The sequence below is a fragment of the Biomphalaria glabrata genome, chromosome 3, assembly GCF_947242115.1.
Source record: "Biomphalaria glabrata chromosome 3, xgBioGlab47.1, whole genome shotgun sequence".
Taxonomy (NCBI): domain Eukaryota; kingdom Metazoa; phylum Mollusca; class Gastropoda; family Planorbidae; genus Biomphalaria; species Biomphalaria glabrata.
The window spans coordinates 43,734,868-43,806,625 of record NC_074713.1 but is presented as its reverse complement, the minus strand read 5'-3'; the positions used below and the strand labels follow the sequence as shown (position 1 = coordinate 43,806,625).

General features: G+C 34.7%; 2 protein-coding genes across 3 annotated transcripts; one reads left to right on the top strand and one right to left on the bottom strand.

Annotated features, from left to right (window-relative positions):
- Positions 1–18,009: 18,009 nt before the first annotated feature.
- LOC106063719 (protein FAM177A1-like) lies at positions 18,010–24,919 on the bottom strand. Its single transcript, XM_013222160.2, has 5 exons — positions 24,765–24,919; positions 23,567–23,731; positions 22,732–22,798; positions 22,093–22,190; positions 18,010–21,139 (listed from the first exon to the last, which is right to left on the bottom strand). Exons 1-5 carry the CDS (start codon positions 24,792–24,794, stop codon positions 21,008–21,010), a joined length of 492 nt encoding a protein of 163 aa, XP_013077614.1. The 5' UTR covers positions 24,795–24,919; the 3' UTR covers positions 18,010–21,007.
- A 185-nt stretch (positions 24,920–25,104) lies between these two features.
- LOC106063720 (nephrocystin-1-like) lies at positions 25,105–59,582 on the top strand. Of its 2 annotated transcripts, XM_056022211.1 has the most exons (30): positions 25,105–25,337; positions 27,838–27,938; positions 28,818–28,878; positions 29,755–29,829; positions 32,116–32,177; positions 32,289–32,344; positions 33,610–33,772; positions 34,358–34,471; positions 34,950–35,136; positions 35,301–35,395; positions 36,357–36,429; positions 37,119–37,152; positions 37,432–37,492; positions 38,350–38,392; positions 39,575–39,659; positions 39,763–39,857; positions 40,778–40,853; positions 41,093–41,145; positions 41,268–41,342; positions 42,340–42,412; positions 42,690–42,727; positions 45,529–45,688; positions 48,981–49,080; positions 49,258–49,370; positions 50,882–50,955; positions 51,467–51,511; positions 51,767–51,796; positions 56,320–56,436; positions 57,572–57,730; positions 58,215–59,582. In XM_056022211.1, the coding sequence occupies exons 1-30, from the start codon at positions 25,266–25,268 to the stop codon at positions 58,227–58,229; spliced, it is 2,505 nt and encodes an 834-aa protein (XP_055878186.1). In that variant the 5' UTR covers positions 25,105–25,265; the 3' UTR covers positions 58,230–59,582. The 2 variants fall into 2 exon arrangements, with proteins under 2 accessions (XP_055878186.1, XP_055878188.1); XM_056022213.1 differs by lacking the exon at positions 51,767–51,796 and having other exon boundaries at positions 25,106–25,337.
- The last annotated feature ends 12,176 nt before the right edge of the window (positions 59,583–71,758 follow it).

Below are 71,758 nucleotides of genomic sequence, written 5' to 3'. Positions count from 1 at the left end.
TTAGGAAGTGTTCATATTCACCTTTTAGCTCTGTAACATCAACTTTAGTTGGCAACAGTAATCTTTGCTTACAGCGTTCTTTTTACATTATTCAATTAATTTTTAAATTTTTACAATGTCACCCATCTTCTCCTTTTATTTTCTAACGGTTTTCTGTACTACTCCTTACATCGTTCCACATTTCCCCATATAGCATTCTCTTCTTTTTCTGTCTTCAAGTAGTCCTTTGTTTCATTAAATCAATGAAGTACATTTTCATTAATGTCCGTAAAAAGGAGCTTCCTCACAAAAAGATTATTTTACACGGGGGTTCCACTTTTTAAAAAAAATCCGGCACTGATAAACATTTTTTGATTAGCTTTCTTGAACTAGTTTACTTTTTGTAAATAACATTATTCCAATTTCTATAGTATCCAGGATTCTATGTTGACATGTTTATATCTACACACGCAAATGTTACTTCGCATGTCTTACAAAGCTGAATTATTTTCTGTACTAAATAGCAAAAAAAAAAGGACTTTTCTTTCAGATTTCACAATCATGGTATTCAAGTTTGGATTTCAATTGGTCATCCTGCTTTACCAGTTTGTAAGATATTTTTATTTTTAGAATCTTTTTCTTCTTCGGCTCAGTGAAATCATAATGGGTCTTTTTTTTTTTCCTTTTTATTCACGCCGGTGACAACATAATGACATTTTTAAAAATAAGGGGGAGTAACTAAAACAACACAAATTTATAACAAAGAGGAGTTGTCTATCTTGTGTGATTAACGGTATTAACCAATACTAACGATTTTTTTTTCTGTTTCTTGTGCTTATTCAGACATGCCATATTGACCATTTGCAGGGGAAGTCTACATTGGAAGTCTTCAATACAAATGTAATGATAAATTTGTGCTTCTAAAAGTAACAGCGTTGTATAAATAGAGAGTCAAGTTCATTAGCGCCCCTGTAAGATTTATGTTTTCACAATTGGTACATTTATTAACTCTTATTTTAGTTTGTAGTTTGCACTTTCTATATGGCGTTATACCCCAACCAATACTCATCTGGCACTCTCTCTCTCTTTTTTTTTCTTTTCTTCTCTCTCTTTTCTTTTCTCTCTCTCTTTTCTTCTCTCTATCTCTCGTTTCTTTTCTTTTCTCTCTCTCTCTTTTCTTCGCTCTCTCTCTCTCTTTTCTTCTCTCTCTCTCTTTTCTTCTCTCTCTTTTCTTTTCTTCTCTCTCTTTCTTTCCTTCTCTCTCTCTCTTTTCATTACTTCTCTCTCTCTCTCTTTTCTTTTCTTCGCTTTCTCTTTTCTTCTCTCTCTCTTTTTTTTTCTTCTCTCTCTCTCTCTCTTTTTAAATCGATTCTTTGCGAAACAGCTTAAAGAATGACTACACTTTATTTTGAAATTAGAAACTTTTTGCTGTTTTAAAACTTTTTTTGGGGGGTGGGGGCATCACGAGGAACTACCGCACAGGGCATCAAATACCCTAGGTAAGCCACTGTGTTTACATTTACTCTCGCGATCCTACAATCAGAGTCTAGACCATGGCCATCCTAAGGCATAGGCAAACTAAGCAGCCGTCTAGGGCCTCCAATTGGTGGGGGCCTTGCACAGGACTAAAAAAAGATTTTAGAGAAAAAATTGCAAGGATCAGATCCCAAGCTAAGTAGAGCACTATGGCTGTGTGTTAGCAAGTCTAGCTTGACTACATATGAGTTTCAACTATTTGTTGATTTAGATGGAGACGGGCAGGTTATTAATAAATTGTAACAATTTTATTCTTTCGCTGTTTCTTTTTTTTCTTTTTTCATTTCATTTGGGGGCAACCACATTCACTTCGCCTCCAATTATCCAAGGCCGGCCCTGTCTAGACTCTGTTTTATAGATCTAGCTCAGACAGATACACTAAGGGCAGCTAAGATATTATGTAATTCAAAACGTCATTACATATTTGCCTTATCACAATAACACACACACACACACACACAATAAATTCATAATAAAAACAACACACATTCTAAAATTAGTTGTCCTAATCTTAATGACATTCATTTTGCTGTAGGATTTTTTTCTATTATAGTTTTGGCGTATTTGCATAAATAAAGTTAATCTATATAGGTCAGAGTATTAATGCATTAGGCCTAACGGTTATAAAAAAAATATAAACATTTTTATGAAAAATAATAAGAAAAAAACTGGGGTAAAAGGGAAGGGGGAAGGGAATAACAAACCAGATTTAGATCTATACATAGATCTAAAGTGGAAACGAAACCAAAAAAATATTATTAAAAATAAAAATAGTACAGCCTGTCCTCATTATTACAGTCTGACGGGCATGACTACAGAGAGTGAATGACGTGAGAGCTCTCTAGGAAAAAAGATCCGATCAAAACAAGCTGAGACCGAATGGTGGCTACGTGCTAGACGTCAAGGAGGTTACATTTGTCTACGTCTGCTTCACTTTTCAGAGACACTTATTTCACATTTAAGAATTGGTTTAGTACACAGACCGAAAAAAACAAACATTTAAAGTCAAGGTCAAAAGTGTAGTCATGTTTTTTTTTTGTTGTAAATTTAAAAGTTTATTTAGATTTTAAATGATAGATATGGATGAAATTTGAATTATCTAGTTTTGATTGGGTCTGCAATCTATGCATTATAAATTTTCAAGATTTAAACTAGATTTAGTTCATTGCTAAATCTGGTCAAAATGACGGATGGAAAAAAAAAAAGACATGCCTACAAAAAATCAAGTGTGTTCGGTTTGTATGTAGGTCTATTTAGCCCGCTTGTCTGTAATGAAATGGGTGCTATTTACGTAGATACCCTACAGAACTGCCACCGTGAAAGACAGCGCACTGGAGTAGACCAAATCTTTTTACAAAGCTTATATCAAAATATCAAGTCACTCTGTCTCTCTGTCTGTTTGCACACGTTATTTATCCCATACCAAATCTCGGATCAAGTTGAAATTTCGCACAAGTATTTCTTGTACCTGACAAAACAAGAATACATTAAAAAAGCAAATAGCTTATCAACTGGTCAAGACAAGTGAAAGGGTCATAACGCATTGAGAAAGCTAAATAGCATGAAATTGCGCTAGACAAAAACAATTGGTAAAAATATTTCTAATCGCCCAGATTTATTATTATTAGTGTAGATCTACTACAAATTTAATTACATGACTGATCCAAAGGAATTGATAAATTTAAAATAATATAGCCTAAGCTTTGTTGATTTAAAAAAAAAGTATTTTAAAATATTTTTTTCTTGTTTTCATTTAAAGCACAGGGAAATCTAGAGCTCCGACTTGTCACTGACTCTTAACATAAAAGACGTGATATACACTTTGTATATTGTGGCTCAAAATGTTGTCTCCCTTATTCTTTGTATTGGAGCAGACGAGCCTAAGAAATCATCGTTTTCACTTCCGAGGCTAGTGCAACATCGCTTCTGATAGTAGAATTGGGGTCAGTGGCGTAGCTAGGGTGGGATGAACAGGGCTGGAATTTGAGAATTCCCCCGGCCCGCACTTGAGGGGGGGGGGGGCAAATAGTATTTTTACATTAAATATCAAATATTACGCAAAATGCAGGGGCCCCCAAAGAGGTCAAGCCCCTCCCCGGCCCAAATGATGGCGAATTCCTAGCTACGCCCCTGGTTGTTGTGTGCGCAACGTTCCTACTAATTCTCTAATGAGTGGGTTACTTTCTTAATTATTCACGCTGGTCTATTTGTTTTTCATATCTTATCTTATAAAATAAAGACGTCACTTCAAAAATGAAGAAGATTACGCCCTAGGTCAATCTAGTCATGCAATGTTAATCAATGACTTAAATTTTGTTTCAGCGGCCTACAGACTATTTGACCAAAATTTTGGGATAATTTTGCGAGAAGGTCAGTGATTTTAGGTTGGTTAGAAAGCTCGCTGATAGGATAGGCGTAGCTAGGAATTTTCCATAGTTTGGGGGCCCCGGGGGGGGGCTTGACCTCTTTGAGGGCCCCTGCATTTTGGGTAATATTCAATTTAATTTTTAATGTAAAAAAAACACTCAAGTGGGGGCCCTCCTCTCCCCTCCCCAGCCACTGGTCCAACCACCCATAATGATATATAAAAAATGTAGACAAAGCAATTGTAGCACATTAGTCAGTGCATTAGTCATTAGGGAAATATGCTTATGTTATATCCGCTTGACTTTCTTTTTTTCTTTAAAAACTTTTGCCAAATTGGCATTTTATTTAAACTACCTCCTTGCAGGATGTTGTATTAGATCTGTAGCCATTGGGCTTAATGCAACATTATTATTATCATTTATTATTATTATTATTATTATCATAACAATGAAATTCGGTCTATAAATAGCTTTCAATATAGCGCATATATACACATTCATTTTGTGAGCTACAAAAGTAAAATAAAAATCTCTTTCCCACACACACACTTTTAAATGGACCACATATACATTTGAAAAAGAATCAAACACAACTGTGGCGTTAATTTCATGTTTGATTGAATGCAAAGAACTTCCACAATTGATATGTAGTTCAGTGCAAGCTAGTGAAAGCGGGAAGATCGCGAGCAGATGTCAAGAGTGGAACTAGAAATAAAAAGGAAGTGATCGCAGTCAGCACGTGCGCCTTGACATCTCTGAACACGTTCACGGTCAAGGCAGGGGCGTAGCTTGCCTTTTTTTTTTGAATAGTTGAGCTTTAGCCGCTTTTATTTACAGACACACCATGGTTAGCCGCTTCAATGACCTACAGCCGCCTTTACACTTTCTGTGCCCAATGAATCACAGCATCACAAAGTCTAAGGATACAAGTCTGAGTCACTGGCGGATCCAGGGGGGGGGGGCGGTAGGGGCGATCGCTCCCCCCACTCGGGCGACCCCCCCCCCTGGATCCGCCAGTGACTCAGACTAGTATCCTTAGACGAACTTTAGTATAGGATTCACACAATTTGTACACGAATTTATTACTTATGCTTATGTTAAAAATATATACTAATTATTTATATTTCAACCTATTTTTAGATTATTTCGCCCCCCCCTATAGTATGTTGGCCGATTTGGTGGGGTCGGTAGGGGGCGATGGTATCAATCCCGCCCCCCCCCTTACACTTTCGAGTGGGGGGGGCGGTCCAATTTATTTGTAGAAATCACAGCTTGATAACAAAATCAATTAAATATCTATATCCTTGTAACTTGTTATTGATATTTTAACCGATCTTTATATTATGTCGTTCCCTGTTTGCCGATTGGTGGGGGGGGGGGGGGGACGAACACCTCTTCTGCCCTTCCCACCTAAACCCTTTGAGTGGGGGGGGGGGGGGCGGTCCGTTTTTATGGAGAAATCATAGTTTGTGAACAAAATTAGTTGAATTAATATATAAATTTTATATTATGTCGCTCCCTTTCTGGTATTTTGGCCGATTCGGTGGGGTGAGGGAGGGGGGCGATTGCATGTACTGCCCTCCCCACTCTAGCCCTCTGAGTGCTGGGGGGGGGGCGGTCCTATTTTGTGGAGAATCATAGTTTGTGAATAAAATTAGTTGAATATCTATATAATATAAACTACGTATTGATATGTGACCCATTGTATATTATGTCGTACCACACTCTAATCTCAAATTGTATCATTAGTAAATTTAAATGAAAAAGGGTTGTACCAGGGGGGAGGGGCGATACATGCAATCACATTTCCCCCATCGGACAAATCAATACTTTTTCTTTTTGTATTATAGTTAAGAAATTACAAAATTAAAAAAATCTGTCACTAATATAATTTATATATACTATAAATTAAATTCTTATATCGAGTCGCCCCATACCTATTCTTTAATGCCAAAAGCAATCTTTAGCAGAAATTAGTAAAGGAGCGAGGATTAATCGTTTTCACTCTACCGCCATTCCCATTTCCAGACAGAGTTTTTGTAATTTCACATGAAGTTATCATAAGTATTTTAAGAAAGACTTTGCATTGGAAAAGTTAGAATTCAAACGAAATTTTTCAGTATAAGAGTCATGATTGAGATGAGTTCTAAACTCAAATAACGTTTTCATAGTCGCCTTTTCCCAACCTTTACTCAATCTGATATTTTTCTAGCTAAATAAATTTGGGACTATAACTCACAATTTATACTAGTTTTCTTGAATACTATTTATCGAATAAGTCTTTTTTCGGCGGCGATCCTCAAAGCAAAAATCTAAATACGTGGGGTATCCTAATTTTTCAAGGAACAAATTGGTTTTATTTGCAATGTATTATGGGGGCTATAAATTCAAATTAGAATATTTTTCAAGTACAAAATTATTCAAAAGGTCGTTTTTTAATAGTATGAATAATGAGCTTCAGGTCAGGAGAAAGCGTTTCTGCAGTGAAGAATGCAAGAAAACGCTTTTGGCGTCGGGGCTTCGCCCCGAACTTCATTTATGAGTAATGAGTTGTAGATGTCAGGAGAATGCGTCTCTGCAGAGAAGAATGCAAGAAAACGCTTTTGGCGTCGGGGCTTCGCCCCGAACTTCATTTATGAGTAATGAGTTGTAGATGTCAGGAGAATGCGTTTCTGCAGTGAAGAATGTAAGAAAACGCTTTTGGCGTCGGGGCTTCGCACCGAACTCCATTGATGAATAATGAGCTGTACTTGTCAGGAGAATGCGTTTCTGCAGTGAAAAAAGCAAGAAAATGCTTATGGCGTCGGGGCTTCGCCCCGAACTTCACCAGAAAACCTTATAGCGCTGCCCCAGTTGTTTTGTTTTTCGCCGAAAGTTGAGAAATGCTGCTTTTTTTATTCTCATATATATATATATATATATATATATATATATATATATATATATATATATATATATATATATATATATATATATATATATATATATATATATATATATATATATATATAATATATATATATATTTGTGTGTGTGTGTGTGTGTGTTGTACGCACGTTTATGCGTAGGGTTAGGGTTTACTGGGCGTTAGGGTTAGGGTTTGGAAAAAAATCGCCCCCCCCCCCACTCCAAAGTTCTGGATCCGCTAGTGGTCTGAGTATACGACGTATAGATCCTTCTACCAGTATTTTATAATTATAATTTCGGTTTGGTAATGGCTGTTTTTCTCAATTAATTTGTTTAAAAATAGAAAAAATAAATGTATATAAATATCTGCATTCTGATACATAATTTTACTCAATACCAACATAGCTTTAGGAAATATAGATCATGTGAAACACAACTAATAGGACTAATTGATGATTGTTCAAAAGGTTTAGATAACAGTGAGCAAATAGATGCTATCTTATTAGATTTTTCCAAAGCTTTTGACAAAGTTCACCACCATAGTTTGCTTAAAAAATTCAAAGATTTTGCATTGATGGTCCATTGCATCAGTGGATTAAAGATTTTCTGATAGGGAGAGAACAAACTGTAATAATAAATGGCTCTAAATCAACATCAATAACAGTAAATACAGGCGTACCTTAAGGAACAGTCTTAGGTCCACTACTATTTTTAATTTACATAAACGATTTACCAAATTGCATTAGTTCAGGAACAAAAGTCAGATTATTCGCAGACGATTGCATAATATATAGAACATTAAAACAACACAAGATACAGACATTTTACAAAGAGAATTAGATGAATTACAGAAATGGGAATCACATTGGAGCATGTCTTTCCACCCAGAAAAATGACAAGTATTAAGAGTAACAAAAAAACTAAAACAAATTAATTCCACTTATCTTATTCATGGCAAACCAGTAACACAGACTAAAAACGCAAAATACCTAGGTGTTATAATAAATGAAAAACTGTCATGGAATCCACATGTTGATAAAGTTATTAAAAAATCAAACAAAGCATTAGGGTTTATTAAAAGAAATTTCTATAAATCAAATAAGAACATAAAACTAAAATGTCATTTAACCTTGGTTAGGCCAATAATAGAATATACATCCTCTGTTTGGGACCCCTCAACTCAAGAAAACATTAAGAAACTGGAACAGACACAAAATAGAGCATTGAAATTCATAACAAACGAATATTCACATTTGACTAGAGTAACACCTTTAGTAAAATCACTAAATTTAGAAAACCTTCAGGACAGAAGACTCAAAAGTAAAGTAGCAATTATACACAAAACACTGAACCCTAATCTTCAAATACAAAAACAAAATCTAATAAAATACTCAGAAAGTCACAAAGATAAAGGCACATTCCTCATCCCATATGCTAGGACAAATTTGTACAAATACTCCTTCTTCCCAAGTGCTATTAGAGCATGAAATGGATTGCCTGAGCTAGCCAGGAAAACCAGTGACTTGGCAGAATTTAAGTCATTGGTTAATATGCATGACTGAATGCATGACGCGTAGGACGTAATCATCTTCTTTTTTTGAAGTAACGTCTGTGTTATATAAGATAAGATAATTTTCATAAATTGAAAATGTCTTCTAGCTAAAATAAAAGTAAGAGGGCGGGAGAAAGAAAAGGGGGGGGGGGGTACCTGGGTGACTGTTACAGTGATCGTGATGTATTAAAAAAAAGTTGTTCGTCTTGAATTCCAACTCAAGGGTCAAGCCTCCTTAAGACGATACACTAACCACTGTGCAAGCGTATTGGTTATGAAAATAGAAGGCTTTATAATTGTCTATTGTTAGTTTCAAACTTTAAGCCACGACCTAATTATATACGTGTATAAAGGGAACTAACTCAACTTATACCACACATCTGTAGGGTACTATTTCGTTCCCTTGTTCGATATCAAACAAAATAATTAATTACCAATAGTAAATTAACTAATTGGATTTTTTTTCTTATTGATTCTTGTGTGGTAAGGTAAGAGATAATTGTGCAAAATTTAAAAACTTGATCCAAGATTGGAGGTGGGAGAAATAACGTGTACAAATTTTTCACCAGACAGAGTGAGTTGATAGAGATGTCCTTTTTAGACAAAACCAGACGCATACTTCAAAGCTAATTCTAATTTTGTGATTTTCGTTACGTTTGCAGTCAAGCAAACAATTAACAAACAGTCAAGCAAACAATTAACAGACAGTCAAGCAAACAATTAACAAACAGTCAAGCAAACTATTAACAAACAGTCAAGCAAACAATTAACAGACAGTCAAGAAAACAATTAACAGACAGTCAAGCAAACAATAAACAAACAGTCAAGCAAACAATTAACAAACAGTCAAGCAAACAATTAACAAACAGCCAAGCAAACAATTAACAGACAGTCAAGAAAACAATTAACAGACAGTCAAGCAAACAATAAACAAACAGTCAAGCAAACAATTAACAAACAGTCAAGCAAACAATTAACAAACAGCCAAGCAAACAATTAACAGACAGTCAAGAAAACAATTAAAAGACTATCTCTTTAAAAAAATTAAGAACTTTAAATGTCTTCAGTGTAGAAATTAGATTCTACTTTAGAACATCAACTTCAGTTCAACATTGTTTTCTTTTTTCTTTTTTTACTCAGCTCAATCTGTGTTATCATCTTTCCTTGCAACTTTCCTTGTTACTAAAGAGAACAATTCTTGATACACATTCACGTCAAAGGTTATGCATTGGTATTTGTCAATCACCTGACGCTGTAGCGTTTTCAGCCTTTTCCCTGCTCCCGGTGTGTTCGTCTACGATCTAGGACACTTCCTTTATGCTTGCCCTCCACGTGAACCTTTCCTGTTCTTTTTTCTCTCCACTTTTGGTGTCGATCTTGATGTCTCGTTTCTTAAAAGTAGACGACCTGCCCTCACCCACTCTCTTTTAGATCACAATAAAGTCAATCTTTTGGAAGGTGTGAAACTTGACCATGTGCCACCAAGGGCAAAGGTCTAAACCAGCCAAAGAGCCTACTGCTTACAACAGTGCGGATGTCCTGACATCCTGATATTCGTTGGTGATTTTATCTTCCCGCTTTATTTTCAGAATCGTCTTAATTCAAAGACACATGTCTTGTACTAGAACAACGGTTTCTCATTGAATGCAATATACCGATATCTTCATTTCTATAATATGAAAATTGGGCCCTTGAGGATGACACTTAAAAATGCTTTTTTTTTACAACCATGTCGGTCAACATTTTCCATTAGCCTACCCGATACCCCCCTCTTCCCATATGTCAACAAAAGAGATTGGAGTTGATGACACGGCACTATAGAAGCCCTGGGGGGGGGGGGGGGGTATTTAAAACAAGCAATAACAAGCATGAAAACTTAAAACGTTAAAACACAAACGACACCTGCTAGGGTGCTGTAAATTTATAAAAGAAGATGATAAATCCTGATTCCCCCAGCCCCCCCCCCTCCCTCCTTTAAAAAGAATTCGACCCTCCAATGAGAGTAGGCTTATTGATAAACACACTTTATAATTGCACAAGTTAATACCATTAGGAGATGGGGCAAAGATGGTTAACGTTGATGTTTCCATTGTCCCTCTACTGAATGAATTCCTTTTAATGTCCTGGTATTTTGCATTCAGGTCATGATCATCCTCACAATGACACAGTGAATGTACGCAATCAACGGTTCTCAAATTGATCAATCAGTGCATTTAAAAAAAAACAAACAAACACCAATCTTATGTTCGAGTGGTATGTAAATGTAAGCTTTTTGATGGAACCGAGTTAGAACCCTATCAACGGGCATCCCTCTCCGTCCTGCAGGAGGTTAGGGCTAGGACGTAATAATTGTCCTTTCTGAAGGAACGCCCGAAAAACACACACACACACAAATCAACAGTGTGTTATGGAAGGTGTGTGTGTGTTTCTATGGTGATGATGAGAAGACGTTAGAGATTGGTTGGAGGCTATGCAGTGCGACTGACACAAGATAAGAGGCACTGTCGTACGCTGTCTTGGGTGAACCAGGATGCCAGAGTGCGATGACTTGTTTTTTTGTAGTGAGTTAGATTTTGTTTACAATACCATTTTATATTACTACTTTAGTCTTCTAGATTTATTTAATCTCAAGTGGAATCTCAAAAAAATAATCTATCTATATATATATATTTAAATAATTCTCTTCATGGCTCAACAGTTTGGACACCAAGAAGTAAAGGAAAGATCACTCTTTTATTTCTGCTAGTCGGACTAGAGTTACCCCACGTAACTTTAGGGGCGAAAAAAAAGAGGAAAAGGGGGGGGGGGATAATAAGTAATCTACTCTGTATTCACCCGTCACTAAATAGCAGGGCCGGACTTAACCATTGTAGGGCCCAATGAGAAACGGATTTCGCGGAGCCAAGTTTGGGTAGGGATACGGATAATAAGTCAAAATTAAGAGCTTGTATTAGAAAAAAAAATCGTCTTTGCATTTTATTCATTCTTTACTACGTACAGAATTACTTTACGAGCCTTTCGTTTAGCGAAGTCATACAGTATATCATAAGAATTCTGTTTTCTACATAGATCACGCTCAATAGCAAGAATTACCAAATGTTTCAATCTATCTTTGAGAATTGTTGAACTTAGTTTGAGGCGCGAGAAGCTTCTTTCACCAGATTCCACAATTACGTGTATTGCATAATACCTTTTTTTTTTTTATCGCGCGTAGTATTTGCGTTTTTCATATTGAATAACACCCCAAAATGACAATTTTTTGTCTACATATTTCAGGTGTTTTGTATGAGTTTTCTAAAGATTTTAATAATTTCTAGAGATTTCCAGGACTTTTTCGTATACTTTGCAATTTCAGGAGATTTCCATGAGCTCTAGGTGAATCGACAGGAGGCCGCGGAAAATCTGTTATAAGTTATAAAATTAGAATTAGCGCGGGTCCTATAAAAGTGCGGGGCCCCCATGCGGTCGCATTGGTAGCAGCGGCATAAGGCCAGCCCTGCAAAATAGCGGCGTATGCTATGCCGTGGGTCGACTAGTTTATATTGCTATAAAAAGTTTTATTTAGTTTTGTTCACAAAGAAATTATTCAACTGATTTCAAGTTTATAAATTAAGATATAATACAGCGGTTTCATTGTCTACCAGCAGTTTGATGCTACAAGTCAACGACTGTCCACACTAATTATGAAGCAATCGCCCCCCCCCCCCCCGGCTTTTAAAAAATATTTCTTTTTGATTACGCGGTACGTGCATTGTTGATTGTCTGAATCGTCCTACTTTATAAGGGGGAAGCACATAACCTTTATTTGTTTGTTTGTTTTAAAACGAATGTCCAAAATGAGGGATGTCTTAAGAAAACAATTTGACCTATTTAAATCATATCCTGTTTTTGTCTTTTCTCGAAACAAAAAGGGAAACTAATGAGACAAGCCTATGCCTAGGCAGCCTATCACGAAAGTGCCAACCCGAAGTCAAGCAAGCTATAGGGCTCATAAGGTTGTATTCTCACACTTTGGTGAAATGTTAGGCAATGCAATGGACGGGGATGGTGGAGGCACACTCGCAGAACCGCTGATCTAACAACGTCTCTTATTGAACCGCCCAAGCTACACACGTGCGATGTAAAGCAATTCGGAACTAGGGCATCTAGTTCAATAATGACATTGATAATTAGGTCTATCCACGTGAATCCGTCACGTGACTTCAGCGAATCGTTACAATATAGAAGCATTTTTTTTTAAATCACGTTAACGCCTACATAGGACGCCCCCCCCCCCCCCCCGCTTTCCTAAATTTCCCTAGTGGTGTACGTGATGAAATGAACGAGTCGAGATTGGCGCTGCCAAATTAGGGCTTTAGGGGCTGTACTTCGGTACACCCCACTGGCTCATCAAGTAGGCCTTCGCTGACTGTTGACCCAGACGTAGGCTTAGAATGCAGTTGCTTGAACGGGAGACTGAGATTAATATATTGATTGGTGGATACAAAGAATATAAATGTAATCAGATCCGTCTGGAGTACTCTGCAGTGACATTGTATTATATTGGATTTCAGCTTTGCTAATTTAAAAAAAATCATTAAAGCAATTTCTAAGGGGGACCCCTGGGGGATACGTTTATTATCAATATTTATAATTAAAATACAGTGTATAAATTTTATCTCATTTCATTACATTCATAAAAGAAGATTTGATATTTTTAGTGTCTGCGAGCATGTTCATTTGAAATTTTTTTAAAGCCTATTAAAAAAAAAAAAGAAAAAAAAAAACTACCATAAAGATTCGTCTTAAGATTTGAACATCCAAATCTTCATCTTTGTATATAAGTGTTTTGATGTTAACATCAGACTTTGATAGGCCTTGAGTCAGTGGCGTAGCTACCAATGTGCGGGTGGTGCGGGCCACACGGGGCACCAAGATTCCCCCAGTGTGTATTAATTTCCTATTTCCGTGAGCTTTTCAGTAAAAACGACTAATTGTATGGACACGAACAAACTTAAACTACTGTATTTTAAACATGAACTAACGATTTATAAACTAGTCATGTCGCTATTTTGTTTCATCTCCTTGACTATTTCTTCCATACAATGTAAGCTATAGAACAGTTTGACTCTAATTTACTATATTTATTTCGGACACACGGTACATGTTGTCGCCCCTGTTATAGCGCTCAAAGGCTGTAAGTACCGCCCTCTCCCTCTTTAAATGTAAAGGGGCCTCGTTTGTTAAGATTTCAGCAGCGTTTGTTGGGCCACAAATGAACCTTAGTGCCTGTGATTGTACTCGGTCGAGTGATTCGAGGGCAGTTTTACTAGCATATACTTGAGCTGTACTCAATGTGTGATCTGACTGCCCCTAAGTACAATGTGCGTAGCATGTAAGCTTTGGCACCCCACTTTGTGCTGGCCAGCTTTCTTAGTAACACTAACTTCTCCGAGGCTTTTCTTTCAACTTCCTGGACGTGCTGGAGCATTGACAGCTTTCTATCCAGGGTCACCCCTAGATATTTTGGCGTGTTTTCACGTTGGAGTCGCAGCCCACTAAGTTGAAGCTCGAATGGAGCCTTAAGAATGTCGATCCATAGGCTGAACAGGGACCAGGTCGTTTTGGCAATGTTTATCTGAATCTGTCATTTGTCGCAATACGAGGAGATGGTTTGGAGGTCTGCTTGTAATGCCGCCTGTATTTGGTCGGCTTTCTTGCCGGTTGACCAGAGGACAATGTCATCCGCATAAAGCAGTTTCTTTGACCGCAGTGAGGTGCGTTTCTTAAATTTCTTAAGTCTAAAGAAGCATCGAGACAATTTCAAGTCACATCATTGCCAGAGTCCACCGACTATAGGCGAGCTGTTAATGGGTATGAATTAAATGAACAATTAAAAGCAACAAAGCAAGATGAGACGGTTATCATTGAATTCAGAAAAAAAGGATGAGGCCGACATCGTGAAAAGAAGAAAATACTTCAATACCAGGTTCTAGAGACTAAAGGACAGCACACAAGCATGTCCTCAAAAATTCATACTGAAGAAGCTGAACCATCAGACAGTGTAAACAATACAGAAAGCAGGATAATAAACTCTAGACTGAACGACATTGGAGATTGGCCTGATGTCATCACAGATAATATTCGCATACACCTTTTCACTCAAGGATCTGAAACAGTTCAGCGTATGGACAGTCAATTCAGAGAGGCGTATAGACATCAAGAATCAGCAAAAGGAAAGGCTAGAAAGCTTTCAAAGGCTTGGTTTTTCCGGCAAATGTCAAACGGCGAGAAAGTTCTTAGAAAGTGGATGTGTTTTTCGCCCAAAAAAATAAAAAAATTATTAGTTTGCTTCCCCTGCATGCTCTTCTCAACAAGATCAAGTACCAAATCTTCATTTAAATCCAAAGATGGATTCAATGAGTGGTGGAGGTTATCCCCGAAAATAGAAAAACATGAGACCAGCAGAGCTCACATTCAGTCATCGCTTGCTTGGAGGGAACTTGAAGTTTGCCTGAGAGTAGGGAACAATATTGACAACAAGGCCCAAGATTTGATTATACAAGAGACGAAAACCTGGAGAGTTAGTAAAATTACTATCAAAGTACGATCCACTCTTGAGGGAGCATGTGCTTCGAACTAAGCTTTGTTCCATATCGAATATATACATGTCTCCACAAATACAAAATGAATTTATTACAATATTGGGGGATCACGCTAAAAAACAAATCATACAGCAAGTAAAACAAGCCAAATATTTCTCTATTATTTTTTACAGTACACCTGACATCTCAAAGCTGGATCAAATTTCCCAAATTTTACGGTATGTTGTCATGGAGAATGACAGGGTGCAGGTTCGTGAGTCTTTTGTTGACTTCATCGACACAAAGGCTATGATAATGCTGCGGTCATGAAAGGTCATTAAGGTCATGAAAGAATTAACAATATTTGATTAATGAATAGGCCTACATATTATTTTGAAAAAAAAGTAAGGTTTTGCAATGTTATTAATTAGTTAGTTGTTTTGTGTTGGTTTTTTTTTTGGGGGGGGGGGCATCAAGATGAGGTACCGCACCAGGCATCATATACTCTAGCTACGCCACTGCCTTGAGTTAATGATAAATAACCAACAGGAAAGAGTGTGAATGGTATGCATAAGTAGATCTCTAAAGGATTAGCTTGAAGTCCTCAAGTTAAACTGATCTCAATACAGCTTGAAGTCCTCAAGTGAAACTGATCTCAATACAGCTTGAAGTCCTCAAGTGAAACTGATCTCAATACAGCTTGAAGTCCTCAAGTTAAACTGATCTCAATACAGCTTGAAGTCCTCAAGTGAAACTGATCTCAATACAGCTTGAAGTCCTCAAGTGAAACTGATCTCAATACAGCTTGAAGTCCTCAAGTGAAACTGATCTCAACACAGCTTGAAGTCCTCAAGTGAAATTGATCTCAAAACAGCTTGAAGTCCTCAAGTGAAACTGATCTCAACACAGCTTGAAGTCCTCAAGTTAAACTGATCTCAATACAGCTTAAAGTCCTCAAGTTAAACTGATCTCAATACAGCTTAAAGTCCTCAAGTTAAACTGATCTCAACACAGCTTGAAGTCCTCAAGTTAAACTGATCTCAATACAGCTTGAAGTCCTCAAGTGAAACTGATCTCAACACAGCTTGAAGTCCTCAAGTTAAACTGATCTCAATACAGCTTGAAGTCCTCAAGTTAAACTGATCTCAACACAGCTTGAAGTAAAACGTGCCAACTTAACCGTCGGCCAATTCTAGTTTCTTTTTGAGCCGTCAAAGAAAAATGCAGAGCAAGGTATGCAGATGAATAGAGGGTTACTCATAGACATCAAATATATGTCTACGGGGGTTACTAAACGCCTTTTTAAATTCAGCAGACAATGGCTGTTGTTTATTGTTATGGCTAATTATCCAGCGATCAAATTTATTCCTTCATGTCTACTGGTTTAAATGATCTACTATCATGAATACCCGGTACAGCATGGAGCGTGTGGCCTGAATCAACCAGGAAAACCAATGACCTAGCAGAGTTCAGGCTTATCATGCACGACTTGATTAAGACATGGATACGCGTAGGACGTGATGGTCTTCTCTTTTGAAGGAGCGTCCGTAGTTTATAAGATAAAATACAGTGTTAAAGGAAAGAGGTATTGATGCTAGTGACGTTCAGATGTTTCACCAGTGATGCAACATTTGCTGGACAGGCTATTAATCTAAACGACTTAAAGATAAAGACCAGCTAAGGCGCCAACTTGCCTTAGCTGACATAAAAGACCTGGTTGCATGTGGCTTTAGAAAGAGACAGCTGGACGTCAATCACAAAGGCCTCGGGCTACACATTTGAGACCAAAAGAAAATCCGCTGCCCAGGACAGACGGCAAGAAAATCTAAATCGACCACCTGCGGACAATTGCGGTGCTTGTAACAAATTATGTAGGTCACAACTGGGGCTGCGTAGCCACGGGAAAAACTGCATTCCTCATTAATCTTCGGACTCGAAGACAAGTCTTATTATTATTAATCTAAAACCTATCGGTTCTGGAACTCTTTAAATACGTAAAGTGTTCATTCGAAAAAGCGTTTTCGCTGAGCTACGCACACTCGAGGCACAGTGGACGCAAGAGAAGATGACTTTCCTTTGACTAGTTGAGAGGCTTGTTTTTCACAAGGTGCAAGATGTCGCTTGTTCTGAGACATAGGCCTATATTTAGCATTGAAGCTTTACTGGCAGGTTTTATCAACTAAATAGGCCTACATTGAAAAAAACCCAACTCAACCCAACCCAATTTTATTTTATTTTTGTGTGTCTTTCCTGTATTTTTGATAATCCGGATAAATAGTTCGGTATGAACTTTGACTAGAAGTAGAAGAAACTTTGTAGAAGTGGGTGAAGCTATTGAATTTCAATAGTGATTTTGAGATTTAAATATGAAAGACAAGATTTTAAATGTCTTTCCTCTACAGATTCTTTAACAAGAGAAATACGAAGTTCAAGCTAATTGGATCAGTTCGGATCAGTCATGTAATTAAATTTGTAATAGACCTAGAATAATAACAATAGATATATGTGATTAATACTATTTTTACCTCGTTTTTGATTAGCACTATTTCATGGTTTCAGCTTTTTCAATACACTATGATCCTATCACTTCTCTGGACCATGAGGGTGAGGTTGGCTGGGTGGAAGAAAGAAAGGCATATGTGGGTGAATTTTACCGGAGGCCTAATTGGTTTAAAAAAAAAATGGAGGAACGACCTAAATTTGAACTCGTGGCAATGGCCTTCTTGGGCAGACGTTCAAACCACTTTGCTAGTTAGGCACTTATGACTGGAGAAAATTGTATAGTTATATAAAGTTTCTTTCAATTTAGAACGGTGACCTATAAAGAGGACTAATTCAACTTATACTACTAATTCAGTCAAGTACAATTTCTTTCCCTTATTCGATATACCAAACAAAATAATTAATTACCAATAGTTAATCAACTAATTGGCTAATTTTTAAAATATGATTCTTGTGTTGACTGGCAAAAGAAATAATTGTGAGAAATTTCAGCTTGATCCGTGATTGGTTGTCGGAGAAATGAAGAAATAACAAAAATAACGTCTACAAAATGTTTACCATGCAGAGTGAGTTGATATAAGCTTTGTAAAAACAACAGCGAAAGAACAGTGCCTCCATTTTATTGTTGTATTCAGTTGTTTGGAATGATCCAGCATTGAAAACCACAAAGTGTTAGCTCATTAAAAAAATGTGCAAACATTCAAACAATATTGAGATACAATTTATGTCATAGTGAAAATGAGAAAAAAATTGTACATCACAAAATTTTTTTGACTTTGAGCTCTCAAATTAATCACGAGTAATGTTAGCAAACTCTAATTATACTATAGATGTACATATAGCGTCAAGTCCACAATTTATTTTTCTAAAACAAAGCCCATTGATCTGTTCAGATCTTGCAATAAGCTTTAACACTCAAATCCTGTTAGACACTGTTACATGTTATTAAATTTAATATTATTTATTATTATTATTTATTTTTTTTGTTAGACTTTACACGACTTTTAATGAAAAAAACTGTAAACTAAAAAAAAAAACAATAACAATAAATGCCTGAAATGTTATCCTATTTTACAAATTTTCACTATATTTACTAATTACTATTCTATCATTGCATTTATCACAGATATCATACACATTTAAGAGGCTAAATTCTAGAAACCCTCTAGGCAGAGTGTTACTAATGAACAACCACCTACAAGACTAATCATCCCACCCCCTTTTTTTTTTCAATGACTAGTCTTGTAAATACTATAACACAAAACAAATTGGTTTCAACCTTCTGTTATATACAAATACTCAAGTAGATCTGATCATTATGCAAATACTTTGATCTACAGTGTTTTGGTGGACACTTGGTGCTGGTGTTCAATGTTTGTCCTAGCAAACATCCACTTAAATAAATGTTGAGCTAGGTGAAGATAGGGTCATTTGAAATGTACAAATAAAAGAGGTTGAAAAGTTCTGTTTTAAACCAAACAGACCCAAGAAGTGTTTGTGAAAAGAAAAAGGAACATTTTTACTCTACTAGTTGACTAAAATCAAGTAAGATTTTACATTATTTGAGTCAGAAACATACAAATAAAAATTACATTACTAGCAAAGAAAAAAACAACTTCTGCAAATGTTATGACAGATTAGTACCAGTAAAGCTATATAAATATATAGAAAGTTTAAAACAAATGGCATTAGAACTAGGCCAAAAGAAAGCAATTGCAGAGATGGAAAAAGCTGGCAGAGATGAGATGACATCTGTAAGATAAAAAGTTCCAGGATGTGTAATATTTTCTTCTGTGTTAAATACCCCAATGATCTTACTTTCATTAAAGAACAAAATAAAAGGATTTTGACAGCTAGTTCTAATGTGTTATGTTAGGAAAGTTTTATTAAAAAATTGTAACAAACTCTACACAATGAAAATGTATTACCAAAATCAGCTTAGCATTATCCCAGCAGAGCACATTTTTTCTTTAAAAAAAATATCATAATTTATATCTTTAAATACCAGCTTTGGTGCCAACTTGCCTTCTGAACGAGACAGCTGGAGATTCCTAACAAAGGCCACAGGATATACATTTAAGACCAAATGAAAATCCACTACCGACGACAGAAGCGGCAAAAAGAGAACCTAAATCAACCACCGGTGGACAAAGGTTATGTCTGTGCTGGATGTAGTAAAATATGTAGGTCACAGCTGGGACTGCATAGCCATATGAAATACTGCACTCTTCATTTATCTTCAGAGTCCAATGAATGCTACACTTGTAGAATACAATGTTCACAATGGAGCTGTGCTAAACATCTTTCAGTGTGTGTATGTTTTTTTTAAATTATAAACTGAAAATATGTTCTCAATACATTAGATGCAATGATCACATCATTAAGTATGTTAGTCTACAGATCTTGCTATCATGAACAGGATCAACATTCAGTGTAGGTGGAGTGAGACTAAAATTTATTGTTGATACACACAAGTTGTTTAACTTATGAACACACAGTATTCCAATGACCAATACAAACTAATGAACTATAAGTCAGAAATATCTATGAATTAAAAGCATCTTAAGGTAAGAAAATTGGTAAAACTGTTTCGTAGGTACAAGCAAAATATTTTGAAAAAGAAAGTTTTTGATAGATCATAAATAAGTGACAGATGTTCAATTATTTCCACAACTATGACATCTCCAACATTTTATTTATAAAATATGTTTCTTTGCAAATATCAATAAAACATCATGTGCAAGATAGTATCCCCATCTGATTTTAATATAAAAACATTAATTTTTAAAATAAATTGACCCGCTTCTTCTAGCCAGCTTTTTTTCTAGGCTCTTTTCCAGTTTATCCTGTGGAAAAATAGAGTGCTGTTTTCAGTTACACCACACTGACCTATAGAATTATATATCTAGATTTCAGACTGGTTTGCTCAAAATAAATGGTTATTGAAACATCATTTATTAAGAATTTAAAAATCTTAGCCAGCCAGTTTGCACATGGTTTTAGGCTCATCTTAACATTTCTTCTTGCAGTTTATAAGTAACATTATTGAAGAAAGCCTACTAAAATAGAGCAACAAATCACAAAGCCTCAGAAGCTTTGCTCACTGTCTGAACAACAGTAAAATTATTTCTACTGCAAAATTTAAAATGTAGGCTACCAAGAAATACCTGTATTTTTGGTGTACAGTCAAGGTGGGTAGACTTTTCCTAATGAACTGATACAAAAATTATACTAGCTTAAAGATGGAAAAAAGAAGCCTACAAATATTATCAACTACAAGCTCTTTTTTTCTAAAAAACAAACACAAAATTAATCATAAATGCAAAAGTAAATGAAATAACATATTTATACAATATATTATTAAACCTTCAATATTATAAATCATTAAATTATATTGCACCCACCATTTATATTTTAAGGGCCATAATTCCTTATAAAAGTAACAAAGCCATCCAGCAAAACTCCTTTCAATTACAAAAAAACAATCCACGTCAGTTCTTTAATTAGTCAATACATCAAAGAGAGAAGAAAATTTGGAGTATTAGACAAAGAAATGAAAGATCCGTATACAACATAAGCCTTGTCAGAAAAGCTTTGCCTCATTAAAAATGCTCTCCCTTGTCAGAAGTGTTTTCCTTTGAATACTGCTTGGTACCATGTAGGCTGACATTTACCACAGACAAACCTTGAGATTCTTCATGCAGTTTCTGGTTCCTGATACGTTCTTCCTCTTGCTGGAGAGCAAGAAATAACATCCTTCTTTAATATTTTAATTTAAATCAGCCTTTAACTAAAGTGTGTGTGGCTGTTCATTATCAATGTTCTAAAAATGGACTCCTATCTTGGAGTGTTTAAAAAAGACAAACAAACAACTTAAATAGTATAAATGTTGAATGTATCGCCAAAAACTACAAAATCAGATGACTAGTACTAATAGTCAAAAGTAGTTGGCGGTCATGCTGAAATTCAAAGATTTGAATCTCTGGAGCAATCATGAATTTCATAGAAATAAATAGAAAACATTTATAATCCAAAGAGATTTTTAAAAATTCCATGTACCCAGACAGGAAATCTAAATTTATGAAATGTTATTTTAAGTATTTTTGAACCAAAAGAACAATTTCTTTTGCTCAGTCAAATATTTATAGCAAATTGTTACACTTATAACTTGCCTCTTATGTTTACTTCACTACTCTGGGGGAAGCTACAATATTTAACCAACTAAATGAATTCCTTTGATGGTTAATTACTAATTAAACAGCACAGCTATTCCACAACCGGATAACAGTAAAAAAAAAAAAATCAAAAAAAAAAAAATCTGACATTCATTAGTTAGGATATTTCACTTTAAAACATCTAACAAAAAAATAAGTGAAATCAATTATTTATGTTTATCTAGTTCAAATTAATTCCTATAGTGCAGTTGAAAGTTACCAACAGTTTTTAAATATTGTATATGAAGATCTGTACCTGTCTTATACAGAATGAGAAAATAGACTCAGTTTTAAAATCAATGGGAGTATAAATTTTTTTTTTTTTTACATATCTTCCATAGCTTAGGAGGTAAAGATCAATTTTTTTCAAAACAAGAAAGATAAAATGAGTTAAGTCAAACTAATCTAATTGCTTTTTTAATGTCTGAAATCAAATCAAATTTAATTTTCTGAAGGGTCAAAAATTGTTTAACCTCTTTTTCCATTCGCCTATATTCATCCAGAGCATACTGATATTTGGGAGTTGTGATACCAAACAACCAAGCCAGTTTTTCTCCACAAAAGTCTGCACCTAAATTAAGAAAAAAAAATTAGGCCCACTATGGCTCTTTAAAAATTATTTATTTAAAAAATATCATTTTAATAATTATTAATATATTAATAATTATATTTTAAAACAAAATTAAATGTTGTTTTTTTTTTTTTGCAATGTTCTAATCTAATGTTTTTTTTCAATGTTGTTTTCAACATAGATATTGAAAAATAATGAGGTAGAAGAATAATAGTTGAAGTATAAATTGAGTTGAATGGAACATTTTACTAGTCATTAATTATATGTTTCTTCTTAGTGAATGTACTAAGATGTTACAACTATATATATTTTCATCAATTCTTTAATTCTGGTACAATCTCAACATTGACATTTGAATGACACATGTATAGGACATGATAGCAAATCTTAATAATAATAATAATAAAAAAAAAAAAAGATTCAAACAGAAATTGAAAACTAATTAAAGTTGCTTTTTTTAATTAAAAAAATAATTTTCATAAAAAAAAAATTAATTTGATTCTCATTTCAATTCTTCTTCTTTTTTTTTTACCAATCTCACCTCTTAGAGATTTGTGAAAGGCTGTAGTAAGTTGATGAACAAACCAAGGTGCCCATGCCAACTCTTTCTGAAAAAATCAACATTTATGAAAATTATACACATAATCGCACAATCAAATGACAAACATTTTAAATATTGGAGATAAGTAAAAAAAAAAATATAAATAGAAAAATAGAATTCATAAACTTGAAATTTTCTCACATCCTTCTAAAAAAGTTTTTGTTCAATTTTTAAGTCTCTGTCCTAAATGAACACTCCTGAAAAAAAATGTTGTTTTATTTAAACGTTTAAATAGGAACATATAACTTTTAACTTTTTTTTTTCAAGACACAATAAGTAATGTTTAATTAAAAGCAAGTGGTAGATTATAATAACAATTTATGCTAGTTAAAAACTCAAAAAGATAAAAACGAACAGTCATCACAGTGAATTACACTAAAACAATAGACTAACCTTTGATAGGCCTTTTTGCTTAGATATAATATTTTGTGATTTCCCAGAAATGAAATTATATATTTTTTTTTAAAAGAAACTTTACACAAACTTTCCTCAAAGAAATTATATGAGTGTAGAGCAATAAAAATACTTTACTTCCAAACTGAGGGATCACAACTTCAGCTCCCAGGGAAGATTGAGATTTCAAGCTACCTGATCTTTAAGGTTTACTGAGCGCCTAAAGGCTGCACGGAAAACCAACTCCTAGATACCCCCCCCCCCCCCGTCCACAAATGAGATTGGACCAAAGCGCTCTGTATATAAAAGCTATATTATAAGTATAAATATATATATATTAATTAATTATCTCCTTTCCTTATTCTTGAAATAATACACTTACAGGGTTTATACTTGTGCTAGCTGGAGCTGGTGCTGAGTCTTCTTCATCTGAAGAATATTCTTCTAGAATGCCATCGCTAAAATGAAGAACTCTTTTTGGTGCTTTGAACTTCTTGTGTGTTGGAACTACATCCAGGGCAGTGTATTGGTTATTGATTTCTGTGCACTTTTGAATCAAATAAATACAATAGTACTTGAATAAATGAAAAGTACATCTATATTATTTCTATAGACTCTTAATGACTAAAGTCAATGCATACACAAGCGTTGAAAACAAAAAGTGTAAAATAGCTCTCTAGATCTTCAGCTTTTTAAATCAATTTTCATTACTTCAAAAGTGAAGATATTTACATCATACACATATATCCATATATATGTTAATCTAGTTGTGTATGTTAATTACAGAATTATACTCTGCTAAGTCATTGCTTTCATGGGATTATTCAGTACTGTTCTATCATATATTCTATGCTCTATAACTCTAATGGCACTATCGAAGAGTTAGCACTTACAGCCCTAGCATAAGGAATAAGAAATTTGTTAGTATAAAGTGTATATTATAAGGGTGTGCTTTGTATATTCTTAATATTGTTATTTATGTTTTAGTGTTTTATGTAGTATAGTTACTTCACATTTTAGTCTAAAGTCTTCTCTAATACTAATCTAAAACTCTAAGTCTAGTCCTAGACTCTGGATCTAGAAAATCTAGATCTAGTAAAAAAGTTTAGAAGAAGATCTAGATTATAATAGTATTTATAGTATTAACTTCCGACTTCACTAATAAGTCTTACTGAAACTGAAGTCTAACTCTAAGTAGTATGAAACGTAACTTATTAGTAATAGTAATAGACAGTCAAGTAATACACTACTAGATCTAACTAATAATAATACTTTTAACTTAAGACTTAACTTAGATTTCAATTTGAATTTTAAGTTAAGATTACGTGGTAAGTATTACTAAGTTAATAAAATTAACTTAATTAAGAATATAATTTAAATTTTATAAGACTTTTAATAAAAAAATAAAAGTTTTATTATGTAATTATGTTTTAAGATCATGATTTAGATATTATATTCTTGATTATCTAATCTAGCTAGATCTATAATACTCAGCATAATATATCTAGAAATCTAAATTTATAAATCTAGTCAACTAGGGTTGTAATAGATCTAATTCTACATAAGAGTTGATAACTAACAATAGTATTTGCTGGGTAAACGTCAGCCATGTTTCTAAAGACGCAAATTTGCCAGATTATTGTAAAGACAGAAGTCTTCTAACTAAAGTTTAAAAAAAAATACATGAAAAATGAAGATCTAGAATCTAGATCTATATACATATATAGAATTAAGTTTCCAATGTAGACCCACAACTTTAAGATATTTAGACTGCACACCAAATAGATAAATCTATAGTCTATCTAATAATTTTTTAATCTTTCTATATCTAAATTAGTGATTTTTACATAAAAGCAAAATAATAATATAGACAACAAGGCAAAAGTAGATCTATCACTTCATGTCCAATTTTTTAGAATGATCCATGTCACTAACCCTTAGATACCTCATATTTCATTATTGATTGTGAAAGTAGATCTAGAATAAACAACTCTAGCGAAGTCTTGATCTAGACACAGGAGGTCTAGACTTTTCTTACTCTTAGTAAAAAAACCTGCGCATCATTCATTTCAAGTGTAATTATGGCTCCTTGGAATAAAGAAGTTGGTCCTTTGAGCAAGGCTCAAAAAGAAGGAGATGTTTTGAAGAAAAAGGTTTGTTTAAATAATAAAAAGAAAGTTACAAAAAAAAAATAATTTTAATCATTAAAAGTATTAAAACTATAAACCTGTTAAAACTTGCACTTGTAACTTTTTCATTTTTTTTTTTTTTTGCAATGATTCTTAAACTAGAATTTAATCGAGAATACTTAAACAATGTCTAACATATCTAAGTCTAAGGATAACAACAAAAACCTATGGTTATACATTAAGAAAAAATGGAAACAACAGAAGTAACAGTAACACTGGTCATTAAAATGAGAAAACTTAACACATAATGATAATGAAACTAAGGCTAACATCCTAAATAAATACTTTGCATTAATTAACATTCTCATCCCAAGGAGACAAAGACATATTACTTAATTTGAACCAAGTAGACAACATAGGAGATATAGAAGTATAAGAAAAGGTGATCCAAAAACTATCCTATTAGATGGCATCCTTCAGTCGTAAAGCGACTATGGATCATCTCTGCTTTCATCCATTACCACTTCCGGCAATGACAACATTGCGGAACTATTAGCGAACATTAAAGCGAATAAAGCATCTGGACCTGATGGTATTCCAGCTAGATTACTGAAAGAACTAAGCAATGAGCTAGCACCAGTGTTCAAAATACTTTTTCAGGCATCTCTTAACCAGGGCAGAGTACCAATGAACTGGAAAGAAGCTAACATCACCCCCCCACACACACACACACACTATTTACAAAAGGAGAAAAATCTGACCTGGGAAACTACAAACCAGTGTCACTAACCAGCATCTCATGTAAAATCCTAGAATTTATAATGTATAGCAACATCATATAAACCACTTAGACAAACATAATGTCCTTACTCCATACCAACATGGCTTTAGGAAATAATAGGACTAATTGATGACTTTTCAAAAGGTTTAGATAATAGTGAGCAAATAGATGCTATCTTATTAGATTTTCCCAAGGCTTTTTACAAAGTTCAACACCATAGTTTGCTGAAAAATTACAATATTTTATCATTGCATCAGTGGATTAAAAAAGGATTTTCTGATAGGGAGAGAACAAACTGTAATAATAAATGGCTCTAAATCAACACCAATAACAGTAAACTCAGGCGTACCTCATGTCAACTACTATTTTTAATTTACATAAATAATTTGACTAAATTGCTTTAGTTTAGGAACAAAAGTCAGATTATTTGCAGACGATTGCATTATAAAATATATCTATAGAACAATAAAAACAACACAGGATATAGAAATTAGATAAAAAGAATTAGATGAATTACAGAAATGGGAATCAAATTGGAGCATATCTTTCCACCCAGAAAAATTTGAGTTATTTAGAGTACAAAAAAAACCTAAAACAAATAAATTTCACTTATCTTATTCATGGTAAACCAGTAACACAGAGTAAAAACACAAAATACCTAGGTGTTATAATAAATGAAAAGATGTCATGAAAATGTCATGAAATCCCCACATTGATTAAACTATTAAAAAATCAAACAAAGCTTATTAAGTTTATTAAAAGAAATTTCTATAAGACACAAAATAGAGCAGTGAGATTCATAACAAACGAATATTCACATTTGACCAGAGTAACACCTTTAGTAAATCACTAAATTTAGAAAGCCTTCAGGATAGAAGACTCTAAAGTAAAGTAGCAACTATACATAAAACACTGAACCGTAATCTTCAAATACAAAAACCATATCTAATAATAATACTCAGAAAGACACAAAGTTAAAGGGACATTCCTCGTTCCATATGCTAGGACAAATTTGTACAAAAGCTCCTTCTTCCCAAGTGCTATGAGAGCATGGAATGGGTTGCCTGAGCCAGCCAGGAAAACCAATGACTTGGTCATTGGTTAACATGCATGACTAGATCAGATGCATGACATGTAGGAAGTAATCATCTTCTTTTTTGAAGTAGCGTCTGTATTATGTAAGATAAGAATGTAGTTCTAGTCTAGATTTATTAGAGCTAGCTCTAGTAGATCATGGCTAATGTTACATAAATGCATAGTAGACTTGAACTCTTAGAAATTAAGTTGACTTAGAATTAACTTAAAACTTACTTAAGACAAGGGTGAAGCGTTACATCCAAGGTGGTTGTCTATGTGCATGTATGCTGACGTACTGTTAAAATTTTGACCTAACCTGTTCTCTTCTAGATCACTATTTTTCTCTCCTTTTTGGTAACCTTATAAAGACTTACGTACATTTAATAAAATAGATCTACATTCAATCAAATTATTATAATTAAGAACTTTCATATATTCTTCGGAACCTTCGGTGTAAAGTTTTATTGCCTAAGCTAGAAAATAGTTGTAGGTCTCTCTCTCTCTCTGTATATATATATATATATATATTTATTTATATATATATAAATTAAAATTACTTTTCTAGATTTTTGCAATCATTACACAGAATCTGGTCAATAAGCCTTCATAAACTTTAATAATTATTTTCCAGTTACAAATGAATATCTATAAATTACTTGTCTTTAGGTTGACCAAGTTGTAAAAGAATCAAATAAGATTGTTTCACAAAAAGTCAAAGGTGATCAAGTTACAGAAAAACAGAAGAAGTTGGAACAGATGTTTCAAAAGTAAGAGCTTCACAGTCTGAGTTGAACTCTATGTAAAAATAAAAAGTAGATACCTGAAATTCTATAATAATGCAGTTGAAGTTGATTTCACCCACTCACTAACCATTAATTTATCTGTGTGTGTGTGGGTTATGTGGTAGCAACAGATACTATTTTTATTCTCTCCAAAAGATTTCAGGTAGCTAAATGGCAAATTTCTTATGCCATAAAAAAAGTAAAGTTCCGCTTTCAAACCTTGCGATCTATAAATGATGTAAAGGTAATCTGTTTCTGTGACCCACGGTTAACAAGGGTGTCATTTGGCCAGCACAATGATCAACCGCCTTTCCCTTTCCCTGGACTAATGTTAGGTAGCCATTATAGCTAGGTGGACTCAAAGGCGCCCAAAGATCCAGAAATTAAAAATCCCAGTCTTCACCAGGAATCGAACCCCTAATCCTCGTTTCAGAAGCCAAGTGCTTTACCACTCAACCACCTTCTCTTATTCCATATGCTAGGACAAATTCTTACAACTTCTCTTTCTTTCCAAGTGCCTGAATCAACTAGGACAAGCATTGACGTAGCAGAATTAAAGTCTCCAGTTAACATGCAGGACTAGATTAACATATGGATAAGTGTAGGGTGTAATTATCTTCTCTTTTGAAGTAATGTTTTTAGTTTATAAGATAAGCTATAGATTTGGGCAGATTCCAAAGGTTCTTACAAAATACAGATCTTCACAAAATTCATAGGCAGAATATTTGGCACATCAGTGAAGAACTTACACAATCAGTCAAAATGTCCCATAAACTTATTCAAACATTTTTAAGTTGATTTTTTATTTTTGAAGTTTATAAAATGTATCCATAAAAATGTGTTAAATTTTTTTTTGTTTTACAGTTGCATTGACACCAAAACTCAGGTTACACAACATCTTGTTGAGGTTGAAAAGTTGGAAGAGGTATAAATTTGAAATAGAAAACTCACAAAATTGTGCTCTTTTATTTAGTAGATGAAGGGAGATAACTTGTTGATTTGTGTGGTCAATGTCAAGGACTTTCCTTTGAGAAAATGAGCCCTCTGGTACTACATTTTCGAAAATAATTTGATATTTTACATATTCCAAGCTTATGTCACTTGCTGGGTTTGAAAAAAAGTTTGACAATATTTAGATCTTTCATTATTGCATTATCATTTCAATTTTAATGACAGAAACTCCCCAACAGGTTTGTTGACATCTATTTATATTTCAGAATTATCTTTATCATGCCAGAATAGCAATTTGGGTTTTATTATTCATGCTGAAAACCTTTTGTTAAAACAAAAAAAAAAAGTCATGGTACACTTTTTGTAAGCCATATGACAAGAATTAGATCAATGTTTCTCAAACTTTTACTGTTGGCGCCCCCTGAATGAAAAGAAGTTGGGGACCTGGAGGAGTGCTGTAGACTCGGGGGGGGGGGGGAAGGTTTTAAGAATGTAGTGAAAAAGAAAAGAAGCTAAAATTCAGAAAACTATTACACAAAATTCAGATGCTATTTTTAATTTATATTTACACTATGTTTAAAAATATAGATAATGAAATTTTTGTAAAGGTAGTCCAGTAATAGTGCTTCGTACATATGTTTTAAGTATTTTGTATACTAAGTAAATTTATTCCTGAAAGCTGAATTGGAGATGCACCTGGTTTTCGCACATCCAACAAGGGGGTGTGGAGGAGCGCTGTTAGGGTCTGGGGCATTTAAACTGTATATATTAAAAATACCTTGCATTTGTAATTGTATTTTGATTTTTTTCAATAACAAAAGTCTAATTTTTAAATATTTTTTTAAATAAGAAAAATGAGCCTACAAAAATGAAAGATTTTGACAAGAAGATAACAGCAGAGTTAAATCGAGTCTCTGTGATGAAGGTAAGGAAATATATATGTATATATTTTATTATAGAACTAGTAGACATGCGGCGTAGCATACGCCTCTATTTTGCAGGGCCGGCCTTAGGCCACTGCAACCTATGTGACCACAGTGGGACCCGCACTTTTATAGAATCGCGCTAATTCTAGGTGTAAATTATTAAATTAAACCATTTTATAACTTATAACAGATTTCCCGCGGCCTCCTGATTTACCAGGAGCTCCTGGAAATCTCCTGAAATTGCAAAATATACGAAAAAGTCCTGGAAATCTCTGGAAATTATTAAAATCTTTAGAAAACTCATACAAATCTCCGGAAATATATACACAAAAATTGTCATTTTGGGGTGTTATTCAATATGGAAAACGCCAATTCTAAGCGCGATAAAAAAAAAGGGCATTATGCAACACCTGTATTTGTGGAATCTGGTGAAAGAAGCTTCTCGCGCCTCTTAGTAATGAAGATTTACTTGAGGTCAACAATTCTCGTAGATAGATTGAAACATTTGGTAATTCTTTCTATTGAGTGTGATCTAGGTAGGAAATAGAAATTTTATGATACAGTGTATGACTTCTCTACACGCAAGGCCTGTAAAGTAGTTCTGTACGTAGTAAAGAATGAATAAAACGCAAAGACTAATTTATTTTCTAATACAAACTCTTAATTTTCACGTATTATCCATATCACTATCCAAATTTGGCCCCGCCTAATCCGTTTCGCATAGGTTAAGTCCGGCCCTGCTATTTAGTGATGGGTGAATGCTACTTATCCCACTTCTCTTTTTTTCGCTGCTATAGTTATGTGGGGTAACTCTAGTCCGACTATTAGAAATAAAAGAGTGATCTTTCCTTTACGTCTTGGTCTCCAAACTGTTGAGCCATGAAGAGAATTATATATATATAGATTAGTATTTTCTCATTATGTAGTTGGTCATGTTTACCCAGTATCACATGGGTGTCTAGAAAAATTATACTTACTTTTTGCTGCCCACTAGATGTCTGGTTGAAAGGATTTTTCAGACCATAAAACCCTGGTATAAAAACTAAACTTTAGTGTTTAATGTCTCATAGCTTCTGTTTACTGTAAGACCTGTCCCTATGACATAGCTGACTCGGGACAATATGACACACCATTCCTTTAATTACCCTAGACTTGAAGAAAAGAAGATTATTGTTTGGTCTAAACCAGGGAAGTGTTCCATGATACGCCATCATATTACAGACTGCTAAGACGATCTTCAATATGGATTACATCATTTTGCTTGACTCTTGTTGATAGCTCCCCCCTCCCCCCAATGCATGGTATCTCCTCCATGTAGCCCTTTATTGTCATTAGCCATGCTAGTATCTCCCTTAATAAATAGTTGCAGGCATCCATGGGTTGGGAAATATACAAGGCACCAGAAATGATCAAAAGTAATTATTTCACTATTAATCTTGCCTCATCTTTTTGTTTTCTATATTAATATTTTAAGTGTGTTTGCATGTTTATGATGTAACTATGACAAAGGGGAGTGGATGGTTTTGGTTGTGTAGGATGAAGAGATTCTGATGAAACCATAACGGGATCTGGTGTAATTCAAGTCAATAATAAGACTGGTGTGAAAGTTAAAGAGGAAACTAACTAGAAACACGAGAAGTGTATTTGAGTTAGGACAGCGTTCACAAGATGGACAAAGAAAATGCTTCAGGGACATCCTCAAAGCTTCTCTGAAAGCCTTCAAAATTGACCCAGTCACCTGGGAGACAGAAGCACATGATAGAACAATATGGCATTGCACTTTGAAAACTGGCACACAAATTGCACAGGATAAAGGGAACAGCGCTGGCAGTGTGTAGCCCATAACCGAGATGCCTTGAGGAAGCTGTTTGGCGGCCTATGCTCCAGAAGGGACCATAGGCAGATATGAGATGAGTGTGCAGCCGAAGATTATGGGCATACATAGGTCTCACCAGTCACATGTGGAGGCACAAAACCCCAGTGTAAAGCTGTCAGCCCCCTGGATGACATGGATGACCATATATAGATTTAGAGCTGTTTAGAGCTACAAACCAACTTCTAAGCAACAACTTTTGAGTTTGTATGCTGTATATTAGATTAATATAAATCATGTTATTCCACATTAAAAGTCAATAAAATATAATCCTAAAAAAATTGTTGTTCACATTATTTAGTATTTTGCATAGAAATGAGCATCACCCACTTTCATACTGTACAATGATCATCATTCGAGATTGACTAATATATCTAGTGCTATTGTTGTGTTATGGCTTTATTCTTTGTAGACTTTACTTGAGGAAACAATGAAAAAGTTGCTGCCTAATACACAGGAAGAAGACTTTATCAAGTAAGCATTTTATTTTAAAAAAATATTTTTTTTATAGTTTTATTTCAATTTTTTAGTTGTTTTATTTCCTTTTTTAAAAGTGGGTTATTGTTTTGTATTGGTTTATTTTAGAAGTCATCAGCAGGCAGAAGAGAAAGGAAAGGTGGAGAAGAAAGAGGCAGATAAAAGTAAGTAGCATTCAATTTTTGGACTGTTTATTAGTATCAAAACTTATATTAACAGCCAAATGTTTACCTGTTGACATAGAAAATATACATACATTACTTGCAACTGCACGTTTTTTATTTAGTGATTTTAACTAGACTAACAATAATAATAAAATATTAAATCTGCGATTAGAAATATTTTTACCAGTTGTTTTTGTTACATGCTATAGCTTTCTCAGTGGGCTATGATCCTATCACTTGTCTTATCACAGTTAGGAAAGGAAGGGTGGAGGGGTATCTGGGTGAATGTTACAATGATCACTTTTTAAATACATTTAAAAAAACACTCAAGGCTCAAGCAACCTCAAGGGGAATAACTCAACTCATACCACCAAACTGACAAGTACTATTTTTTCCCTTGTTCTATACCAAACAAAATAATTAATTGCCAAAACTTAATTAAGTAATTGGTTAATTTTGTACAATTATTTTTTGTTTTGTTAGGTACAGAAATAATTGTCCAAAATTTCAACTTGATTCGAAAATGGGTGTGGGACAGATAATGTGTACAAACTTTTTAACAAAGTAATTTGATATAAGCCTTATAAAAAAAAAGGCTCTGATTTACTTGCATTTTCGTCCTCATATGATAGTATTCATATAGTATTCATATGATGTATACTCCATGTACACTCCATGTCCATGACTTTTTGTAAATCCTGTAGAGCTCACTATCTTTTCCAGTTTCTGTTTCCTAGCTCAGAACTTAGGTCATTTAAAATTTGTAATTCATTTAGATGCTCATCAATTTTTAGTTTTCACTTTTCAATATTGTTTCCATCTAGAGACAATTTGATATCTCTTTGCTTATGGTATACCCAGTGCTTTTTTTTGTGAAGGTACAGACTGGTATGGCGTACCCGCACCTTTTTCAATGTGGGGTTAAAAGTATTACTTTTCTTGTATTTTAACGTTTATTATTAATTTATTAGTAGTTTAAAAGTTAGGCAATCGATCACTGAGTACCAGCATCTATTTTTTTTTCACAAAAAAGCACTGGATATACCTATTACAAAAAAAAAAAATCTTGATGTTTAATTAACATTCCAGCTTTGTCAAACACATTTTTGCTTATTCAAGATGAAGAAAGAAAAGGAAGTTAATCAAGACTCTCACTTTTATTGCAATGTTTAAGAATACCTGAGAGTCTGCTTTTCAAAATGTAGTATAAGTTTTATTTTATTTAGGTCTACATATTTCTTTTAAGACTTTTCTTTTTTAAATAGCTCAAAATGAAGCAGAGGATGATGATGAGGAGGAGGAGGAGGATGACGAAGAGGAGGAAGAAGATGAGGAAGAAGATGATGAAGAGGAAGATGATGATGATGAAGAGGAAGAAGAAGATGATGATGATGACATTGAAACTGATGAAGTTAAAGCAAAAAAAATGTAAATATGTCAAATTTTGGAACTTTCCTATTTCTCACTGGTTAATGTGAAGGAAAAGAAATATATTACTGAAAGGCTAAAAAAATTCTTATCCTCTTATCTTACGAATATAAATGACAGACTTCCTTCAAAAGAGAGTAACGTCCCAATTCCTTTTCAAAAGCTCATTATATAAAGCAATCTCCATTAACTTCCAATTTTTAATATTGACATAATGTACTGGGTCAGTTTGATGTAAAAATAAATTTGTGAACATTGTTCATGTAGGAAAATGAACAAAACAATTTTATTCTCTCCTTTTTTTTTAAAGCTGTAGAAATGTATTTTGTTATAGAGACTAAAGGGTAAAAATGTTTGACTGTTGAGTTGAGGCTCTGAAATTTCAATCTAGCTGATGTCTGGAGTTTTAAGAGGATTTCCCATTTCTATCAAGTACTTGACATTAGTTGGGAAGAGTTAAGTTAATTGTTGTGCTGGCCTTATGGGCCTTTGTCAACTTTGGGCGATAGTAGAGAGATTATTTACTTCAGTAGCCTTATCAATGATACAGCCTCAAAACTCAATTAAATTATTAATCCAATGCAGACCTAAACAAGCTGCAGTAAGTACAGTTCAAAAAGAAGAGAGCGAAGAAGAGGAAGATGAAGATGAATCAGAAGAGGAAGAAGAAGAAGAAAAACCAAAACCTGTCCCAAGAAGGTAATCTTATAACAGTGTCTTTCTGTACCATTCTGTTCAAGAAAATATTTAGTACATTAGGAAAAGTTACCACCACTCTTTATTATTCTCTACAGTCTGGAATTAATATAAAAAAAAATCATTCAGTATTAATATATTTTTAGTTAAATATGTTTTGGTCTGAACAGGTTATCAAAAAAACAAAGTTTTAATGTCAAAAAAAATTCCCTTTTTCATTAATAATCATTTTTGAGACAGGTTACAATACTGGTTCTCAAACTTCTTAAACTCACAGTCTCCTGCTGATTTAAGGTTTTGAAGTTAGCTTAATGTTAGTTTCAAACTGGTTTATGGTTTTAAATATCAATAGAATGCAGATATGTGGAAAAAAAAGAAATACCTTTTGTTTTCTAACAATTATAGGCGTCAAAAATTCTTGTTTAACTGTAGCACAATTTGAAGCAGGTGGAAACAGCTCACATTATATTTCTGCTTGTAGTGCTGTCCCAAAACTTAAAGTTGAAGAGAAAAAAGATGATGAGGATGACAAAGATGATGATGATGAAGATGATGATGATGATGAGGAAGAGGAAGATGATGACAACAGTGATAATGATGATATTGAAGTGCCTAAGGAGAAATCTGAGAAAGCAGAAACAGTAAAAAAAGAAACCAAATCACAAAAGGTAAAAATAAAACAATATGATATAATGATAGGATTTTATTTTATACCTAAAGCCTTTCCTTTAAAGGAAAAAAAATGTATATGTATTCTTTTCTATTTAATCTGAAGTTGTTATTTTTACATCATGGTTCTTAAGTAGTTTGTCACTGCTTGTTGTTTCTTCAGTTGCACAAGTTTGAGACCATGGACGACTATGAAGGAGAGGAAGACGGAGATCTGAGTTTTAAGGAGGGCGAAGTTCTAGTTATTCTGGACACGAGGTGAGATCTTCCCTTACATTCTCTTTGTTTCTTCTAATTGTTTCTTATTCAAATACAAGTTTGACATTTGAGTTATACAGAAGTCAAAACATAAATACAAATAAGCTGAGACAGTGAAGTTACATATTATTACAAATGGACATGAGAGTTAACATAATTAAGGAAGATTTAGTAGAAGGCATTTTGTTTCCAAGTCAAACTGTTAGCAAGGATTTTGTGTCTCCAGAATAATGAGCACAACATGAATGACACTTACTCATTTAACTATAGGGAAAAGTTTTTTCCTATGAGAGATTGGTCCTTTACAAATCAATCAAATCAACTAGATAATCTTTCAATAACATCAGTTAGGCCAGGTTCACTCTGAACCATATCTTCATAACTATCAGTTCATTGAAACTTATGAATATTAACTGTCTAAAATTATTAACATTAATAAATCTCTGTATCCTGTGGTCTGATGTCATCAGTTCAGTGGTATCAGCAGCACTTTAGAAATGTACAAGTCTCTTCTTTTTGTATTGACAAAGAGATAAGGTTCTGGTTTTTGAAAGTTTGTAGTTTCTGATAGCCATGTATGCACTATATAAAACTGCAGGGTTTCTGTCCATGGCTTCTGCAAGAGAGGATTTGGGCCTCTCAAATGAAGTTTGATGGTGATGATGATGATATTCATGCTGAAAATATTGAAATCAGACTTTTTACCTCCATGAGTGGACAACTTTGGGGGCCCATTTTGAGTTTGTGTTTCCACACAAACTGTTTTTGTAATCTTGTTTTTTTTTCTACAGAAATTTAATTGACAAGTGCCTTCTAAGCTTTGCTTTTTTTTTTATAGTGAAGTTTTTTTTGTTTTAATTTTCAAGTGTCTTGGTTCACATGAATATTTTTGTTATTGTCAATGATGTTATACATCTTGTTATACATCTTGTTATACTACTAGTTATTTATCTTTTTGTAGTCGAGAAGATGGCTGGTGGAAAGCCCGAAATGAAAAAGGGGACATTGGAATGGTTCCATCAACATATTTAAAGGTTAGCTCTTAGGACTTTTGGCTTGTCTCAATTCATTTGTTGTTGTTGTTGTTGATACAAGTTACATCACTTAAACATTATTCATTATGTTTTCCTTTAGCCCAGGGCTGGACTTAGGCCACTGCAACCTATGCGGTCGCAGTTGGCCCCACACTTTCATAAGCCCCATGCTAATTCTAGGTGTAACTTATCAAATTAAAAATACTATAACTTATGTTATAATAGCAGGTTTTCCGCGGCTTTCTGATTTTCCAGGCGCTCCTGGAAATCTCCTTTAATTTCAAAATATACCAAAAAGTCCTGGAAATATCCTGAAATTAAATATCTCCTGAAATCTCATAAAAATCTCTTGAAAAATAGACAAAAGTGTCATTTTGGGGTGCCAGTTTTATGCACACTAACAAAAATGGCATTGTCAGCTTTCACTTAATAAAATTTATTGTAAAGACGAATGTATTTTTTAATACAAAATCTTAATTTTGACATTATGCTTATCCCTACCCAGACTAGGCCTCGTGCAATCTGTTACGCATAAGGCTCCGCAATTGTTAGGATCAGCCCTGCTTTAGTCTATTTTTGTTTTAGAGTGCCCTTGTAAAATTAAAGTATTCATTAAAAAAAGCAGACACAAAATCTAAACATGCATGTTTTGCTAACAAGTAACTTGAAAATGTTTGTATTCAACTCAGAAACTTCCAGAGGAACCAGAGCAAGCCTCAGAAGGTAATTGACATACAACTCACATATATATATATATATTACATTTTTTAATATTCACATTCAAACCATAAGCATTTTTTTTAGTCAGTTCTGAATAAATAAAATAAATAAGAATTTAATTAGTACCTCTGTTCAGTATAAAAGAAAAACTGCAACACCCATAGCAATTCTTAAATGCATGAGATGTTAGTTTGATTTAATTTAGTTTTTTTTTTATGAAACTAACATTAATGCAAGTTGTGTTTAATTTTTTTTCTCCCTAAAATTCTTGATATGGAATAGGAGAGGAAGAAATGTCTGGAGAAGATGAAGTGGATCATAGTACAGCCCCTAGAACTAAAAGGTCAGGAGACTATCATTGGAGCCTTATTGTTTTGTTACCTTCTGATTACAGCTAATAGTACATTTCATATCAATATTTGATTTAAAAAACAAAATGATTATTTTAGTGTTAAAAATTGATCTCATTAAATCCATTTACATCTTTTTCTTATTCTTTCAATTCACTGAAAACACAACTTGTAACCACCATTCAAGCAACTAGTAGCGGCCTTATTGGGTGGTAAGTGAGGCAACCGTTCAGGCTTCTTGCCCAAGTGGGGCCCCGCGATAGGAGATTCCCTTGTCACTGTCAGTTTTGAAAACCAGACCAGTTCTCATAAACTAGGACTTGTTGCTTAATATTGCTTGGCATCTATATGATACCAATTACCATGTTATCTCTTAAAATGACATTTTTGGTTTCAAAATACAGGTTAGGTTTTGGTAAAGACAGCATCTTATGAACTGTACATTCTAAACCACTATTTATGCAACATGTAACCAAAATTCATGCAACATGCAACCACCATTCATGCAACATGCAACCACCATTCATGCAACATGTAACCACCATTCAAGCAACATGTAACCACCATTCAAGCAACATGTAACCACCATTCAAGCAACATGCAACCACCATTCATTCAACATGTAACCACCATTCATGCAACATGTAACCACCATTCAAGCAACATGTAACCACCATTCATGCAACATGCAACCACCATTCATGCAACATGTAACCACCACTTATGCATTCCTTTGTGAGTTCATCTCAATCTTGTCTCAAATTGTATTTTCTACTGATAATTATTTCTTTTAATTTCACTGTTTTGTCTCTTTAAAATATGAAGTTCTCTTTTTTTTTTGTTTTTTCAGAGGTAGAAAGTTGTGGAGAGGCTTAAAGCAAGCTTTGAATGAAGTGAGTCTATCAGTTGATCTATGCTGTAGAGTAGAAACTTTTATTTTGAAACAACCATTCCCCATTCCCAAATGTCATACTTCTGTTCTTGCTTTTACAAACCCATTCTGAGTTTACATATCCCACAGTAAACAAATATTTCCCATACATGCAGCAATATGTTGTTATGGACGATTAGGAATTAATTATTTGTTTCGGAAATAGGAGAATTTTTGACTTAGTGACAATGATGTGACTAGTAAAAACAAGGATAGGTTTTAGAGATAGAATGAAATATTAGCCGATGTAAACAGACTACTTCTAGTACAACGTAGAGATAGGTGGCATTTTATGAACGTATAGAGTTAGCTGATATTCTATGGTTCCCTTCATTGCTATTAAACTTGTTTGACATTCAGTATCAACGTCGACCAACTTCTATTGATTGTTCTGCCTTTTGCCGGTATTTTGGATAATGTATTACATAGAGTGTTACCTCCATTTTGGTTTATTTGATTAAACACAGCGGAAACGTCTAACAATGTACATACATCACTGGGTTGAGCAAAGATTCTCCCACATCATAAAAGTTAATGAGTAAAAGCCTAAAAGAAGTAATGACATTATTAGTTTACATTTAGAGGTAATATTAAAATGTTTAGAAAACTGCAGTATTTGAATATTCTTTGATAGAACAACTAATGAACTTTGAAGATAAAGTTCAAGCTAGTTGTTTATGTGGTTAAACCTGTATGTAGTGTATATTACACTATCTGGTTTGTCCCTAACTGAACAGTGTACACAAATTAGGAAATGTATTATTTTAGTTGCAAAAGAATAAGGAAATTCCTATTTGATTGCATTAAGTTAAATATAAAGAATAAAAATGAATCTATTTACCAAGAACAAAAAATTAGAGAAAAAATAGTTAAGTTCTCCTTTCAGACCTTGTTGTCTATTGGGCAGATGATGTTAAGGTCATCTGTTTCTGTGGGCCTACAGTTAACAAGGGTGTCATCTGACCAATCGCCTTTACTTTTCCCTAGCTAATGTCAGGTACCATTAGAGCTGGGTGGACTCAGAGGTGCCCAAAGATCCCAAAATTAAAAATCCCAGTCTTCACCAGGATTCGAGAAAAATTTGTTTTTGTAATTGTGAAACAGTTTGGGTGCAATAAGACTTTTAATTCTTTCCATTTCACAGACAACTGTGTCAGATGTCCTCCATGCTTTGGGAGCTGTACCATCAGGCTTTAGACTCTCAACACTTTGTCGCAAGTTTAATGAAGGTAATAGGAGCAACCATTCATCTCGTTATACAAATCGTTATTTATATTGAATTGTTCTCATCGGTCAGTTTACACTTTTGTAATAAATACTTGACTTGTACAGGATACATGTTCCGGCTAATCAACTTCCTGTTTCCTAAGTTGAGTCACTCCAACCTGACTTATAAAGATCTTCTCTTTGACCCAGCATTAAATAAGGTAACTAAAGCTAGTTACTAGCCCTTAGTTAGTGGTGATATTGTTAATTATGTTAAACTCATCCAGCCAGGGCTATTTAAGATGAACTACAAAATTAGATTTAAAAGCAAAGGGACAGAAATGATTTTTTAATGTACATCTCAAAGGACACCAACAACAAATTATTTGGAAAAATTATGACAAACTAATGCTCCCTTTCTTCATCGTTACCATGGAAACACCCAAACATTCATTAGGTGATAAGTTTATAATCAGCTTTTGAAGCCCTTGGGATTTTTTACAAAGCTTATATCAACTCACTCTGTCTAGTAAAAAGTTTGTACATGTTATTTTTCCCACACCCAATTTCAGATCAAACTGAAATTTTGCACAATTATTTCTTTTACCTAACAATACAAGAGTCAATAAAAAAAAGTAACCAATTGATTAATTAACTATTGGTAATTAATTATGTTTTTGGTATCTCAAACAAGGGAAAGAAATTGTACTTCACTGATGTGGTTGATATAAGTTGAATTAGCCCTCTTTATATGTCGCGGCTTTAAAGTTTGAAGCAAACAATAGATAACTAGCGTGGTATAGTTAATGAAAAGCGGTGGGAGGTCCCTGATGTACCTGGCCTTTTGCCTCGTTGCTAAATGGAGCATTCTGAGTTCCAAGTCACTGGAAGTGGCTTTAATAGAGATGTGCTTGGACCTCTCCCAAATAGAAACATTTTTCAGTCAGGCCTGTAAAGGGAGCTTTTGCTGGCCTTGAGTTTCTAGAGTCTTGGCATATCTCTTTTTACAATTACAAATCTGTTTTTTCTGTTATGTAACATCAAGCTGTCTTGTTTAGCTCACTAAGTTATGATGACTTAATAAAACATTGTTTTATATATTGTTTAAATTTCCTAAAACATTTTTGGCATCATAAAACAGATTTGCTTACGCCAAACAAAAATTGATAGAGTTGTCACCATCGTCTCTTGTCAACAAATTCCTCCCCCCAGTGCTGGTTAGTAGACACTTACATTTGTTAAAATGTGTATGTTTGATAAGTTCTGATAGAATTACATTTTTGATGGCTAATCTTAAATCTGTAGTACATTATGAACAATATTTTTACTGAATTATTATTTAGTTTTCAATAATTTTTTTGTTGCAGAGTATTTCTAACAAAAATATAATATAAAATGTTTGTTTTATAAAGTGAACATTAAATAAAAATGGATGTTTACTTTTTGTTTTGTTTAGGAATTGATGTCCTGGATCGCCATGTCAGAGTGTGTTTATTTGATGGAATACATGTAGGTCTTAGTGTTTTATCTTATCTTTTGTTAAGTAGATCACTGATATTTTGTTAAAATTCTTACTCTTTATGTTCGATTCCAATGAAATAGTAGTGTATAACTTATTTAATGTTTGTCAGATATTGAGTAACATTCACTCTGTGGCTGTGGCTAGTGTGGACAAGACTCAGAGAGCTTGGACTTTCACAACAAAAGTAAGTCAAACATTAGTCTTTCTGGAACATGAGTATTTTGCTTCATCTGCCCTTAAAGTCTTTGGGCATTGAAAAGATTTTAGTCCATAGTTTTTGTTTGTTCTATCAGCGCCTGGTCAATATTTTCTTTTCCAACAGGATTTATTTTATTGGTATTCAGTTAATTAACTTCTAGCTGTAGCATCACTTCTTTGTTTTTACTGTCGTATGGGAAGAAATTAAAAAGTAATCTAAGAATATAATTTTGCACTACAGACTAAAAATGCAAAATACCTAGGTATTATAATAAATGAAAAGCTGTCATGGAATCCCCATATTGATGAAACTATCAAAAAAATAAAACAAAGCATTAGGGTTTAATAAAAGAAATTTCTATAAATCAAATAAGAACATAAAATTAAAATGTTACTTAACCTTAGTTAGGCCAATAATAGAATATGCATCCTCTGTTTGGGACCCCTCAGCTCAATAAAACATTAAGAAACTGGAACAGACACAAAATAGAACAGTGAGATTCATAACAACATTTGACTAGAGTAACACCTTTAGTAAAATCACTAAATTTAGAAAGCCTTTAGAATAGAAGAGTCAAAATTAAAGTAGCAATTATACATAAAACACTGAACCATAATCTTCAAATACAAAAACAAAATTTAAATACTCTGAAAGACACAAAGATAAAGGCACATTCCTCGTTCCTTATGCTAGGACAAATTTGTACAAATGCTCTTTCTTCCCTAGTGCTATTAGAGCATGGAATGGGTTGCCTGAGCTAGCCAGGAAAACCAGTGACTTAGCAGAATTTAGGTCATTGGTTAATATGCATGACTCAATGCTTGAAGCGTAGATGTAATCATAGTAGATGTAATCATCTTCTTTTTTGAAATAACGTCTGTATTATATAAGAAGAAGATAAGATAAGATAATTAAATATTGAGAATTATACTGAATCACTCGATTCATTTTTAAAGATGTCTCTTTCTTTTTTTGTTTGTAGTTAGGAGACTTAATGGACCCAGGTAGCCATGCAGAATTCTTTGTGCGGAGCAATGCTAATGTAGATAACATCGGTAAGTTTTGAATTAAAATATAGTTTGGTAACTGCTGACATTGATTGTAGGTAATTTGTTAAATTTAAGTTCTACTTTCTGACATTTGAACATAACCTGGTTCTTAAATTATTATTTTTTTATCAGACTTTATGAAAAACAAAACAACTTAGAGATTCCATGACTTGAATGTAATACTTGGACATCTCTATATTGTAATGTTAAACAGTTGTTTTTTTTTTTTATGGAAAGTTGATTACATTTGTATACAATCTTTTGTTATGTTATTTACTTACAGGTATTTTATTTGAACTTGGAATTTCTTATTTGAGATCAGTAAGTTTTTTGTTTGAATTTTTTGAAAATTTTGTTTGAAAACTCTTTTGATAAATACCAAATAACAATTTGAACTGAGTTTCAACAGTTTGGACTTAGATTTATATGTCACCTTGAGATTAGAATGTTTAAATAAAGTAAAACCCCATTGAATGTGATTATAATGTATAAATAATTTGTCCTTGAAATTTTATCCTTCATAAGTGGTGTGTGAACTGCCAGAACATGGCCTATCAATGATTTGAGAAGAAAGAATTACTTAGGAATAAAACATATGCATTCAACAAGACAAAAAAAATACAATTTATCTATCGCTGGAAAAAAAAAACACACTAGACTTAGAACTGCAATCTAAAAGAATTGCCATTCTCCATAGGTCTATAAATGCAGGCTTCTAAGCGCAATAACTCTGGCCCAAGAGCCATTACACCACTCTAACAAAAAAAAAACACTCTCAGATCTAGTCATAACCAAAAAACATGAACTCATATTATATTGTTGTAACTCTAGGTTAGGCACTCAACGAATAGGCATGCAACTCAACACAGTGTAACAGGAAATAAATACAGGTGTTTATTCACTAGGACAAACACATAGCATCCTTCAGCTTCCTCAGAGTCTTTCTACTAATTTACCAGTCCTTTAGACAGCAACCCGAATGTGGACCAACGACAGCCTTCCCCGCTTCGCTCCAGGTCCCTTCTACAACCTTCAGGCAGCACCAAAAGCTGGCTTCTTAGTTTCCAAACATTCAGACTCTTCACAATCCCTGATGCAATGTTATTATCTCTCTCCTAGTGTCTTTCTGTTTACGTTCACTAGTGCGCTAGTGCGCACCTCAAGCACTGGTGCAAGGCAGGGTTACAACACTACCCCCACCTTAGTCTTTTCGTCCCGAAAAGAAACATGTTCACGGTTGGCCAGTGCAGGTGGAGGTCGGTCAGTGGGAGTCACAGATTGCATTGATCGTGCTCCCCACAAAGCAATCCACACTGCTCTCTGCAGGTGCCGCTTTCTCCTTCTGCTCCAATTGACCTGCCTTTGGTTAAGGGGAAGTCGTTTTCGTTGTCTGGCCTTTCTCTTAGTTACCACCGACGGCAGACTCATGGCGAGAAGCGATGCAGTGGATGTCATAGCGTAGGTCATCAAGACCATTTGTCTTACACGTTGCTCCAGCAGGCTTTCTCGATGTGCCGTGGGCCCCCAGGAGGCCAAGTTGTCAAACACGGTATAATCTTTAAGCTTGTCTGAAAGACATATCTGTGGGGCACGTTTACAACGTCCTATGTGTCCATCTGCTGTACCACCATCAGCGCTTCTCTTGCTGATACTGGTATCAGGACAAATACTTAGTTGGCAGGTCTTCCGGTGCTCGAATTCTCCCTTTGAGGAGGTCCCGTCATCACAGTTATTTTTCAACGTCTGAGTGTAGGCAGGAATCACGATAGCATGATCAGATCTGTGCTCAGTACTTTCACAACAAATGTTAGGATTCTTGTCGTAGGAGCCAAGCTTGCACGGCTCACTATTACAGTCATAAACAGCGCCACCATCAACGGCGTCTCCGTTGAGTAACGGATTGTTTATACCTGTCGACATGGTAGCCATCTGATCGTCGGTCTTGCTCATCACGGTATCAAACGTATCATCAGTCTTGTTCAGCGAGGTACTGATACCTATCTGTTTAATCATGGTACAGATCTGCTCGTTGACCTCTTTTAGCTGTACCTGGAACGAGTTCATCTGATCTGTCACGGTATTCATGAGCTCTCTGATATCTGGTTGTACTTCGAACAGATACGAGTCCGGATCTTCATCTTCGTCCAGCAAGGCTTGTCGAAGGCGTTCTCTCATTTTTTCTTTGGCACAGAAGATCCTCAGCTCCCTGGCTCGGAGCTCCTCTTTTAACTGTTTACAGCTTAGTTCATCTAGCTTCCTCAGCGTTGTCATTGTTTCCTTTCGTTGAGCTGCCTAAATCCCACTTCTGACACCAATTGTTGTAACTCTAGGTTAGGCACTCAACGAATAGGCATGCAACTCAACACAGTGTAACAGGAAATAAATACAGGTGTTTATTCACTAGGACAAACACATAGCATCCTTCAGCTTCCTCAGAGTCTTTCTACTAATTTACCAGTCCTTTAGACAGCAACCCGAATGTGGACCAACGACAGCCTTCCCCGCTTCGCTCCAGGTCCCTTCTACAACCTTCAGGCAGCACCAAAAGCTGGCTTCTTAGTTTCCAAACATTCAGACTCTTCACAATCCCTGATGCAATGTTATTATCTCTCTCCTAGTGTCTTTCTGTTTACGTTCACTAGTGCGCTAGTGCGCACCTCAAGCACTGGTGCAAGGCAGGGTTACAACAATATTAAAAACTTTTTTTTTTATCATCCCGCTATATAGATCTAATAACTCATCACAATTAGAAAATGCTGTTATTTCAAATTGTAAGTTATATTGAACTATTTAAGTTATCCCATAAAGGTTTTACAATAATCTGTTTGACAGTGTATCTTTATGTGTATAAATAATAGAAGAATAGATACTGTCATTTAGAAATCTTGGGCTTCATTTTAGATTATGAAAGTTTTAGAATGCTTTTTCAGAAATGAAAATTATTGCATTTTAGCCCAAACCTCCTGTAGAGTTGTAGGTGATGGCAGGGGGCTGGGTTTGAACCTGTGATTATTGTGAGAGCATTCCAGTATACATACATCAGAACCAGGCAGCCTTATATTACAAGCTTATCCACAATACCTTGGTTTATTTTTTGATGTCTTGTTTGTTGACTTTGTCAGAGTACCCAGGAGAAAGGAGAATTCAGTTGTGGCTGGGTCCACTTGCCTCTTCTGGATGAAACAGGCAATGTGGTGACCAACAGATCATTCGACCTCCAGCTTCATGGAGGCACACCCTACGAGAAAGATGTTGAAGTTGACCCAAGCATCAGCAGACGTGGTATGTTAAATATAAGTTCTAAATGTTATATAAATATTAGTTGCACAGAGTTAAATTTTTTAATGTGTTTTTAATAATCTTCAAATTAATAGTAATGGTAATGAATATGAATTAAATAAAAACAATTTGCATTTTCAGTCTGTTGTAGAATGGATAAGAAATCAGTTTGGTTTATGATTTCAAAATGTTTTTTTTTTCTTGGTGCCCTTCTGTCTTCAAATGACTATGACTCCTCTCAGAGTATTTCTTCTAGTGACTATGGAAACCTATTTTGGAGAAGCTTTCTCACCCGTAAACAACATAGATAAAACTAGCCCCTGCTCAAATGCTAGAGGAGCCAGTCTCTTTGCTTTTTGGCTCTTTTATTTTCTTTGTTGGCTAAGATCATTGATCTCTCTCACTCTGTCCACTTCTCTTGGGCTAGGACTTCATAAGATTTAATATCTTTGTCTACTGCTTTTAAATTCTGTTTTGGTTAAAGCCTGATCATTTTGATGATGTGCTCCATAGACAATGACTTTTAAGGAATTATTTCTCCTCCATACTCCACTAACAGCTACATCACAAGGTGTTCAGAGACAATAGCCACTTTACTTGTTTCTAATTTGCTAGGACATATATATATATATATATATATATCTCCTCATTTGTGGTTGAAGATGAGCACATTTCTCATTTCCTATAGACTCAAAGATGGCTGTAAAGTCCAATCCTCGATTTAAAAAGCCGGCCGCATATGTGGTTATGTCAGTTGCAGATAGGCCTGCTTCTTCTCTCAGCTTTTTGTTGATCCAGCGCTTTTTCGCCCTGGCCGCTCTTCTTGCTTCAAATCCTGAGACTCACAGCTTCTCGCCATGAGGAGCGATCAAGAGCTAGTGCTTTCCTAACCGTGGATGTCGATATCGCATTCCTTGAAGAAGCTCTTGAGAGTGTCTTTGTAGCGCTTGTACTGGCCTCCTTGGGAGCGCTTTCCTGCACACAACTCTCCGTACAGAAGTTGCTTGGGAAGGCGATTGTCCCACCCATCAAAGTTGCGAGGACATACAGCCTGTATGGCTGCCTGGTTATGTTGTATGTGCTCAGGACTGGCATCTCTATGGTTCTAGTTTCAAACCCTGCCCTCAGCCGTCTTCCCGGTGGAGGGTTGGGTGAGAGGGTTTATTCTTCAATTCTGAAGGAACATCTGAAAGCATAAAACATTTATTTAATCCTGGTCTTTTGTTTTTCCCTTCACTGAAATAGACGGTCTAATTAACTTTTTGCTATCCCTTGATTGTTGCAATGCTTGGGAATATATTGTAATAACTTAAATGAGGCAACTCAACGAGGCACATCAATATTTATTGACAAGACATCACAGGTACACAAACAACATCTATCTTAGGCACAATCTCTCCATATTGGCTCTCTACTTGGGCGGAAATCGTTTGTCTCCTAATGTCAACATCCTGTTCTAGTCTGGAAGTGTTCTAGTCCTTCCTGCTCTGATTTTTCAATAGGAGTTCATCTCAGGTTACTAGAAGTGCGCACCTCTGCACTAGCCTGGATGGCGGTGCGCATGGCGGAGTCATAACATTGCCCCCGTCTTAGCACTTTTCGTCCCGAAAAGAAACACTGCAGCCGAGGTTTGACAGTTTAGGTAGAGGTCGATCAGTGGGAGCCACAGGCGGCAAGGAGCGTGTTCCCCACGAAGCCATCCGCAATGTTTTCCTCCAATGCCGCTTTCTCTTTCTCAAGTTGACCAGGCTGTTGTTGCGACGATGACTTGGCCGTTTGACACACAAAGAGATAGTGTTGAGCATTGTTTTCTTCAGAACAGCCGTTGATCGGACACGCTGTCTCAGCAGACCTTCCCGACAGACGCCTCTCAAGGGAGCTGCAGGTTCACATTCACATGTCTTGACAGCTCAGATTTAGAGTGGTTTGATTGACATTCATCTATGCCAATGTCGATGATGATGGTAGAAGTACATATGCCCTGTTGGTGGTTTTCTTGGCATCTAAATTCTATGTGTGATGCGCCGCACGTACAGTTCATGGTAAACTTCTGGATGCAGTTGTCAAGCTTCAAATTTCCCTCGTGAGCACCGGCAGATAGGCAGAGGTCTTTAAAGTCCATAGCAATAGGCTTAAATGCAGACCCAACGTTGTCTTGATCTGTCCAGCTCATTGAGGTACTGGTAACAGGTACAACAGGAACGAACGCTTCAGGCACGTAACAGACTTTAGTCTCTTCATTTGTCTCTTTCCCTTCAATTTGGTACATTCCGTTGAGATCATCGCAGCAATCGTTGTCACTTTTCTCGTTTTGAAAGTCACAACCACAAGACTTGCCCACAACACAGACACAGATGGCGCTGCAATCCCCAGCGTCTCCGTCACCACTGTTTGTGCAGCCACAGTCCTGACCATGCAACTTCTTTACCAACGAGTCTACAGGCAACTACTCCTTCACTAACGAGTCTATTCCTCCTTTCGCTTGAGACACCATTTTATCAAATTGATCTGTTTGTCCTTTCACTTGCAATACACTTTCATATACCTTACTCCCCATCCTGTTAATTTCTTCACGCATTGCATCAATTTCTTCCTGTATTTTGCCAATGAGCTCATGAATCTCCGGTTTAATTTCAAATAAGTAGGTATCTGGATCTTCGTCTTCATCTATCAAGGCTTGCCGGAGACGAGCTGTAAGCACCTCCTTGGTACCACCAGTTATATCGGTAACGAAGTTCCTTCCTAAGCTCTTTAACTGAGAGTTGGTCTAATTGTTTCAAAGCTGCCATTGTAAATCCTACCTCCTCTCGTTGAGTTGCCTATAATCCCACTTCTGACACCAATTGTAATAACTTAAGTGAGGCAACTCAATGAGGCACATCGATCTTAGGCACAATCTCTCCATATTGGCTCTCTACTTGGGCAGAAATCGTTTGTCTCCTAATGTCAACATCCTGTTCTAGTCTAGTTACTAGAAGTTACTAGAAGTGCGCACTTCTTCACTAGCCTGGATGGCGGTGCGCATGGCGGAGTCATAACAATATACTAAACTTTAAAAAGCTGCTTTCACTATGATACATACACTTTGTAGTACTGAAAACTATAATGCCAAGTTTGTTATTGAAAACTAAAAGTAGGATTAACATTAAAAATTAAAATAATTGTGTTTCTTCCAAAATACATTGTAGATTTAGCACTAGGTTTTGTTGTAACTTCTACAAGCTCACCATTAAATTATACTAGTAAGACTGAGTCAAGCTCACTTTGTCTGATCTAAAGTTTATTGATGTTGCAGCAACCAGCAACTCACTAGTGGCCTTGATCTCTGGAAATAAACAACCGAGATTAGCGGTGAAAATCAGTGAACCCAAAAAACTTCAAAAAGATTTGATGGAGTAAGTAAAACTTTTTGTTTTTAATTTTAAATTGGTTTGTAAGATTTGGCTTGTAAAAATGTTTTGTTTTTTTATTAGCGAAAAATTTAAAACTTTGTAAAAAACATTGGCTTTGTAACTACATTTTAAACTAGTTTGAAATTACCCTTTCTACAGCAATTCTGAATTTTTCCACAGCACCCTTCCAGATACCTTAGTTGGCAACACCTGCCTACTACAACTCTATGCATACTACCGTCAATGTCTTGCTGATGTTTTACTGAGAGACAAGTTAGATCTCAACTCAACAGGTACAGAAAAAAAAAAAATCAGACACAAAAAACCCCAGCACCAATAGTGGTTGCAAAGTTCTCTGGTTGATTGGAGACGAACTCCAGATTGGAACCCATGTCCCCGATCTTTCTTGTACATTTCCAAAGAAAAATATTTGAAACTTTTTGGCAGGGGAAATGTCGTGGAAAACATATCTTGGTTCCCTTCAGTTGTTCATTCGCAAATTGTATTATTGAAATAAAAAAGTCTGGTTGTGTCAATGACAAAGTGTCACCTGGTCTATTGAAAGAATACAAAACTGGAATTCCCCAATGCTAAAATTGTTTTGTATTTATGTTCTTGTTGTGTGTTGTGAACTGATCTGTTCTTATGTGTCAAAATGTCATGGTGTCCAGGTCAGCTTGTGTGCGTGTGTGTATGTGTGTACTGTGTTATCGTGAACTGTTTTGTCATTCTTGTTCAATAAAGCCTAGGATCAAGACATGTCTTCTTGTAGTGTCTCATTAGGTTACTACAAAAATATAACTGTCTAGAATATAAGCCATTTTTTTGGGGGGGTCTGCTTATGAGCAAATTAATATAATTAGGTCGTTGAAAAAAAAGGGTTTCTTAGTTTTAATTGTGAATCATTCAGCATTTAGGTCTTTCACATATACACTTGTATTATTTGAAAGCATTATACTTGAAGAAACTGTTGGGCTTATTTCTATCATACATTGTGTTTAATTTCACTTCAAATGATCATTTCTCAGCTTCTTTTTCAGTGTTTTTGTTCCTTCACGTGTAATAGCATATAAGAACAAAAAAATAAATTGTTAACTTTATACACAAAAAATTCTACCTTTTTTTCAAGGAAAAAAAAATGATTGAAATGCAGAATTGAAATTCATTTAAAAAAATAGATATTACCACAAGACAAACATCTAATCATCAGACACCAAAACTATTTAACAAGCCAACTTGATTGGCCGTATGATATTTGAGTCTTTTCATCTTTGTCTTTCTGTCTGTCTATCTGTCTGGCAAAAGTGTGAATATGTTATTTCTCTATTTCCCATTCTCGGATCAAGTTCAAGCTTTGCACAATTATTCATTGAACCTGGCAAGACATGAATCAATACAAAAAATTAACCAATTAGTTAATTATTTTTTGGGGATTAATCATTTTGTTTTATTTCAAAATAAGGGTTAATAAATATTACTTAATGAGAGATGTGGATGTATTTGTGCATTCAAACCTCATTATGTTTTGGCACGTTTTTTCTGCTGTTTCCCATTCTCTGATGAAGTTGAAATTTCTGCATAATTATTCATAGTCAATGACAATACACAAATCAATCCAAAAATTAATCAATTAGTTAATCATTTAGTATTAATTAATTCATTTTGTTTTATATAGCTGTAAGGGAGCTAAACTCTAAAATTTTCAGTAAATGGCAGTAATTATCAGTTCTTTTCCAGTTAGATAAGTTTTGTTTTTTTTAAAGTATTCTTTTTTCTATTGATTATTTTTAATTTATCTTATTAGAACTTATTCACAGTCCTTTTCTAAAGACATTCCCTGCAGTAGCTGACTGCCCAGATTTGATGAAAATCCTTAGAGTAAGTAGGATTGTTTAAACTATTATTTGCTATTGTTGTAGGTCATATAAAGACATTTTTTACAGTTCATAAAAAAAAATTCAAAAACATCAAATTGGAATCTTTACAAACTTAGAAATGTTTCACATATTTCATCATAGATTAGATTTTTTTTAGATTTAGTAATAGGTACTTAATGTTTCATGGTGACCAAGTTTTAAAAACAATCTCACTGGAGGTAATAATTTTTTAAAAATTTGGGATTAAATGACATTATGAGCCTGCCTGCCCTAATGGGGGATTGTTATTGTTTTGAAAAGTTGGTTGGTCATTTGCTAGCTACTAGACATACTCATAGACATTTGGCCAAAGAAACAGGTGAGGATTACTTCATCTGCTTATGGATTGATAGTTCTTTAAAAGAATCTTTTCAAAACAGCTAATACGATGGACTTTTAATTCTGATAAACTTGAAATATCATATTATTTAATGTTTTTTTTAACCTGTTGAATTGATTGTTTGTTTGTCTAGACGGCTTGGCTTGAAAAGCTTCAAGAAGTGAAAAGAGCAGATAAGGTAAAATTTTAGCACATTTTTTTTTACTGAAAAGTAGCGGATTTGTTTTTCACCATGAGTTTGTATTTCTAGATTTTTGTTTCATTATCACCTTTAATGGATCACCAGGTATTTAATTCTTCATATTTAAAAAATTAGCTGATTTTTTGTTTAGTTTATTTCTTGTTTGATTCTTGTATCCATTCATTATTGATGCCTCATTCACTGTGTGTTTCTAGTTTGTTACCAATCCAATAACTTGATCTTTTATTGCAGCCACTATTTTCCATTGGAAGTAATCCATTGGTAAACTCCATATTTTTTTAACATGTATTTAGTAAACTATTTTAATTGCATGTCCTGAAACAGTCTGGTTAATATATGCATATAGTCAACACAATAAGTATATGTAGTTGTAGATGTATATATATATTTTTTTTTTTATTATTTTAAATCTTAGAAATGCTTTGCACTCAATATAATATTAATTTAAAAAAAAGGTTTATTTACTTCACTAATTTCTTTCTTTTTTAATTTTTTTTTTAATTATGTATTCAAAAACAATTTTTTAGAGTAGATTTAGTTGTTTTTAAACAGTCCAACCTGGTTTAATTAGGCTTGTCGGAATTCATTCAATAATTAAAATATAATGTAACTCTTCGTCAACCAACTTGATGGCAAGAAATAAAGGGGAGTTTCAGAGAGTCTGGGTGACCAGGTTTGGCTGTAAGTCATCACTTCTGTACTTTTGCATTCAATATGTTTATATATAAATAAATATATATGTTTACATTGGCTTGGCAAGGAGCTAGTGTTAACCCAGGCTTTTTTTACTTTGATTATGGTACTGGTAGTTTAGCTGTATAGTTGTGGATCTGTGGGAGTTAAATTAAGCTGTATATTTGTGGATCTGTAGGAGTTAAATAAAGCTGTATATTTGTGGATCTGTAGGAGTTAAATTGAGCTGTATATTTGTGGATCTGTAGGAGTTAAATTGAGCTGTATATTTGTGGATCTGTAGGAGTTAAATTAAGCTGTATATTTGTGGATCTGTAGGAGTTAAATTGAGCTGTATATTTGTGGATCTGTAGGAGTTAAATTAAGCTGTATATTTGTGGATCTGTGGGAGAGACATTACCAAATTGAGCTGCATATTTGTGGATCTGTAGGAGAGACATTACCAAATTCAGCTGTATATTTTTGGATCTGTTGGAGTTAAATTGAACTGTATAATTTTGGATCTGTAGGAGTTAAATTGAGCTGTATATTTTTTTGATCTGTAGGAGTTAAATTGAGCTGTATATTTTTTGGATCTGTAGGAGTTAAATTGAGCTGTATATTTGTGGATCTGTTGGAGTTAAATTGAGCTGTATATTTGTGGATCTGGTCAACAACTTCTCACTTGTATTTATCTTTTTTCATCTCACCCATCTGAGCAACTGTCATTTTTGGTATTTAGTATTAGTTTCCCATAACTTTCATGTCCTCTTCTTCTGATTCACACACTGTCATCTCATTATAACACCAGTGAAAACAAAAAGTTGAACTATTCTTCTTACTATTATTACTAATATATTTTTATGTGACTTTTTCGGTATTTAGTGTGACTCAACTCTTTGCTTATGACATAAAATGCCTTTTTATGAATGCCTGTCTTTTGACTTCCTGTGCCTGGTAGAATTGTTTTTAAAAGGCATTGTTAGAGGTTTGTTTTACAATGGTTTGGTTTTACAGGGTGTTGTAAACTTTCTATACATGTTTGCTCTAGATTTTTAAAATGATATATTTAGGCTTCACTTGTTTTTGGCTGTCATCAACTATAAGAACTATATGTCTTGTTCCCTCAACATGTCTTGTTCCCTCAACATGTCTTGTTACTTAAACACTTCAACATTTCCTGTTACTTCAAAATGTCCTGTTACTTTAATGTTCCTTGTTTTTAATCATTGTCTTTGATAGAGCTCAAATGTTTCTTGTTTCTGTTTTCTTAATGTCAGTATCATTTCTTAAAAAATGTAAAATGTATTAATATATTATTTCTTTCTAAAGTGTATAAACCTACAGATTGATTGATATTGACAGACTATTATTAATCATAAAAATTAAATAGAAAGTCAATGGTTAAAATTATCAACCTTCTATTATTTTTAATGGAACAAAATTAAATTGTTTTAACATTGTCAAAATGTAAACCATTGGACTGACTTTGTTGCAAGCAATGTTTCTGTTAGTAAATGAAAAGTCAATACACCAGTGGGAATATTAGCTCTCTGACATTTGCAAGACCTGGAAATTGTACTTGGCTTAATAAACAATTGACTTTGTTAGTACTTCCTGGACATTCAAACAACAATGGTTCTCAAAATCTTTTTTATTCCTATTCGTTGTAAAAAAAAATAATGATGATGTAAATGGTGCCTCACATAGTGTTAATATCATCTGCACATTAACGATTCCTGTAGAATAAAACCATTCCTCAATTGAGCCATAATGTTTGGATTAGGGATCTTTACCAACTGAGACTGGCATTAGGATAACTGCAGTGGCGTAGCTAGGGTGGTGGGCGGAGGGGGAAGAATTTGAAATTCCCCCTTCAAATGAGTGTTTTTTACATTAAAATTAAATATTATGCAAAATGCGGGGCCCCCCAAAGAGGTCAAGCCCCCCGGGTCATCAAACGCTGGAAAATTCCTAGCTACGTCCCTGTATCACTGAGAGCCTATTGTGAGACTTTTTGTTTTGTTTTTAGAGATTTGTGTGAAATTAATTTGTTTTTATCCTGACATTGCTTTGTCTTTATCCTGAAATTGATTTTTCTCTCCCCTGAAATTGATTAGCATTGCTCCTGCCCCTCATTCTTTTTTTTTCCCCCTCTTCACTATTCACACAGTTGGCATGGAGAGTCCATTAGTGATAAGAGTTGCTGCCCTTGATTCCTCATTACCTCTTACCATCTCCCCCTAGTAATAAGCCAGTCATCAGAACCACTGGTTCAGAGTCTACAGTAAGCCTAATCAATACAACGTCTAAAAATAGACTGAAACATCAGAAACATATAATTTACTTTTTTTAAATATATATTTATATGTGTGAGAGTGTGTCTGTGTGTATGTAGGTGCGTGTATATTTAAAACCCTTTTTTTTCCCCTACTTCAATAACATTTCCCAGATTAAAATAACTAGGCTTAGAATGTTAATGAACATTGGATCTGTACTATCAGTTTACTATGATAAAGAGAAATGAAGATGAAATGTTGTAGCTTAAAGAAAATTCTAACAAAGCATCTGCTATTGATTAGAGAATAAATTTGAAATAGTTGTCTGAAAAGAAATTGCTTTTGTTGATTTCTAGCATCATGTCTCAAGCCAGGGGTTGGTGCACTCAGCAGACAATACACTTATTTTAAGAAACATTGGCAGACAGCACTGCTTACTGCTTCTTAGCTTTATGTAAGTGTAAGATTGAAAGTGACCAAGAGCATTGGGAATTCTGAAGTCTATTGAAAGAGTATTTGGAAGATAAATAGGTGGAGAACTGATACTTTATATGAAAAGATGATTTATGTTTTGAACTGTGGGTCCCATCATGTCAAGCTATTTGTTTAGGCTTGCCTAGTTCATGGACAGCTCTAGTGCTTTATGGCAGTTGTTTAATGAAAGATAATCTGAGGCAGTTTCATTGCCTCCTGTCATGTGGTCATGTTAATCTGTTGTTGCCTTGTGTCATGTGGTCATGTCAATCTGTTGTTGCATTGTGTCAGAAGTGAATAAACAGATGTACAAGATTTAAAGAACTGTGCATGCATCATTGATAATACATACATCATTCACAACACTTACATCATATAATTAATACATCATTGACAATTGATACATCATTGATACTACTTACATCATTGACAATAGATACATCGTTGGATACTGCATACATCATTAACAATAGATACATTGTTGATACTACATATATCATTGACAACACATACATCATTGATACTACATACATCAATCACATGCAAAACATACATAATTGACAATAGATACATCATTGATACTACTTACATCATTGACAATAGATACATAGTTGATACTACATATATCATTGACAACACATACATCATTGATACTACATACATCAATCACATGCAAAACAAACATAATTGACAATAGATACATCATTGATACTACTTACATCATTGACAATAGATACATCATTGGATACTGCATACATCATTAACAATAGATACATTGTTGATACTACATATATTATTGACAACACATACATCATTGATACTACATACATCAATCACATGCAAAACATACATAATTGGCAATAGATACATCATTGATTCTACATAAATCATTGACAATAGATACATCATTGATACTAAATACATCATTGACAACACATACATCATTGATACTACATACATCAATCACATGCAAAACATACATAATTGACAATAGATACATCATTGATACTACATAAATCATTGACAATAGATACATCTTTGATAATACATACATCATTGACAAAAGATACATCATTAATACTACATACATCATTAACAATTGATACATCATTGATACTACTTACATCATTGACAATAGATACATCATTGGATACTGCATACATCATTGACAATAGATACACCGTTGATGCTAAATATATCATTGACAACACATACATCATTGATACTACATACATCAATCACATTCAAAACATACATCATTGACAATAGATACATCATTGATACTACAAACATCATTGATACTACATACATCATTGGCCCTACATCAGTTTTTGACCCAACATTTCCATTCATCAACAGAGAGATGAAGAATACATGAAAAAGCTTTTCAAAGATGTCTTCATGGAAACTGTGTATTCTATTAGCTCCCTTGCCACATTGCCAGACTACACCATGGGGGATGTTGACATTCTAAAAGTAAGTTCATTTGAACTCATTTTATTCATTGACAGCTACTGCCAACACTGCAGTTAACTTAAAATTCGTACAATGATGTCTCTCAGCCTAAAAGCTCCTGCTTAATAATAAATGATTGGCGTTGAATTTTCTTTTTGGCTGGAATTAAAGTCGCTTTATCTCATCGTCACGTAACATTCGGCAGTTGCATTGAGTTTATTTTTAGATTGTATTTTGCAGCGTAATGTCATGGTTATATTGACGAGTAATGACAAGTTTATTTAAAACGATTATATTTTTTCCATAAGCTCTAAAATAATTTGGACGTTTCTATAAATGGGGGAAGGTAAAATTTAAAGGACAGATATATTCAGTTTAAAGAGAGCGACGACCAGAGTAAAACATTTTTAGTTGAATTGTATTGAACCTTTATGTAGTGGGTATATTCTTAAAGTGATTCCTAGTTCCAGAATGAAAGCTTTGTATATATTTCAAAGATGATTTCAGTTTGAGTTTACTCTCTCTAGCATCATGATATTGTTTTAAGAATTTAGAAATTGTCTAAAGGAGAGAGCTAAAAATATTATAAAATCAGAAACGTATTGTCTGATCAACACAATCTCATCGTAACATCAAGACATCATCTGGCACTCAAACATATATCATCACATACAGCCTCAAACATATCATGTCATTCATTAAGTCTAAATTAGAATATAACATTATTTTGAGAAAGTGATGGTACTGTGACATGGTGTTGTCTACCACATACATTACAATGAAGCTTGTTAGCAACATCATAGCTTTACCCATTTGTATTTAATGTTTTATTTATGGGCTTTATCATTCTACATATATATATATATATCACTCTAAATATTGCATGCTAACTCTTATTAAATCAACTAGTTGAAGTCTCACTAAATGGAGTTTCTATTTGGGGTGTGTGGTTCATTTGAATACCAAGTGATATTTACTTCACTTGTCTTACTGTCTCTTATACTGATAGTTAAATGGTTCGCTTCCATTTATTTTTAATGGATAGATACATTGTGATATGGTAGAACAATGCTATGAGTATGGACTGACAATGTTGATGTAGGATAGGCTGCTGTACCATCTCTATTTCATATTACACCATGTTGATTCTACACAGCTGCGTCAGGAACAGATCAACAGATTTATGGAAAAGAAGCGAGCCACTCGAACAACACTGGCTGCCCTTCTGTCTGAAGACTTTGTGTATGAGCCATTTAACATGGAAGAAGTTGCTTTCACTGTGATAGGTCCTTATTGCCTAATGAAACAACAAGTGGTGAGTTGATAAAATATTTGATGGGTGGTGAGTTTGAAATATTGAATTGAATATTTCAATAGCATTCCATCCTTTTCATCACAAAATGGAAATTATATCTACACATTCTGATTACACAGTTACCCTTTTGCCCCTAAACTTTAAACCAGGGTGTGGGTGTCATGTATACATCAAAATATTGACAAAAGGTTGATTCAATGGATTTCAAACTTTTTTTTGTTGTTTTAAATCAGGACTCTATCAATAAAATAAAAGCTGCCTGCAAAACAAAACGTTTGAAAAAAAATAGTATTTTTTTTAGGGTCAAAGTGGAAGATGACTCTGTATAAGGACTGAACTTTTTTATTCTTATACTCTGTTCTATTACCAGCATTTTGTCCCTCAGAGGACAATTATTGAAAGATGTTTTTCTTTTTTTTTTCTTTGCTATTTTTTTAATACTAATATTTAGAAAAGTTTTCAATATAATATTTGTACTTCTCAGGCCACAGAAAACTGAAGAGAGTAGAATGAATGCATCCAACATCTACAGGGGAGGTCACTTTGTGAAACTTATTATGCTAGATGTAAAGAATACAAATATTCGTAACACATTATTAGCTTAGGAAGTTCCAGGATACAAAATATTTCTGGAGGCTTTAGTTGAAACAATGTGGAGCTTGGACTAGTGGAAACTAATATTCAAACTCATGTAGGAACTAGTTTGAATTTGAAGGAATTTCTTTTACTGACACCAATGAGATTTTTTTTTGTGAAGTTTTTATCTTGTGATCTAGACAGGAACTTGTATTTTGGTTCAAGTCTTATTTTGTTTTCTGGTTTGTTTGTTATTGAATAAACATAGAGGTTAAAATTACAGTTAAAAAATTCTAGGTTTGAACTCATTGGTCTATAGCTAATGGTTGAAAGTGACATAGACTTGACTGGTAATGTAAAATGATTTTGTCCAGCAAGCCATTAAGTTTTTCATGGAGAGAGAAATATGTCTGTCTTAAAATTAAGATTCTCACACTTAAAAAGTTTGTTATCTCTCTTGTTTGTTAGAGGACGCAACTGGAAGAATGACTAAAAACCCTTTAGATCACATGGCCTGAAAGGTTAAAGGTCAACTTACTAACAGAAAAACATGTAAGACTTTGCTGGTCAAGATTTAGAATGTCTCAGGCTTGACTCCTGATGAGAATATCAAATTATCTAATGGTTTACTTATTTATAGTAACAAATTTTCTTTTTACTAAGTAGCTTCCATAGGCTCCAAAAATCCATAGCGTGTCACAGCAAATGAACATGCCTCTTCTAGATTATATTGTAACCAAGTTCAGTAGAAAACGTTTTGATTGTGTCGACTGGTGTCAATATCTCTGCATGAATTTTGGAAACACTTAGGGAAAACAATAGCCGTTTGTCTTTGTGATGGACAAAAACACAACTCTGTTACCAGTGCTCTGCTAGATTTGCCCTTTAGATCACATAGCTCGAAAGGTTAAAGGTCAACTTTCTAACACAAAGACATGATAAAGTCTCAGTTTCACTGATTGATTTTGAGTTTTTTATTTTCGGCACATTTCGTTCATTTTCACGGATGATTCTTTATTAAACTTTTGTACTATCATGATTTTTTTTTTTTGTGATATTGTGTAAACTCCGTCCAATGTTTAACCAATATTGACTGTTGTCCATTCCTCTAAATAATAGATATTTATATCATTTATTATTATTTACATATGTTAGATTTTGTAAAAATATTGTTTAAAAAAAATATATATGATAAATGTTTATAATATCTATTTCTTAGAGATCTAAATATGTTTATCAATGTTTTCATTGAATGCAAATAAATATGAGGATTTCAGTTTCAGTGTGTTGTTAAGTTCAAGATTTCCGTTTGTTTGTTTTATGTGAGGTGTTGGCCAGGTTGTTTAAGCATTGTATGCTAAATCCTGAGCTCTCTTAAACAGTGCAATGGTACAGGCAGTTTGTGGACCAACTCTTGCCACTTATTAATTGGGTTGTTCAGACCACACATGAAAGAAACAATCTAATACACTAGAGGATGTCATTACCATGATCACGTCTACTGTATAAATTTATGAAATATTAAATCTATGTCTTCTGGTGCCCAAAACCTCTTTAGAGACGAGCTCCAGAATCTCATTTTCAGGAGCTCGTACCTTATTTGGTCAGACTTTTATCAACGCCACACTTTGATCAGGAAACATGAAACAAGATGCCTGTGTTTAGTCGCTGAATGAACTCTTTTATGTTGTGTCTGTTCTATTTATATGCATGTTTCTGTTGTGTTGTCTGTACATGAGAAAAGAGTCCTTGTAATCTCAACAAATTTCCATAAGGATCAATAAAGCAGTCTTAGTCCTAGTCTTAAATTATTGAAGTAAAAAAGGTTGGCCTACCAGGCATAACGTTACTAACACTTGACCTCATCTCTCAACGTGCACGACAAAATGCACACAGCGAACAGAAAGCAACTTTGAAATAGCAATTCTTTCCTATTCTGCGCACCAGATACACCAAAAATCTTGCTATTTTTAGTTTGCCTCCATGTTTAAATAAATCTCCAACCCATATTGCTTGAGCACGGGTATAAAACACTTTTTCAAGAAAGAAGAAAATGGCAGTCTGTTTTCTTCCACAGTTTTTTTTCCTTTCCAATCAATGATCCCACAGTTGACCCGCCGTTATCTGCCCATGTGGAGTGTCACCAGAGAATGCTGACAATGTCCTTCAAAACTTTTGGTATACCAAGAGTCCCGAACAAGACACTGGCCCCAAAACACCCCAATAGAAAGAAAACTATAAGGAGAAGTTGCCTGATTTGGAAACCACCGCGCAATTCATTTCATATATTGGTCCATTTATCTGAACGCTCCACCATAATACCGGTGATGAGAACGAGGAAGAAGAAGACGACCCTTTTGACATGAGACGTCAGCAACTCCTGCCTCCTGGTTTCTTCCTTGATCCCTTCTGGAACTTCCTCTTCTCTATTCCCTTTCTTTTTACAAACACATGAAACAAAACTCTTCAAATGGTGAAGGCTTATTTAAAAAAAAAATCTTAAGCATTATTTCTTCTCGAGATCGCGGCCGAATGGCGAACACCGCACGGGATGTGCATAATCTGTACCACCAACTATTGTAAGGAGGCTACAGTCGAACAAACCCCACCCCGGCACGTCTTTTCCAAATCATTTGTTATTTCTGCGAGGAACGGCGGATTAGACTAGATCTATATCTAGTCGGCCTACTCGAGAGCAAGCTTCAACGTCAGTCGGCGTGACCAAGCGTGACCTCCGTGTCGAAGGTGCCGGACCAAGGTCTTCCAAAAATTCTGGCAACATGCTGTGTGTTTCTCCGGTTCAGTGAGTCATGTCTGGCCCGTAACGCAGTCCTTTTCCATCACTCGAAACTTCTGGCCATTGTGAATGAGATCGCATAGGCTGGTTCTAACTTCTAAAGCTTGGTTCTGCGGCCCAGGATACGCGTTCATGTGACCTTCAGATCAAAAAGGTTTGGGTACCAGTTCATTTAAGTTTTATGGTGATCGACACTTAGGTCTACATACGTCATCCTTGTCTGTCCCTTGACTTATTTCTTAGTTGTGCTGTGACAGTTCGCGTAACCAAATCCCTCCACTTTTCCCGGTTAGCAGCTGTTCAAGAGAGAGTCAGCTTTTCTTTGGATGACGCTTGAAGGATGACTTCTGAAAGTAAGTCAGGTCTTACAATATGATCGAATCAGCTCAGCTTTCGTCTCTTCACAGTATTGAGATTTTTCCCCATCATGAGTGTCGACTTGAAAATGTTCATATTAGCGCTACCGAAAGGTAAATATCGATAATTAAGTTTGAGTGACTGAGAAAAATCTTATTTTGTAAATTACAGATGTTTACTTTTAAAAAAATAGTTAGCTGCTATGCATTTCATAAAAGTAAGTAAAGTTTCCCTTTTCAGACTCTGCGACCTATAGGGCAGATGATGTTAATGTCATCTGTTTCGTTGGTCAACGGTTAACAAGCAGAATGTCATGTGGCCAGCACAACAACCAACCGCCTTTACTTTCTCCATCTAAAGTCAGGTACCCATTAGAGTTGGGTGGAATCGGGTGCGCCTTAAAAATCCCGAAATTTAATATCCTAGTCTTTTCGCCAAAATTCGAACCCATGACCACAGGTTCAGAAGCCAAGCGCTTAACCACTCAGCCACAGCGCCCCCTATGTCAATCTAGTTAAGTCGTTGGTTATCCTGGTTGATTAAGGCAACCCATTCCATTTTCTAATGGCACTAGGGATGAAGGAACACTTCGAATTAGTCCTTGCATATGGAATAAGAAATGTGCCTCTATCTTTTGTGTATTCTAGGTATTTTATTAGGATTTGTTTTTGTGTTTTATTCTTCCATTCAAGATTCTTGACTGCGCCTAATAGAATTGAAAATCATTGCTACTCCCCAGCTGTAAACTTTAAACTTTCAAACCCAAGTTACCCAACCTTGGTTGTTGGTTTTTTCATTGACTAATTTAACAATGATCTCTAACAATCTCAGTACCTGACGTGAAGACCTGCATATCAAATATAACTAGGACATGACAGACCACAATCTCTTATGACAAATAAAATGTCATGAAATGTCATTCTATTCTCTAACATTTGGCCATGAAGAACAGAATAAAAGACGCCTACGAGGGTATTGTATACCAAGTATAAAATACTGTTGTTGTTTTTTTACTAAGGTTTAATAAAAAAAATATTTTTTGTCTAGGTAACTAAGTATAGTTATATTTTTTTTTATAAAGCTTATATCAACTGACTCTGTCAGTCTGTCTGTCTGTCACAAATTTTATACTCGTTACATCTCCCACTTCCCATTCTTGGATCAAGTTGAAACTTTGCACAAATATTTATTGTCAAAGACAATACATAAATCAATAATAAAAATAAAAACCCAACAAATTTTGTTTTATTTAGAAAAAGATATTTCTTGCAGTAAGCTTTGTTTAAAAAATAGTTTCGTATTTTACTTATTTAATGTATATGTTCTGTGTGTGTGTGTGTGTGTGTGTGTGTGTGTGAATATAGATTTAATTAACTTAAGTAGGTGTTTCTATGACGTCATCAAAAGATGATGTTTCTTGATGTATGCGAAAAAAAAAATAATTGCCAGGTTTTGTCTTACATTTAGCAGCAAGCATCTGGTCCTGTTTTTAATCTTTAAGTTTTTTCCTCCAGCTTGGATGGTTGATATTTAGCACAATGTCATGGTTAGAGTCCTCGTTCTATAGGTTTGGGCCTTGACTCTTCCAAGTTTTGTTTTCTCACTATATTCAAAGACTTTGACTCTTTAATGGTTATTGCTCACTTCATACGAGGGCATTTATTTTTCTTCTGAGCTGTTCACTATATACCAGGGCGTTGACTTGTTCATGTTAGTCAACACTGAAGAAAAATCTCTGAGCTACTGCCCAGCCTTTCATCCTATCACTAGAGTTGTTCCATCAGTGAAGGTGTCCAAGATCTGTCCATCATATACAAGGACACTGACCCTTTCATATTTACTGTTCACTATATACAAGGACATTGACCCTTTCATATTTACTGTTTACTATATACAAGGACATTGACCCTTTCATATTTACTGTTCACTATATACAAGGACATTGACCCTTTCATATTTACTGTTCACTATATACAAGGACATTGACCCTTTCATATTTACTGTTCACTATATACAAGGACATTGACCCTTTCATATTTACTGTTCACTGTATACGAGGGCATTGACACTTCTGTCTTCTGTATGTAGGCTGTTCCTATGACAAGCACTGACAGTAACGACAGGAAGTATTTATTCTCAACACCGCACGTTCGTGGTCGCCCCTTTCACCCCCTTCCCCTTCGAAATATGAGAACAATCACAACAATGATTAGTTCCTACGATGAATAACAATGACAGGTCCTCGAACTCTCTTCTTTGTGGAGGTAGGATGATCATCGCCTATCTTAGGACAGCAACAAGACCATGATTGATTAACAGCCATTGCAATGAAATTACTGGATTCATGTTCAGAGCAGGGGTTTGAATTTTTACAAAATACATGGGTGGTCTGTAGAGTTTCTAAACTTATAATGAAAGGTGCATTTTTTTTTCTTTACATTAATTCAAAATTCTCTACATAATATTCTTTTAGCTTTAGGAAGGCTCTGGGTATCACACACAAAGACCGAATAACAAACGAAGAGATTAAAGAAGGGAGTAGTTCAGCGATCAGACCTCACGATGGTCTGCTAACTACAGTCAAAAAACGCAAACTAAAACCCAATTGCCGTAACACTAGGTCTTCAGGGCTTGCAAAAAACCTTCTTTTGGGGAACAGTACCAGGAAAAGAAGAGGAGGCAGACATAGAAAGCGATGGGAAGACAACTTAAAAGAATAAACGGGCCTGCTATTGAAAGCAATTCCATCAAAAGTCAGAGAACTAGGTCAACAGATCTAGTGTTGCGCTTCAATGGTCCAACTGGCTAAGGGATAGATGAAGGTGAAGTCCTGGATCTACCAGCAATGCCCCAACCGATCCATAACATTAGGCAGTGGCGTAGCATCCATGGCGCGAAGGGGTTCAATGAACCCGGGCGGCCCACGGGTATCTTGCTACGCCACTGACATTAGGCCTATTTAGAATGTATATCTAGTGTCTTTCCTAAACCAGAATCTAAATGTTGCCTTAGAGTGATTTTCATCTAATGATGATACCGTCTCCTTTGTAAACAATTAATGTATATGTAAATTTTAAGATGGATTGAGAGATAGGTCAGTGACATCATACGCCTGAATAGAACTTTCTTCTGGAAACATTCATCGAACTCTGGATCTTCTTCTATTTTAACCATGCCCTCTTACCATATCAAATTACAATCAGGGACTCCAGTTATCTGCAGAAAAAATAGAAGACAGAGAGCGCTTTGACCAAAGATAGTTTGATCAGTTAAACCTTAGTAGCTACAGAAAACCCTACAGATAATTATCTGTAATTACACAATGTTGTGGCTTCAGATAACTCTTCCACTTTTGTATGAATACATGCTTAGAAATGCGGGTCTTATGTGGCAATTATTCCCCTTGTTCTCGTGATTGAACACAAAGTACAAGGCAGGTTACAATAACTGGGTGCATCGAATGTTGTTTTTATCATCTGTCTTTCTTTTTACGCCATACATAGTTCTTCTTACATATATACTAGTTCTTTTTACACTTATACGTTTTTTTTTACTCTTGTAATAATTCTTCTTACATTTGTTAGAATTCTTCTTATAGTTATAACTTATAGTTGTAATAGTTTTTATTACATTTTTTTTCAGAGTTCATCTTACACTTTAGATTAGTGATGCCCAACATATGGCCCGCGGGCCAAACTCTAGTTTGACCGTTATATTTTTTTAAAGTATAAAAAGACATACATTTAAATTTGGCTAGAGAATTTGAAAATATTTATCTTGGACGGACTATAAGTCTTCGGGAATTTCCATGTTCATTCAAGAGTTGAATCATGGTGGAATAAATGAATGTTCTTGAACTTTTTGCGCACCGTCTTCAAGGTGTAGATCTAAAAGACTATCAGTAGAATATTATAAAGTCTAGTAGATTTAGACATTCGCTTTGCAAGAATTTTCTAAAAGACTATCAGTAGAATATTATAAAGTCTAGTAGATTTAGACATTCGCTTTGCAAGAATTTTCTAAAAGACTATCAGTAGAATATTATAAAGTCTAGTAGATTTAGACATTCGCTTTGCAAGAATTTTCTAAAAGACTATCAGTAGAATATTATAAAGTCTAGTAGATTTAGACATTCGCTTTGCAAGAATTTTCTAAAAGACTATCAGTAGAATATTATAAAGTCTAGTAGATTTAGACATTCGCTTTGCAAGAATTTTCTAAAAGACTATCAGTAGAATATTATAAAGTCTAGTAGATTTAGACATTCGCTTTGCAAGAATTTTCTAAAAGACTATCAGTAGAATATTATAAAGTCTAGTAGATTTAGACATTCGCTTTGCAAGAATTTTCTAAAAGACTATCAGTAGAATATTATAAAGTCTAGTAGATTTAGACATTCGCTTTGCAAGAATTTTCTAAAAGACTATCAGTAGAATATTATAAAGTCTAGTAGATTTAGACATTCGCTTTGCAAGAATTTTCTAAAAGACTATCAGTAGAATATTATAAAGTCTAGTAGATTTAGACATTCGCTTTGTAAGAATGTTTTCTCGGTATGGGGGAAATAGGGCGCCAGAGGCAGGGTAAAAATGCTCCACTTTTTAAGAAAATCTAACATTTATTAGTTCTGAAAAGAAAAGTAATTGCTCTATAAGTTGTATAAAGGAGGTATTGTTTTTTTTTTATTATTTTTTAAAATTTGTATTATGTATTAAACATCTTAAGTATTAAAATCTTTTGATTTGATGCCATGTTGTATTTGACTCAAGTTCCTATCCCTGGGTAAGCTGGATTTTTTTTGGGGTCTATTTTCAATTATTAAACGTCTATAAATCCACTAAGCCAGGGGTGGGCAACCTTTTTGGATCGAGGGCCGCATTTCTTTAAATTTGGGAATGGCGGGCCGCATATGTATATACAACTTAGAAAGATACTCTAGCTAACTTTTAATTCATAGTTACAATGTACTATATTCACGTTTCTTTTTTTCTACACTCCACGTTAAGGAATTAGAAGAAGAGGTAGCAATTTCTGAAATCAATTATTTTTTTTTTTAAATTGCTGTTGTCTTTTTATATTACAATAACCCCACTAATATACAGGTGTACTTAATGTGCAGTATTTTACTTTTGCACTCGTGCATAATGTTTCGGAACTGTGGAACTAGCTTACTAGTTGTTACCTTTGTGACTGCTGTCAAATTACAGTCAGTCAAAATCGACCAGTAATTATACTTGTTTAGTTCCCCCCCCCCCAACCCACCCACCCAAAATATATTGCTTGTTCACTGGATGAGACAATATATGTTTCGGAAGTTAAATGTCGGGACGAGCAAAACTTGCCCTTTTGGAGCATCACCAGAGAATGTTGACCATGTCTTTCAATGGTGCATACTAAATCAGAGACCCGAACAGGACTCTGGCTCCAAAGCCCTCCTATAGAACCAAGGCTATTCGGAGAACTACCTGATCTGGAAACCATTGCGCGGTTCATCTCACATATAGGATTACTGATCTGAACCCTCCAACATGTAAAATGAGAACAAGGAAGAAGAAGAACAGATGTATGTGTACACATAAAGTGTGAACAGCAGCACATTTTATAAAATGTTGACATACAGATTCTGGCACTCATAAGACTCCTGTGGAAGTACTGACTGGAAATTCTCTTTGCTCGGAGTTATGTCCTCTGGAGCTAAATCAGCTTCTGCGCTAAATGGTGAGCTAATAGTATTAGAAACCGGTTCTTGACGTCTTAAAATTTGCTTTTATAAATTGCAAAATTAAGGGATCTAAATAAGTGTTTTACTTTTAATCATTTCACTAGAAATAATTTCACCTTTCAGCAAAGGAAAATGACAAAACCTGTTTTCTTTTTGCTTGCTTGTAGAAATTGGGAAGGCCTTGTTTGAAAAGATTTAACATCCATTTACATTTCATATGCAAAAGGCTCATTGCAATGGCAATTATGAAACCTGAAATCTGTCTTCCACTCTTCATTAGAAATATTGGTAACAAGGTCACAGTCAATGTCCTTCGAGTAACAGAACAATTTATTCCTGGAGATTTTACATTGTTCTCGTTTACCTTACCCATGCTTAGGTAGTGAACATATTGAATTAGTTTGATCATAATCGGAATTACTTGTGGTTAACATGCTATGACCCTAATAAATTTGATTACTATAAAACACTTTGCTACTATGAAGTTAAAATTTTATGAAGCTTTGTGCAAACTTTCCTGTTTAAACATTATGGTTGGGGTATTAAAAAAAACCCACCATTTTACTCAGTCAAAGATCGAGCTCCACCAGTTGTCCCCCTTGCCATCTTGTTCCAAGCATACCCAACATTCAACACAGTTCTTCATAGCATTGAATAAATACTGATCAGAGATTGTGTCTTGAATTGAGTGTATTGATGTATAGCCAATAAGCATAGTCTTCGTTTGCTTGAAACTTTTTATAATGACAGTTTCAATAATTTATATTTATATTATTTTTAATATATTTGCATTTGTATAAGTATATACAGTGGGCACACCTGACTTCTGTAGGTGTCGGCGGGCCGCATAAAACTCTCCGGCGGGCCGCATGTGGCCCGCGGACCGTAATTTGCCCACCCCTGCACTAAGCGCTTGGCTTCTGAACCTAGGGTCCCGGGCTCCAATCTCGGTGAAGACTGATATTTTTAATTTCATTATTTTGGGGACGCCACTGAGTCTACTCAACTATAATGGGTACCTGACTTAAGTTGGACACATGACACCCTCACCTTTAACCTTTGGCCAAAGAAACATATGGCCTTTACATCATTCGCCACAATAGATCACAAGGTCTGAAAAAAAAAAGGGGGGGGGTGCTTTACTATGAGGTACTTATCCATTAGTGATCCACATTATTAGTATGTCAGATAGAAACAAACAGTTTGGCATTTTAGAAATTTAGACCATACGAAGATTGATCAATGGTGCATATTCAGTATAGCGTATACGTATTTCAATTTTCTGTTTTGGCTTTCACTTGTGGGCAATAGTTTGAAATTTAATATCATTTAATAGGTTTAATGCCGGTACTTCAAGAGGTTTATTCATATTCACATTAATATTATTGTCACGTTAGCTGTGATTTGATTTTATGAAAAGCTGATATTTAAAAGATATGTGATAAAAGAAACTTGCCATATTGTAAGGCAGCAACATAGCCTACATTTGTTATGATCAGATTTTGACAGAAACTATAAATAATTCATACATTTATCCCCCATTCCCTCCCTTTTTTTTTCTTTCCTACTTATATTTTCTAAAAATAATCTGACCCAACAGTAGACGTTAAAAAACAACAACAACAACAAAAAACCCAGAAGAGCCATCGAGATCTTTTGAACATCTCAAGAAGCAGACATTTCAAACTTTTTTTTCTTTTCATTTTAAATTAAATAAGCTTTTCAGTTTTCTGTTCAAAGAGGGAGATAATCTCCAATATACACAAAAAAAAAGGAGGCGAGCGATCTCCCTTGCTGCAGAGCACTTAACATTGAGATAGATATCGAATGGACGGAAATAGACTTTAAAAACAAAGCGTACTCATGTAGGGACAAGCACACACGCAGCCTGTCACACAAAGTGACACACAAACATTGTCACAAACACACACATGATTTCTGTTCCCAGCGTGAGGCGAGACTTGAAGTTTACGAGTTAAATCTCTTCCTATTATCGTGGCAAAACATTTCGTTTTGATTGCTTAGGCCTAGGTTTCTGCTTTACGCACGGGATATTCAAACGCTAGATCTAGATCTGATGTTCTTTTGTTTACAGCGCGGCCTTGTTTTTCACACACTTCCATAGTAACAGGTTCAAACGACAGCACGGAGTTCGCTTAATCTATAGGTAAGGGTGTTGAACTTTTGTTTGTGTATTCGACCAATAGTGGTCAGTTCTGGATTTACTAGAGGCGAAACAAGCTATGGCTTAAGGCCCCCCCCCCCCTTGTTTTGGAGCCATGCTACATGCTAGATCTATATGCTTTATGACAGATGTCATCCATGTCAACCCATACTAGAACAAAAGCACTCGTCGCAACCTTCTCGTGAAGCGTGTCATGGATCTAAATCTTCACCTAAATCTTACTGGTAAACTTGAGAGCAATATAGGCTATAGTCTTAAGCTAAGACAGGAAGGGGGACTTCCAGGGGCGGACTGGGTATCAAAATCGGCCCGGGCATTACCATATAAACAGGCCCACAAATGGCATGTCATATATTTTAGGTGTGGCCGGGGGGGATTTTTACCCCACTCCGAAATTTATATATATATATATATATATATATATATATATATATATATATATATATATATATATATATATATATATATATATATATATATATATATATATTTGTGTGTGTGTATATGTAATTAATCTTCATTACATTCTGATCTTTCATTCTTTCAAACATCTTTTTCTACCCTCGAATACTCTCTTCCTATCATTAGTGGAATGACAGTACACACCGCCAAAGGGCAGCTAGGGAGTCCGGGGGAGCGCTGAGAGCTCCCCTTTGTGGGATCCGGGGCGAAGCCCCGGAACCAAGCATTATTTCCGTTATTTTAAGCTTTAAAAATGCATATTCTGAGGTATCTACTGTGCAATTAGCCTGCTACTCTTCCGCTTAAAAAATTCAAAAACCAACTCTGCTATTCAATGGAGCCCAGCGACTGGTAGAAAATGGTAAAATGCTTTATTTTTTGTATTGGAGGGGGAAGGGAAACCACAAAACCCCTTTTGGCTACGCTCATGAAGTTTGCAAACTGTAGTTTGCTTACGTTGGCTGCACTGGGGCAGTAAGTAAAGTTTCCCTTTCAGACAATGAGGTCTGAGGCAAGTGATGGTTTGAAGACCCTCCCATCCCGGCTACGCCCATGTGTTACATTTTAGGTGTATACCTAATTCTCTACAAAATATATAAAGTTTGATAACGCATCAAAATATGGATGTATGCATTCGTAGGATTACATAATGTATTCTATTTATACATGCATGTAGTCTGAAAACTATAAACAATACTATAGCAGTCTAATGAGTTTGAAGCTTTTTGGTATTATAGATTACAGACGTTTCTTCCAAAAATAAGATTGTTACGTCTTACGCATTTTATGTGTCAATCTAGTCATGCATGTTGATCTGTGACTTAAAATATGCTAAATCATTATTTTTCCTGGCTGATCCAGGCAACCCATTCCATTAAAAGATAAGAGAAAGCAGAACGGTTAGAGAGGCACTTACTTAATTTGAAAAGCTCTTGCTTCCTCCTAGTACATTCTCAAAAACGCGATTTGTACATGAATAAACCATGACCCATTATTTAAAATATTAATCTCCTTTCATTTAAATATCGGATGTGACAGCGCTATATAAATTATTGTAATTATTTTCATCATTAATGACTTCATACTAAGCATAATTTTGCCATTTATTATAATAGTATAAAAATTGATTTAGATCTATTTTTTAATTAAATAATATTTTTTTAAGCCTTAAGTGTAGTATTTTTAGATCTATGTTATTAAAAATAAACAAAAAGAAACTTACTTTTTCTTTTCAAATCGCAGAATGTAGAGCTTTATACCCATATTGAGCTGTGAATAAGTTGGGCGGTTTGCAATTTCGCGGCTGTGTGTATGTGTTCAAGTTAATTTCTATTAAGTATTGTTAAAGAGCTATTTGTCGCGCCTTATATCAATGTTTTCTAACTTAACCTCTCTCGTCTCTCTTTTCGGTTAAATTTCATTGGAAAAATTAAAAGACGGGGGAGGAAAGGAGCAAAAAACAAAATGGAAGTGCTATCAAAGGCTCATGCCGACCAGCAAAATGAGTAGGCCATACACAACCTCGAAGACATCAAAGCAGTCCATGCCGCTCGTGCATAGCAGAAAGTACGGTCTAACGTTTTGCAAATGATAATACGTACAGCGTAAAGTGTATTTCTTTGTTATATTATTGTTGAATTTCAAACAAAATTAATTGTAATAAGAATAAACGTGTTCAGGCCTTTGTGTCTTGCTGCTGTCAATTTTTTTTTGCATTGATATTTTTTATTCTTAGGTCGCGACCAGACCGGCCCATTTGGTACCGGCCCACCGGGCATTTGCCCGTTTGCCCTTATAGCCAATCCGCCCCTGGGGACTTCTGTAACGGAAAACCACAAATTTGAGAGCTGCTGTACTTGAAAACTTTACATTGATCGCGAGCAAAGTTTTTGTCGTTAAATAGCGTGCTGTTTCTTTGACACTTTTAAC

Coding starts and splice junctions, on each gene's coding strand:
- LOC106063720 (XM_056022211.1), top strand. CDS start 25,266: ATGGCTCCTTGGAATAAAGAAGTTGGTCCTTTGAGCAAGGCTCAAAAA. Junction 28,879..29,754: donor AGGTTGAAAAGTTGGAAGAG/GTATAAATTTGA, acceptor TTTTTAAATAAG/AAAAATGAGCCTACAAAAAT. Junction 32,178..32,288: donor CAGGAAGAAGACTTTATCAA/GTAAGCATTTTA, acceptor GGTTTATTTTAG/AAGTCATCAGCAGGCAGAAG.
- LOC106063719 (XM_013222160.2), bottom strand. CDS start 24,794: ATGGCTGACGTTTACCCAGCAAATACTATT. Junction 23,732..24,764: donor TTTACCCAGCAAATACTATT/GTTAGTTATCAA, acceptor TTGATTCAAAAG/TGCACAGAAATCAATAACCA. Junction 21,140..22,092: donor ATAGGCGAATGGAAAAAGAG/GTTAAACAATTT, acceptor CTTGCTCTCCAG/CAAGAGGAAGAACGTATCAG.